This window comes from Schistocerca piceifrons, chromosome 2, assembly GCF_021461385.2.
Source record: "Schistocerca piceifrons isolate TAMUIC-IGC-003096 chromosome 2, iqSchPice1.1, whole genome shotgun sequence".
NCBI classification, from domain to species: Eukaryota; Metazoa; Arthropoda; class Insecta; order Orthoptera; family Acrididae; genus Schistocerca; species Schistocerca piceifrons.
The window spans coordinates 278,583,852-278,655,940 of NC_060139.1; the positions used below are offsets into that span (position 1 = coordinate 278,583,852).

At 38.7% G+C, this 72,089-nt stretch overlaps 1 protein-coding gene across 2 annotated transcripts; it reads left to right on the top strand.

Annotated features, from left to right (window-relative positions):
* The first annotated feature begins 15,219 nt into the window (after nucleotides 1–15,219).
* On the top strand, nucleotides 15,220–54,716 carry LOC124777111 (specificity protein transcription factor 3-like). Of its 2 annotated transcripts, XM_047252397.1 has the most exons (5): nucleotides 15,225–15,334; nucleotides 15,444–15,475; nucleotides 15,575–15,631; nucleotides 46,416–46,544; nucleotides 50,659–54,716. In XM_047252397.1, the coding sequence occupies exon 5, from the start codon at nucleotides 50,694–50,696 to the stop codon at nucleotides 52,734–52,736; it is 2,043 nt and encodes a 680-aa protein (XP_047108353.1). In that variant the 5' UTR covers nucleotides 15,225–15,334; nucleotides 15,444–15,475; nucleotides 15,575–15,631; nucleotides 46,416–46,544; nucleotides 50,659–50,693; the 3' UTR covers nucleotides 52,737–54,716. The 2 variants fall into 2 exon arrangements, with proteins under 2 accessions (XP_047108352.1, XP_047108353.1); XM_047252396.1 differs by lacking the exon at nucleotides 15,444–15,475 and having other exon boundaries at nucleotides 15,220–15,392.
* The last annotated feature ends 17,373 nt before the right edge of the window (nucleotides 54,717–72,089 follow it).

Genomic DNA, 72,089 nt, shown 5'->3' on the forward strand with positions numbered 1-72,089 from the left:
GTGACCTGGTAAAAATTGCATCGCAACGAACCATACAAATGTTGGCTTAGTTCCTGCTTTCATGTGTTATGATCGGCCCCAACTGTAGAGCTCTGTGAGCAGGGTCAATATGGAGATAGATCAGTCACTTCAGGTGGCTGCTTTTTCAGGCATAGGTTTAGTTCCTGTTGATGGTATTGGTAGGTGGTACTTCACAAGACATGGCCTACATCACAGTAGGAAAGGGAAGTGTAAATTGGGTGGGATGATAACAAAATGTGTGGGGGGGGGGGGGGGGGCACTGTAACTCATGGGCGTAATTCTTGTTTAGGCTAAGATCAGTGTCCAATCATGCAACAATGTTTGAAATTAAGCTTAATGAGAAGTTCAGACAGGCAGCTACTAGAGATGTTAAAATGTCGCAAGATTCTCATAACAGAACAGTGAAAAAATAGTGTTAGTATGTCATAAGATTCTCATAAAACCACATTGAAAAATAATATTACTGTATTGCATCAGAATATCAGGGGATAAAAACACGAAGTAGATGACCTTCTTATTTGGTTAGAAGATTTAGAAACTGAGGGTGGAATAGGAATACTATGCCTGTCGCAACGTGATGTAGTCACAGGTATGGAAACGGTAAATGTAGGTGGATATAAGCTTTCAGCACATGTAAGTAGAAACAGTATGGAGAGGGGAGTAGTTGCCATATATTTTGAAATATGTCATAGTGTGAAAAATTTGGAAACTAAAAAATTTGTGTAGAGCTTAAACTAAATAACGGTACTTTTATAATTGTAACCATGTACAGATCCTCATTGGAAAATTTTCAGCTATTTTTAAAAAACTTGGATTCTTTGTTGTGCTATCTGTCAGACACAGGGACGGAAATTATTGTTGTGGGGATTTCAACGTAGATTTTCTGAAAGAGTCCAATAGAAAGCTTGACCTTGAAGTATTTCTTGCTTTTTTCAGTTTGACACAGTTATTGATTTTCCTACTTGGGCAGTACCAGGAAGCAGCACACTGATAGATAATGTTTCCATAGACCAAGATAAATTTAATCAAATAAAAACTTTTCCTGCTAAGAATGGTCTGTATGATTATGATGCACAGCTAGTTACAGTATATGACATAGCTCCATACAGTAATGCAAAACAGTCCTAAATAGCACACTCAATTTACGATTTAACACTTGAAAATTTTAGGGAAAGCTTGCTACAGTTACACTGGGATGAGGTGACAGGGAACCTGATACTAACTTAAAATTTAACCTGTTTCATGGTATCTTTGTGAGTATATTTGAAAACAGTTTCCCTAGGAAAACATTGATATATAATTGCAAGAAACCATCTATAAAGCCATGACTTACTAAACTGATAAAAATATCTTGTAAACAGAAAAGAGAAATGTATCTTATTGCTAAGAGGAGTAATGATCTATAACCAGTGAAACATTTTAAAATCTACTGCACTATATTAAGAAAAGTTATTAAGAAGTCCAGAAGTACGTGCATTACATTAGAGATTAGCACATTTGATAATAAAATTAAAACAATTTGGAATATTGTTAAAAGGAAACAGGGCAACTGAGAGCACAGGAAGACTGTATTTCTATCAAACTCAATGAAAAGCTTAGTAGCAAGAAGTCAGAAGTAGAAAACCTTTCAATAATCATTTTTTCAGTGTTGTAGAGTAAATAGGATCCAGCTATTAAGTAGAAAATGCAAAGCAGTAAATGGAAGAGGCAACACCTATGCAATTTGCTAAAACTGAAATTTAACCTACCTCACCTTCTAAAATTATGAAAATAATAAATTCACTCAAAAGTAAAAGTTCACGTGGAATTGATGACATTTCCAACAGAGTACTAAATGCTTGTTCGCAAAAAAAGTAGGATTCTCAGCCACATATGTAGTAGCTCACTGGAACAGGGCATTTTTCCAGATAGACTGTAATACGCTATTGTTAAACCATTGCATAAAAAAGGGGATAGGTCTGATGCTAACAATTACCGCACAATCTCGCTTCTGACAGCTTTATCCAATTATTCTTGAAAAAGTAATATATTCAAGACTAGCGTCATATATTTTTTTAAAAATGAAGTCAGTTTGTTTTTCAGATATGTTTCTCAACAGAAAATACTATATATGCTTCCACTTATCAAATATTAAATCGATTGAATAACCAAACATCACCCCTTTGGATATTTTTTGATCTCTCAAAGGCTTTTGATTGTATGAATCATTAAATGCTTCTAAAATCAATCTAAAAGCAAAAGGTTTAATTCATATTTAACTGGAAGAATGAAGAAGGTTGAAATTAACAGTACAGATAGTCTGCAAAAATCAGCAGGGTCCTCTAACTGGGGAGGTATCAAGATTGCTGTCCCACAGGGTTCAGTCTTTGGTCCCTTATTGGTCTTAATATAGTATATTAATGACTTGCCACTCGGTTTTCATAAAGATGCAAAGCTAGTTCTTCTTGCTGATGATACAGGTAAAGTACATACACCCAACAAACAAGAATCAGCTGATGAAATTGTAAATAATGTCTTTCAGAAAATTGTTAAGTGGTTCTCTGCAAATGGACTCTCACTAAATTTTTAGAAAACACAGTCTATACAGTTCTGCACAGCAAATGGCGTAACGTCATTGAATTACATAGACTATGAACAGAAGTCTGTTGCTGAGGCAGAATTTTCAAAATTCTTAGTGTGTGTATTGACGAGAAATTGAATTGGAAGGAACCCATCGATGATCTGCTGAAATGGTTCGGTTCAGCTATTTATGCTATTAGGATTATTGCAAATTTCGGTGATAAACATATCAGTAAATTAGCCTACTTTACCTATCTTCATTCGTTGTTTTCATATGGCATCATATTTTGGGGTAATTCATCATTAAGAGAAAAAGCACTCATTGCACAAAAGTGTGTAATCAGAATAATAGCTGGAGCTCACCCCAGATCACCTTGCAGACATTTATTTAAGGAACTCAGGATATTCACAGTAACTTCGCAATACGTATATTCACTTATGAAATCTGTTATTAATAACCCATCCCAATTCAAAAATAGCAGCAAAGTGCATAGCTACAACACTAGAAGAAAGGATGATCACTATTCTGGGTTAAATCTGACTTTGGTGCGGAAAGGGCTGAATTATGGTGGCACAAAAACGTTTGGTCATTTGACAATAGCATTTAAAGTCTGATAGATAGCCAACCATCATCTAAAAGCAAATTAAAAGAATTTGTAAATGACAACTCGTTCTGCTCAATAAATGAATTTTTGGCTATGAAGCAGTAACTGTGAAAAAAATTATTTTTTTTGTAAAGAAAACTTACGTTAAATTGACATGTTCCACATTATTACAAAATGAGGTATTCATATATGGAACAAGTATTAATGTACACTAACGCTCATAAATTAAGGATAATTGCAGAATGTGGTGCCAATCAACTTCGCATTACACAAAACTGGCACTAATAGCATAGGCACATAGGGAACACACATGACACAGATCTGTAAGTCCACAGTATTGGTGATAAGTTGAGAAAACCGTCCCAAAACACATGTGGTACAAAACGTCACTGTTTCCTGCACATGTAGACCGACATTGATATGGGATTTGATCACCACGCACACATACACAGGCCACGCAATGGGGTGGCATACTCTGGATCAGGTGGTCGAGCAGCCACTGGGGTATAGCCTCCCATTCTTGCAGCAGTGCCTGTCGGAGCTCCTGAAGTGTCCTAGGGGCTAGACATGAAGCGATATGTCGACCGAGAGAATCCCAGAAAAGCTCGATGGGATTAAGGTCTGGAGAACAGGCAGGCCACTCCATTCGCCAGGTATCTTCTGTTTCAAGGTACTCCTCCATGATGGCAGCTCGGTGGGGCCGTGTGTTATCATCCATCATGAGGAAGGTGGGACCCACTGCACCCCTGAAAAGGCGGACATACTGGTGCAAAATGACATCCCAATACACCAGACCTGTTACAGTTCCTCTGTCAAAGACATGCAGGGATGTATGTGCACCAGTCATAATCCCATCCCACACCATCAAACCATGACCTCCATACAGGTCCCTTTCAAGGACATTCAGGGGTTTGTATCTGGTTCCTGGTTCACGCCAGATGAAAACCTGGTGTGAATCGCTGTTCAGACTATACCTGGACTTGTCAGTGAACATAACCTGGGGCCATTGTTCCAATGACCACATACTGTGTTGTTGGCACTAGGCATTACGGGCCCTTCTGTGACTAGGGTTCAGTGGAATGCACCTTGCAGGGCTCCGGGCGAATAAACCATGTCTGTTCAGTCGTCTGTAGACTGTGTATCTGGAGACAACTGTTCCAGTGGCTCCGGTTAGGTCCCGAGCAGGGCTACCTGTAGTACTCCAGGGCTGCGTGAGATATTGGTCTTCTTGTGGTGTTGTACACTGTGGACATACCGTACTGTAGTGCCTGGACACATTTCCTGTCTGCTGGAATCGTTGCCATAATCTTGAGATCACACTTTGTGGCACACAGAGGGCCCGTGCTACGCCCGTGTTTGACCAGCCTCGAGTCGCCCTAGGATTATACCCATCTTAACATCGTCAATATGTGTTCTTTGAGCCATTTACAACACAGAGACACCATTAGCACGTCTGAAAACGTCTGCACACGTACTCGCTGCACTGTACTCTGACATGCACCAACACACCTCTGCATATGTGGACTCCTGCCAGCGCCACTGTGCGACGACTGCATGTGAAATGCACCCCGTGGTCATACCCCAAGGTGATTTAAACCTGCAAACCGCCCACCAGAGCATTATTTCACTATGTATCAGCATTATTCTTAATTTATGAGCATGAGTGTATGCATGCATGTATATATATATACTATTAATGCATACACACACACACACACACACACACACACACACACACAAATATATATATATATATATATATATATATATATATATATATATATATATATATATATATATATACACACACAGGGTGTTACAAAAAGGTACGGCCAAACTTTCAGGAAACATTCCTCACACACAAAGAAAGAAAGTATGTTATGTGGACATGTGTCCGGAAACACTTACTTTCCTGTTAGAGCTCATTTTATTACTTCTCTTCAAACCACATTAATCATGGAATGGAAACACACAGCAACAGAACGTACCAGTGTGACTTCAAACACTTTGTTACAGGAAATGTTCAAAATGTCCTTCGTTAGCAAGGATAAATGCATCCACCATCCATCGCATGGAATCCCTGATGCGCTGATGCAGCCCTGGAGAATGGCATATTGTATCACAGCCGTCCACAATACGAGCACGAAGAGTCTCTACATTTGGTACTGGGGTTGCGTAGACAAGAGCTTTCAAATGCCCTCATAAATGAAAGTCAAGAGGGTTGAGGTCAGGAGAGCGTGGGGGCCATGGAATTGGTCCGCCTCTACCAGTCCATCGGTCACCAAATCTGTTGTTGAGAAGCGTACGAACACTTCGACTGAAATGTGCAAGAGCTCCATCGTGCATGAATCGCATGTTGTGTCGTACTTGTAAAGGCACATGTTCTAGCAGCACAGGTAGAGTATCCCGTATGTAATCATGATAACATGCTCCATTGAGTGTAGGTGGAAGAACATGGGGCCCAATCAAGACATCACCAACAATGCCTGCCCAAACGTTCACAGAAAATCTGTGTTGATGACGTGATGCACAACTGCGCGTGGATTCTCATCAGCCCACACATGTTGATTGTGACAATTTACAATTTGATCATGTTGGCATGAAACCTCATCCGTAAAGAGAACATTTGCACTGAAATGAGGATTGACACATTGTTGGATGAACCATTCGCAGAAGTGTACCCATGGAGGTCAATCAGCTGCTGATAGTGCCTGCACACACTGTACATGGTACGGAAACAACTGGTTCTCCTGTAGCACTCTCCATACAGTGACGTGGTCAACGTTACCTTGTACAGCAGCAACTTCTCTGACGCTGACATTAGGGTTATCGTCAATTGTACGAAGAATTGCCTCGTCCATTGCAGGTGTCCTCGTCGTTCTAGGTCTTCCCCAGTCGCGAGTCATAGGCTGGAATGTTCCTGCTTCCTAAGACGCCGATCAATTGCTTCGAATGTCTTCCTGTCGGGACACCTTCATTCTGGAAATCTGTCTCGATACAAATGCACTGCGCCACGGCTATTGCCCCATGCTAATCCATACATCAAATGGGCATCTGCCAACTCCGCATTTGTAAACATTGCACTGACTGCAAAACCATGTTCGTGATGAACACTAACCTGTCGATGCTACGTACTGATGTGCTTGATGCTAATACTGTCGAGCAATGAGTCGCATGTCAACACATGCACCGAAGTCAACATTACCTTCCTTCAATTGGGCCAACTGGCGGTGAATCGAGGAAGTACAGTACATACTGACCAAACTAAAATATATATATATTTAAAAGACTGACACTGTCACAAACTCGCAATTGAATACAAAACACAGTGGTGTTAGACTAAAAGTCAACAATGTGTATTACAATGTGTAAATGAGATAAAATTCATATAAAATTCTTGAGGATGAATGTAGACTGCCAACTGAAACGGACAGAAACTGTGATGATTCCGGCAAAGAAGATTTCTACAGTATGTAATGTTCTCAGAATCCTTGCAACATTTCATACCTCAAATTGGAGTATTTTGGATGTATACATGCAATCCTCAGTTATTTAATCATGTTTTGGGAAGCAAGTGCTAGGAACATACTAATGGTCTACAATGTACCAAAAAAGGCTGTGCAAATAATGTAAAGTTGCAGCAGTAGCGCTCACTGTGTTGAGTTATTTAAAATGTTAGAAATGCTTATTGTTTCACATGCATATGTCTTTCGAAGTATAATATGTTGATCTGTATGCCATGATAAATACATGAACGTAGGACCAGAGTGTGTCACTACTCACATCTAAACAGGAAAAATATCTGAACCAGAAAACAGTGTGTTATATCATAGAGTTAAATTGTACAACAGAAGCCACAGGAAATTATAGATGTAATTGATCCCACCAGCCTTTGCCAAAGCCTTAAAAACATATATAAAACGAAGGTTATTACACTCTAAATAATTATTTAAAATAGCTCTTAATAAACGTACAATATCCTTGAACACGTAATAAGAATTTTGATATCTATGAACATGTCATATGTAACAATATAATATGTAGCTAGAAATGCCCTAGGGCTAATTATCATAACTATTAAAAAAGTATGAAATTATGTGTATTATTTAATAGGGACTTTTGTAACAACTGCTGACTACATCCATAGAATGTACATTGTACCATAGATGAATACTTACTTTACTTTTTAATGCCTGCAAAATTTCTTTTAAAATTTTTTAGCCAATATCAGGCCATACCAAGTGCTTCTTTCTTGTCAACTCTCAGTTTATTGTGAGGCAGTTGGAACACAGTAGAAGATGTTCCACATCCTGGACTTCACTATCATTGCATTTGTTATCTGCTACATCTTTGAAACTTCATTTAAGTAGGTTTTTTTGACTGGCACGACATCATTTCTAATATGGGTAAGCGTTCTCCAAGTCTTCCAGCTTGATTTATTGCCACTGGGCATATCTTGTGAGGCAGGGCAGTCCTTCAGTGATTCATTTCGTTCATTACTAAGGAATATGTCATGAGCTTTAGGTCTGCCAGGTCCACATGAAGCACCACATAGGGCTGATCAAGGATCTGTTTAAATTTTTCTGTACACTCATGTGCAATTCCTTGGAATTCAGAATCTGAGAGTCTGGCGGCTTTATACAGTTTCCCAAGTGCCTCATGAATCCTGTTGTTAACATGCATCTGTCATTTAGGTTCGAATTGAACTTTTTGGCATGTTCAGTTCTGGACCATACATGGTACACATATTGTGCTATGGAAAAGCAAAGTGATTGGGCATTTGTTCTTAGTACACAGGATTTGGTTCTCCATTTACTATTCCCTAGCAACCATTTACTATTCCTGGCAGCAACCTTATGGCTGGTCTTCTCCCAATAATATCTGTGTGTCAGTGATGTGTTCAGCATGACAGCCAGGTATGTAAATTTTTCTGTATTTTCAGATTTAAGCCACTCCAGGTGATGCTTAGCTTTCTGTTTCCCCATTTTGAGCAAAGGTGGAAAGAGCTAACTTGTCTTTGAGGGGTTTGGTTTGAGGAAGTTCTCTAGGTAATACTTAGACATTAACTTTTATGCATTTTCCAGTTTCATCTTTACTTTTTCAAATCTCTTTCTTTGCACAGTAATAGCCAGATCAACAGCAAACAAGAAATTGGCACTACTATCACATGTTGGTTGACCATCTGTGTACAGAATAAACAAAAGGAAGACCGGAGCACTGTCCTGATTGTGGGCATTCTTTTGATGGCTCCATCTACTTTTCCTGCCCTCCAGCGTTACATACATCTGTCTGTTTTATAACAGAGATTTAGTATTTTTGTGAATTGATAGGCTTTTATTGTGTTGTACAGTTTTCTTATGAGCATTCTGTGTTTGACAGTGTCATATGCAGAACTTAAATCTGCCAGAGTTGCACCTGCTGTTTGTTTGTTTTCGAGCTCTTTTTCTATGCGATCTGAAAGGGACAGGATTTGATTGATACACGATTTCGATGTCTGAATCCGTCCTATTGAGAGTGAGTTTTTGGTCTGAGATATTTTCTATATGATTTTAAATTATTTGTTCACACTTGACATACAGATTGCATAGGAGCGCTATTTGGGAGGGGCGATGGTGGGGTAGTTCTTCTGTTGGGCTGCATCTTTACCAAGTCTCAGTAGCACTACTATCTTTAATATCCTCCACATCTTTGAAATTTTGTGCGTTTTTAAACAGTGATTAAAGAGTTGTAAATTACATTGTTTGGCTCTTAGGCCAAGCTGTTTTATTTGTTCCATACACACATCGTCGACTCCAGTTGCTTTTTCGTTCGTCACTGAACACAGTCCATGACAAAGCACTTTTACAGTAAATGAAGTTTCATCTCAGCTCTTTCACCTAATAATTTTGCTCCTGATACATCGTGTTACATTTCCCATTAGTAGAATGCATCTTTCAGCAATATGGTATGCACTACTAAAAAGACGAACTGAACTTTATGGTCGCCAACATGATTAGGAACTAGTTAAAGAGCTGGAGGGCCTGATATCGCTGCCAGTGACCGAGCAGTCATAGCAAAGCTTTAAAGGCACGGTAATAAAGTGCGTATCAGTGCTGAAAGAACAATGTATGCAACACATCGTACTTGAGGACACCATCCGAATTAGAAACCCCTCAGAACTATTGTGGCACCTGCATAATATGGTGGTTCAGAATCTTTTTCCAGGAGGCGCGTTACGCACGAATTGACTCACCCACTTTCCATCAACGACGCGTATCGGTTTGACGTTATGTGACAGTTGACCGTTATCGATTTTATCAGAGAAAGCGGACGCAGTTTTCCATTTTTTCCCCTACCGCAATAGTTGCGGTAAAAAGGCTCAATTCCGGATGCTCTTTGCATGGTGATGTTATAGAAAGCAACACGCTGGAAGTTCAGACTGATTTCGGTATTTTAGAAGAGGATATCACTGTCTACCGTCTCACAAATGGTTTTCAGCCTGCACAACAATAACAGAATATGAAGGGTGACAAAAGTCACAGTTCCACGTGGTGCTGGTATCACGTCGAAGTGCAAACAACTGTCCTGTTACCCAAACACCAAAAGCGAATGATAGAAATGTTTTCGGATGCAAACGAAAGTTCAGTTGCCCTGCATACACTAAATGAAAACAAGTGTATGACACAATTCCGCCTCCTCATGACGTGCATATCCACAAGTATCAAGTGCTACAATAAAGTGTGTCTTTATTAAAGAGACAGTGAACAGCACTGAACAATTATTGGCAATGGTCCAGACATTAGCACTGTGACCTCACCGTGCACTAGGCCACATTATCAGCAGAGATGCACACTAGAAGCTGTGAATGATACAATCATTCCCATCTTCAGTGAACCTTATCACACAAATATATGGCAATGGGCTTTTACAGTCCCCACATCTATCACCCTATCTTAGGAGTGGAGTTTTTAAACAATTTCCAGCTTCTTGTGGAAGTACATATTCGTCAGCTAATCAGGATGGCTTTACAACGGTGAACCTCTGCAACAAATATAACCACCGCTGCTAGTTAGGACAACGGTACATTTCAACAACTCCTACGGAGCTTCCAAGACTCAATCACACCAGATATACCCTGAAAGGAAGCGCAGCATTCAACAGTGCACTACATTCGGATAATTCCTGAACAGCCTGTTTCTGGCCGTGTCTGCTGCTTAGCACCAGAACGTTATACTGCAGCGAAGCAGCACGTGATTGGACACAGGTGTTATATAGAGATGGGAGAGCCACTGAGCTGCACCGCTTCATTTGATGAGTAAAAAAGACGTTGCCTATCGACCTTGAGGCCATGTTAGGGCTCTGAATGCTACGACTGTCGCAAATCGTTATGCCATTCCTAATATTATTTATGTGTGACAAGGCTTATATCCTATTTCCAATCGCCCCCATTGACATTTCTAAGCCGGCGCCCATTACCTATATCCGGTAATTTAAATTCCACTTTATGCTTTTTGGATGTGCAAGGCAGCCCAGACGTGGCAGCACTTTATATGTGAAGTTCTGAGAGGTCTGAATTTTTGTTTCACGTATATAGACGACATCCTGGTTTCTTCATGTGATGAGCAAGACCACAAGGAGCATTTGCAGATGGTATTTCAGTATCTCCAGCAATGCTGTGTCTTCCTTAACACAAACACAAGGGTACATTAGGGAAACCATCTATTAAATTTTTAGGATATGAAGTGTCAGTACAGTGTGTCAAACCACTCCCAGACCGTGTTTAGACAGTTTTGAATATGCTTCAGCCAAAAACTTACAAAAGCTAAGACGTTTCGTAAGCGTGGTAAACTTTTACCAACGACATTTACCAAATTTTTCACAAATCCAAATCCTTCTCAATGCCGTCGCTACACCACCAGCAAACGATTGTCACCATGGGCTCAAACAAAGTCAGAAGCCTTCAACAGACTTAGGGATGCGTTGGCAGTGGCTACTTGCTCTTTTATCGAAGTCACTCTGCAGTGTTAGCTTTAACAATAGTCCTTATTCCATAACTAAATGGCCATCAGTGCATTGGGACCTTTGCAGCTATGAGCATTGTTTTCTCATAAAGGTACAAAGGCTGAAACCCTTCGGTTGGCAATGGACTGATAGTTACTGGCAATGTACGAAGTAGTGAAACACTTCTGCAGTGAACTTGAAGCATGGACATTCGCCGTCTTCATGGGTCACTGATATCTCAACATGGATTTTTAGAAAATTAGTAAGCAAAGCCCGTCTCGCCATATAAGACGTTTAGAGTATATAGGACAGTTTACTACAGACATTCGCCATATAAAATGGTAAAAACAACGTTGTCACATATTGCCTCTCGCTGATATGCGTGCAATCAGCGGAGTGTCATGTCCAGACATCGCTGACACTCAGTGCATGGATCCAGAACTACAAATGCTGTTGAACAGTGGTAATTCCAATTACAGATTTAAGGAAATCTTTGTTCAGGCACTGCAAGTCACCTTATTATGCTGCAGATGACAAGACCAACCACACCCATACATTCGCTCAACTCACTATGAGAAAATATATCACATTGTTCATGATCTTTGTCACCCTGACGTTCATGCTTCTTCAAGCATGATGACTCTATGTTTTCATGGCCAGGAGCAATTAAACAGTGCCGCAAGCTGGCAAGAGCTTGTTTACACTGCAAGCAAAACAAAGTCAGTCAGCACATATTCACACCTATTGGACATATAGTCACCCCAGCAACAAGATTTACATGTGGGCACCTCGACATTGTTGGACCACTCTCTTACGCCATTATTACCGATATTTTGGTAGAAACCGTGGCTGAAGAGTTTGTTCACATGTGGATTGGCAAATTCGGAGTTCCAGCTACAATGACTGCGGACTGTGATCGTCAATTTGATTGCTCACTTTTTATGGAACCCAAAAATTATGTGTAACCTTACGCCTCAAGACTAGAGGTGCAACCCTGCAAGTAATAGAATGTGGAATGGTCACATAGAACACTCAAAGCAGCGCTCATGTACCATAATAGTACATGGAGTGATGCACTGCTTGTCGTACTACTCAGACTGAGAACTGCTATTAAAACATACATTGATGTGGCCCCGAGCCAACTTGTTTACAGAGAGCAAATTCATGTTCCAGCAGACGTCACATAGAGCCATGAGGTTACAACTTCCCTGGTCCACACTGCAAGAGTTTGCATGGACACGGCAGCACGCAATGCAGTGGCTCATTCCAGCAGCACCAGCCTGTCATGGCACCAACTGAACATTTTTTTTATAATGACCTTCACAACTGTTTGCACATGTGGTTATGATTTGATGCGGTCAAAACACCGTTGTGTCCTCCATACATAGGATCATATCCAGCATTACAACACAGCTTGCATCCCATCATAATACTGCAAGATGCCAAGGCCACAACAGTGCCTGTTGAGAGAGTTAAGCCTGCTTATGTCACAGAGGAGGAGTGTCCAGAGACGACATATGCAGCTTTTCCAAAACAAACAATCCTCAGAGAAGAACACCATTGCAGCTTCACCATATCAGGCCATCAATGATACTGTGCCATTAGCAACACCTGCAACATGCAACTCACCGACTTCCAAAGATCAATCCCCACCAAGTTTTGTTATTCGAACAGGCTCGAAAATTAAACATTCCAACCAGTACATGCTGGGCGTCTCACTCATTCACCCAGCACAGACTTACGTCCGATAGACAGAAGCGTAAGAGACTCTACTAACTACTTTTTCACCAGCCTCAGCATCCACCTCCCACTATTGTATTTCATCTACAGCGTCAAGACCTTCTGATGGTATGTTCACTTGAGCAGGATGGAAGATGCTCTCCAAATTCCCGTCTATTCCCGGCGGCCCCAGATTCTGCAAGCAGACTCTTTGGTCAGCAATAGCCGCATGTTACCCCACTTTCGCAGATATTCTGGGCTCGACTGGTAACGGCACTCTAAAGCAGGAACGGTACAGTTATGATCTACCCTGGGCAGCATTGCACAGCTGGTCGCTCACCGTCTTACTCTAAAGAAAAAGGGAGGGGGATAAAGTATCTTACATCGTTACTGTTGATCAGCTCTCCTTACTTTAGGACAAAACGAATGATTACAGGGCCAATAAACCACAATCACTCTTTTAAGACACCCTGTATAACTGTAGGCAAATGTATTCTACCTGATTCACACTTGGCTATGAGAAGAGAAATATACAAACTCGTCGGTTATTTCTGTAACAAAGTCCTATCACAGGATCTCACTCAAAAACGCGTGGAATTGTAATCATATTTTAAGGCTGTTAGTGGCATACAAATTAGTATATATATATATATATATCACTCGTTGGCTGGCAATGGTGCACAGTCATTTTAAAGGAACTTCTAAAGAAACAGAGACTACTGCGTAAGTGGCGTAAAACAAAGTACATGACTATACATAGAGAGATGCCGAATGAAGCGCATTTGGTAGTTACGACAGCAATGCATGAATCTTGAATTACTGCTGTAGCAGACTACTGTCGAAAGATCTTTCACAAAACCAAAAGAAATTCTGGTCGTATGCAAATCCATAAACTCATTCAAGTACTTGGACATAACGCTTAGTAGGAACATTAAGTGGCGCGATCACTTAGCTCAGTAGCAGGTAAAGCAGTTGGCAGACTTCAGGTTATTGGTAGAATTCTATGAAAATGCAATCAGTCTACATAAAAATTGCATACAAATCACTGGTGCAATCCATCTTAGAATATTGCTCTAGTCTGTGGGACCCACACCAAATAGGACTAGCAGGGGATATCGAACGTATACAGAGAAGGGCAGTACACGAATGGTCACAGGTTTGTTTGAAGACTGGGAGAGTGTCACTGAAATTTTGAAAGGACTGAAATGGCAGACTCTTGAAGAGTATACCCAGAAAGTCTACTAATAATGTTTAAGGAACTGGCTCTAAATGATTGCTCTAGGAATTTACTACAAATCCCACCACAATGCTCCCATAAGGATCGTGAGGACCAGGTTACATTAATTACTTCAAGCACAGTGGCATTTAAACAGCCACTCTTTCTGTGCTCCTAACTTGAATGGAACGGGAAAAGCCCTAATAATTGGCAAAGTGGGATGTACCCTCTGCCATAAACTTCACAGTGGTTTGTAGAGTATAAGTGTAGATGTGGACTGGCATAGATGATGATAATATGAAAGTGAAAGTCAGTACGTTGTTCATAGTGAATGGAGGAACTTCATGGCTGTACTAAAACACAGGATATATTAGAATAATGGTAAACGGTTACACCTGATGAAAGGTCTTTAGTCATTTAAAAAATGATTACGTCCAACTCTGACTCACCTTCAACTAATTTACATCAAGTTTTAATACTTAACGCGAATTGTTCCCATTTGGTTTCAGTATTGGTGGATTTACTTGGTATGTTACTCATTTCCGATATTACACTCTTCAGTGCACAGCAATAGGCCGCAAATCGCTGATACCAGTCATAAAGAAACACAGCGTCCTGATCATCTACGGCTTGTTTGTTTTCGACATTTTGTCCTTCCTTAGCGACTCGCGCATTGTATTTGAAGGAAACTCGAAGAAATAGTAGTATTCACAGTAATTTAATGGTGATACACATATTTTAACTACAGGTTAGCCTGTAAGTGTAGGTATAGAGATAACCAATCGCTGTGTCGTAGTAGTGATAACAGTTATTTATTGATCTATAAATGTTTCTTATTATGCGATAATATTTAAAAATTGTATGTGTATTGATTGTCAATTGCATGTCTATGTTTTTTAATGGAATCATAGATGTGACATTTGTTCTTCATTTTAAAATCCTCAGTCCTGATTTTTAGACGCTTTTCCTACGAAATGAGGCGTTTTCCAGGCTCGTTGTTCTACTGCTACTACAGTTACAAACCAAACAGTATACCTCGTCTACGAAATTTGGAAAGTAAGATATTGTATATCGATACTTGTATCCGAAAGAACAATCGCTGAATGTCGATAAGAAAACAACGCAATATCGTGAAGCACAGCAGGTGTTTTCGTTTTCGTGTTTGTTGTCAGTTTCCGAAATTTGAGTGTATCAAAGTATTGTTTGTCTTTGTGACTGGAGATTCAACATGAATGTAATCATCAGTACTTTTAAGAGGCACTGAAATTTGTAGTGAACTCCAGATTAGTTGTGTAAGTGGTTAATACTTGTGGTTTTAATGCCATCTTGTGACCCTATTTTAGGAGACAACGGATTAACTTGTGGCTGCAAAACAGTTATGTGATGTGAAGTATTAAATTGTTTTCCCGTGTGTGATGGACTGCGCGATTGTTCTGCATGACTACGAAACGTAACATATGTAATCTTATTTCAGGTGACGATGTGGGAGCGCAATGGCAGAGAAATTGTAGAGAGCTGTTCTTATTTTGAGGTAAGTAGGTCTCCGTGAATACGCATATCCAAACCGGTAGAAGTGGTGATTATGTCTGTGGTAAAAATGTTATAGTCAATTCATATAAGTTATTTGTTGGTTTACTTTAATTTTTCTTTCCTAATTTCGAATTACTAATATATGGTTTATGGCTGTTATCTTACAAGTTTTGTGAAAAATAGTTCAAAAAAACAAGTTCAGTTTCATTTCATCGTTTGAAAGTGATATTAAATGAAAATAACCATAAACATAAATATTTTCCGTGAAATCTTTAAAATTTTAATTTGCGTAATATATTGTTAATGGCCTTTCGCAGGAAATTAAAGACATTAACTTGTCTCATATTTTAGCAAAGCTGCTTGTAACCACGTCAACACGTTATCTCTTAAATTTGCTTAATACGTACGTTCTTGTGCAAAAACATTTAATGCACGAAATACTGCTGTTCTGTCACTTAAAGGGTCGCATGTTTTGTGTGGCAGCTATTCATGTGGACCTTTTTTATTTTTTATACATAGTTGAAGATTTATCTGTAAACTGTCATAATGACAGTTGATCAGTAGCTTAGCTTACAGTAAATTAATGCAATTGGCATAGTTGATTTTAAGGATAAAATATGCAGCACACTGATATTTACCTTGTTATGTTTTTTGTATGTGAATAGACTGTTGCATTGTGGAGATCAGATAAACAAAATGCACATGAGGCATTAGAGAATAGCCATATAGCACAAAACTGTAGAAAAAAGGAATTTTTATGATTTCTGTTAATATTTGGTAAGGTTTTTTTAAATTTTTTGATGAAAGGTGATTGATTGGCAAAATAGTGTACAAACTTCACAAATGCAGTGATTGTATTTGTTTACATGATGGCATGTGATATGAACTTTGTCATGAAAGAGAGAAAATACGTGTTTCATAAATGAGGAATGTGCAAGTACAAGGCATTTCATCAAGCTTACCTGTACATATTTTACCTCCAGAGTGTTCAGCCAAATTTTTGAATGAAACAGAGTTTGTTTAATAGTGGTGGTTGGCACTGAACGTAGACAAATGGTGGCAGTAGCAAGTGTATAGAATGAATTATTGTGGTGACAGATTGATCTATATTGTAGCTTGAGATTGTGGGTAAATTGGAAGTTGACAGCTGGTTTGTTGTGGGTTTCTGAAAACAAATGAGAAAATACTAGAAGCAGCTAGGCTGTTGTTTTTGAACAGTTTTAAGTAGCAGTTCAGAAGACAGTAATGTTTAGAGATTACAGTCACTTCAAGGACAGTTGCTATGTAGTTGACATCATCAGTCAAAGCAAGTTTCCTGTAGTGGTCAATGTATAACATTACATACAGAAGCATCAGAATAAAAGATTACAAACATTTGTACAATTCAGGTTTCTTTTATCAGGCAAATTTGAAGGGCAATACTGTGTTGTGTATTAATAAACTTTATTACAGTGAGCAACAGTATTTTATCAAAGATCCCTGTAGTTTTGTGTTAAATATGGGCACTGGAACAGTTTTTATTTCTTATGGTATGATCATATTTAATGTGATGTTAAGTTACACTTTTATGGTAGAACGATGAATTGGAAAACTGGTGAATATTTGGTTAGTTATTTGGTAACTCACTGTTTTATTTTTGTCTTTCATTTGCAAAAGTTTGAATTTTGCCTTGCAGATGTATACCGAAAGTGATTACAGAGCAACTTTCAGTTGATTATCTTACTTTTGCAGCATGATTGTGAAGGGCATTGTTTCATGTGTCTTTAGGTTTTGGAAATTCATAGGTGTTTTGTGTCATTTATATTCAGTATACTGATAGTTAATTAATATGATTAACTTGAAATCTCATATGGTCTTATTATCTTTTAACTGAGTATGTTATTTCCTCTTTTAGCCCTAATGCCTTGAATTATTCAGAATTGTTATTGGATGGGCAATTTTTTTTCCATACCACTGTGTATTGTTCAGCTTTATGTATATTATTTTATGGTATCTTCCTTATTTAGAGTAATGAAAGAAATCTACACCATTATAATCTTGATTGCAAATCTGATTTTTGTCCCTGTTTACATTTGCATGCTGAAAGAAAGTGTGGTGTACAACTCATAAAGTTCTGTGTTAAAAAAAATACAGTGTGCACTACATCTTGAATATAGAAACTACTGAATTTCTGTAATAACTAACTCTTATTAATTTCACATTAAGTTTGTTTTAAATCCAGTTACTGAATAACTTGATCGGCTATATTAAAACCTTAATGCTGAATGTCACGAATGCATATCATATGAATTCTGTGCTAATAATAGGAAGGTTAACTGTTTTGGAGCACCAGTGCCAATCAGCAGACTGTCTTAAAGCTTCTACTTTGAAGCAGTGTCTAAGAAAAGTATGACTATAAAACCATGGTGATTCATGAGTACTATATTCTGGAATTGTGCACATTGCCTGGTGAGATTGGTTTTCCACTGCCTCTTTCATTGGAATCTGTTATCATTGATAACAATATATGGCATTTGCTGCAGGTGGTATGCATACTCTACTCTTTTGTGTGGTGGATAACAAGTGACAGTCTGTTGAATTAAAGGATGCAGGGTACAGGGTAGCTGTTATGGTACCTGATTTTTATGCTTTGTGAACACACTGACCACGTATGAATTACGGATAAAGTATTAATTGTGTTTAATGTATGGTTGATATCTGATAATCCATTTCAAACCATGGAAACTCCAGGTAGAAATATCAACAATGTAGGAAAAGATAGATTGCTGCTTGCTGTAAAGAAGACATGTCAGGTTGCAGAGAGGCACGATTAAAAGACACTCGCGTAAAGCTTTCGGCCACAGCCTTTGTCAGTAAACACACACACACTTGCCAGCTTCAGAATCTGGACGTGTCTTCTGTACGGTAAGTAGCAATCTATCTTTTCCATCATTGTTGATAGTCCATTTATGTATATCGAGATCACTGCTATTGTTGAGTAGATGTAAAAAGATCTCTGCCAGCTTGCTGCTCTGCTGCTAGCTTTCAGCAAATGGGTGCTGGTGAGAAACAACAGTTATCTTCGAAGCTATGTCAGCAGCTCTTGACCTTGCAGTTAGCATTGCTGATTCTCGATCATGGCACTACTGATTCGATTCAAGGCTGGGATGAGAATATTCTCGATTTGGACTGGGTGTGCATGCAGTCCTCCTCAATATTATTGACACGCATGTCGCCAAAGTAGTGTTAAATGAAAAGACTTGTACCAGGTGACCAAATATCTCAGATGGGATCTCCATGGCCAAAGAATGCCCTACCCACATTTCACATTTTTTAAATGGAGCTGCAACAACAAAGGGGTTGCCATAGAAATGGTTACAAATTCGCATCAGTTGAATGGTTAAGAAAGGCGCAAGAAGCTGCTGCAACCAGCCCACTGCAATTGTCATCTTCTTACACTGACTCATTTGTAATCCTATATTGTGCTTCTGTGACACATTTCATGTCACTTTTGCTTCACTTAAACATTTGCCATCTACTGTAACATACAGGACTTATCAGTCAAAAAATCTTTAAACCAATCACATCTGTGAAGAATCTCCATGTGATCATATCTTTCTTATTAAGCGACATCGTGGTACAGTGGTGATTCGTTTAGAGACCAATGTTAATTTGACACATTTGGATTTTAGGTACTTTGATGATGTGGAACAGTGGAGACTTGGTTATCCGGATCCCAGATTTGCAATTATGTACTAGAGAGCCCATAATTTATAAACACCAAAAAAAAAAGGGAATGGTAGAACACTGAAATATTCATTGATTGGTATGACAATATTTTTATCTATTAAGTAAAAAAAAAATTCAAAATGTAATTGGTAAACAAGGAAGTGTCCTATTGTTACTGGATAAGGTGCCAACCTGTCCTTTATCTGAACTGTTAGACAGAGAATAAGGGGTGTTTACACAAAAATTCGTGTCTCCTAAAGTGACATCCTTTCTACGACCAATGGGTCAAGGAGTTACTGAAAAATTAAAACAGTTTCATAGAAAACAACTTTTATGTAGATTGTAATTGTTGATGAAGATAATGTTGAAGTCTTTTTGTCATTATTCAAGCGATTGAATTTAAAGGAGTTCTCTTACACGGTTTTAGATGCGTGGGATTTGATTGAAATGAAGATGTTGAACAAAACTCAGAACAGAATTTCAAAACGGGAGCACGAAAATTCAAAATGATATGGATTAGTCTGTTGTTGATGACATAAGTGAGCTAACGTCAAACATGCAAATATGCCAGGAATGTGATGCCTAAGATATGGAAGACTGACTCACTTGTGACAGTAATGATCAAGGTTTTCAAATCATGTCAGATGACAAAATTGTTGAAAACATACTGCAGGCAAACAAACAGTAGGAAAACCAAGAAGATGAAACAGAAGAAGACCATCTCATGCGAAAATATTTCAAGCCCTGGATACAGTTTTCAAAAGGTTCATAAAAGAACAGAGTATGATACTGGGAGTTTACTATAATTAAAACAAATTTGTGGTGTAGCAGCAATGAAGAGAAGTAGTTATTTACATCAGATAATAATTGTCTAATTTTTTAAACTACACCGACTGTCCTATGTGGCTTTTGTTGGCCAATACATAATTAAGGTTGCAGTATTTTAGTAATTTTAAGAAATTTACCTACATATGAAAATGTGTTTCTAATCTTTTAATGAATATTGCTTTTTTATTTTAATAAGTTTAATTTGTTTTTGTTGTTTTAAATAAACACCTAACATTACCCTGTGTACTAATCTGAGAAAGATAACCATACATTGGTGACAGATTACCTCTGTAGAGTTAACAATGCAAAAAATACTTTTCTTCATAAATTCGGTACCTGGATTTTCGATTATCTGAGTGACAAACGATTAGTGACTAAAGTGTTACCTTCAGCAGCAAATACTTTTTTCCCATGGCTAAAATATTGAGAAATTCATTGTTGTGTATTAGGAGGTTATATGTCCTAATATGCTACCCTGGGATGTTCTTACATTAATGTAATTCATCTTCGATAAGGATAGGAAAATATAATTCCATCAGATTAATGTATTGTGGTTCTGGCAAGTGTTTCACTAAAAGTTTAGCCATATTTGAGGTTTTGTTATCTCTACCTATATTTCAGATATGATCTGAGCTGGTAGAGCAACACGTGTCAATCTGAATGATCTCAGCTTATTGAGTAGCATCTTGGAAGACAGCAGTTCAAACACTGTATGGCCATCCAGTTTTATGTTTTCCATAGTCTCCGGGAATCAATTGTGTCAGGTGCTTACTTTGAAAAGGAAATGGTCAAATGCCTCTCCCGTTCTTTCCAATTGATGTGTGACCGCTGTCTCTAATATCATCTGCATCACTCTGCGTGAAACCCTAATATTCACTTTTTTCCCTTCCTCACTTTTTTTTGTTAAAGATACTTCTGTGGTTTTTACATTTTGTTTCAACTCACAATCTGATACTTCGTGTAGATGTGCTAAATTTTGGATTTTCGTTTTCTCATTTTTATACTGTTTTTCTGACTTCAAGTTCTGCAGGTGGGAATAATATCATTCTGTTTAGTGCTTAATTATTTAAAAGTGTCATATCTGTTTGTGGATCTTTGGTTGCAGTTTACTTGCAATAACAATAACTGAATTTTCCAGCTGTGCTTTGCATAACACAAAAAAATAGTACATTTGTTTGGAACATCCTTTCTTGTGTGCTAGTCTTGCAAGGTATGCAAGAGAATTTCTCTGAAGTTTGAGAAGTGGAAAAGTTGAAGAATTTGCACAAACAGATTAGATTTCACCATTTCCTTAACATGATCATTTTTTGTTCGCTTCTGGACCCTTTCTAAAACTGATAACAGCAGAGTTATCTCTTCAGAGGGACTTGATAGTATGTGAACAAATTAAGAGTTAAAATTTCAATTAAGAAATAGACATTAAGATTTTTGGCTTCTAAGGTAGTATATCTTCCTTTATGAATTACAGCAAAGGAGGTTTCATTGTATTCCCATCATCATATCTAGTCGTACGATAATTTAACACAGTTAGAAATTCACTAACAAAGAAAGGGAACACATTTTAAGTATGAAGTGTGGCGATATAAGATTTGGTGATGGCCAAAATGATTGGGGGGGGGGGGGGGGGGAAACTGAGGAGTTGTACTGGGTACCGAAACCAGGTCCTTCCGCATCGAAGGGTACTTACCATTGAAGAGTACACCAGTATTGTGCAGTCTTTTAATAATCAAGTAATTTAAAAATCAGTCTTGTAGTTCATCAGTATTTGATATAGAATACTTTACCTGAGAAGGAGACTTGTTGCTGGAACCAAAAAGTTGGAAACTGTGTAACATTATTTTATTTCAAGGACGGAAGTCACTCTTGTTTTCTTGTCTCTGGACAAAACCGCTCTTGTATATATGCCACTGTGCCAGCTAATTGCCAATTGATAGAGAGCTACCAATCATCAGTGGGCTTGGAAAGTCATAAAAATGGTCACATATACCCTCTTCCTGTTCTTACTGTAAGCTAGTGATATTTTAGGGCCAGTAAATATTTAAAACAGAGACTGATGCTCTTAGGACACAAGTAGAGTTGATCATGTGACCAGTGACTGTGAGGCAGTTGGAACAGCAATGACCTAGCAAAACAGTTCATGATGATAGGGATCCTCCACAATATCCCATCACTATAAAGAAACTGTGAAGAAACACTGCTGTATAATGGGTGTAAAACAAAGTGTACCACAATAAATAGAGAGCTGCTGAAGGAAACGTTTTTGACTGAATGAAGCTTTCGATGACTACTGCAGCCATAAGATCTCTCACAAAATCGAAAGCAGTACTCATTGTAACAGTTGTACCGTTAGTGATAGCGAAGCTAGTGTCCAAACACTGATGGATGAGATGAACTGAAATTGAAGGTAACAAACCAAATGAAGAAATGTTGAAATCCATTTTCAAATGTTCCTTTACAAGTAGTAGTATGGGCATAACTTAATTCTCATACCACTGCAAAGGTGAGTAAAACAGGGCAGTAGCATTGGGAAACAGCTGAAATTGTTAAAAGTGAGCAAAGCTGTATGGCTGGATTAGATCTCTATCAGATTAGGTAATGAATATGCTGTTGAGTTAGACCATCTTTTAACAATAATATAGTATAGATCCCTAGAACAAAGAATCATGCCCAGTGGCTGGAAGAATGCACAGGTCGCAGAAGTGTTCTGCAAAAACACTGTCCAAATCCTGGACACCCATTTGTTATAGAATCTTACAACAAATCCTGAGTGCAAATGTAATGACATATATTTAACAGAATAATCTCCTACATGCAAACCAGCATGAATTCTGAAAATATCAGTCATGTGACTGAATTACATGGATCAAGGCAGTCATATAAATGCAGTATTTCTTGACTTTCGAAAAGTGCATGACTCGGTATCAAATGTACACTTATTACTGAAAATATAGTTGTATGGGATATCAAGTGAAGTTTGTGACTGGACTGAAGTTTTCTTGGCAGAGGGAATGCAGTGGAGTGTCATTGATAGATGTAGAAGTAACTTTAGAGGCATCGAAGGAAGTGTGTTGAAACTCTTGCTGTTGACATTGTGTATTAATGATCTTGCAGGCAATATTAATACTAACCTCAAGCTTTTTGAAGATAACACATTTATCTATAATGAGGTACTGCCTAAAAAAGCTCCACAAATATGCAGTGAGGTCTTCATAAGGTTTCAAAGTTGTGAAAAGATTTGCGACCTGCTTTAAATGTTCAGAAATGTTAAATTTTTCACTTCACAAAACAAAACAACATAGTATCTATAATGAGGTACTGCCTAAAAAAGCTCCACAAATATGCAGTGAGGTCTTCATAAGGTTTCAAAGTTGTGAAAAGATTTGCGACCTGCTTTAAATGTTCAGAAATGTTAAATTTTTCACTTCACAAAACAAAACAACATAGTATTCTATGACTACAATATCAGTGAGTCACAGTTGAAACCAATCAACTCGTGCAAATACCTGGGTCATAGATAAAGGAGGTCACAAACAGTAGTTCATAGGTAGAATATTAGGAAAATGCAATTGGTGTATAAAGAAGATTGCTTACAAAACAAATGTTCAATCCATCATAGAATACTGCTCGAATGTGTAGGATTGTAACAAATAGAACTAACAGGGGATATTGAACACATGTGAAGAAGGGCAGTACAATTGGTCACAGGTTTGTTTGATTCATGGTTAAGCGTCATGGAGACGCGAAAGAACGTAACTGGCAAATGCTTGAGGATGGGTATAAATGATACTGTGAAAACATTTTTAGTAAGTTTCAAGAACCATTACATGTCACTCCTGCAGGGATTGTGATGATGAGACTGTATTAGTCTGTTGTACTACTGTCTTCTAAAATAATTTGCTTTGCCTACTGTGTGAAGCTCTCTGTAAAGTGAAATGACGGTACTACTAGAAGGATTTTAATGAAATTAATTGGATCTGATAAAGTCAGTGGTTAGACGATGAAATCTGTTGTTATAACTGGAAAATTCAAGTTAAAACATGGGAAGCCATAATTAGACAAGTAATAACAACTTATTTGCACAAACATTAAAACCTCAAGTGTCTCACAATTTCAATATTCCCATCTTGAGACATAGTCTTTTGAACTACATTTGTATAATCAAAATGTCTTTTGTTAAGATACTTGCCACTTGTTCCTTGGAGCTGATATCCACATGTCTTTCATTGTAACACATACCATCATCAATTGTCCTTTTAATATATAAAAGAATTTTACTTTAGAGTTATGTTGGTTTATTTTGATGCATACTAAAGTAGTTAACTGATGTCTGATTCTGTTGCTGTCATTATAAGTATCACACAACCTACCAGTTCTCTGCATGGTTTGTTTTCAACTATGTCTCCACAAGTGTGTTCACTGGGTTTTCAACTATGTCTCCACAAGTGTGTTCACTGGGTTTGACTTCCATCAGTGCCTTACAGGGTTATAGTCTTCCGTGTTAATACTTTTGGTAAGTTTTGAAGATAAACACTTTGACTAAGAAACATTTTTGCCACTGGTTCTCTGTACATCAATTCTGAGATAGAAGTTTGGACCACCAAGTTCTCACATTCAAAGTTTTGTTTTTAACTTATTCTTAATATCAGCGAATTTACTTCTAGAGTTCCCAGCAATTAGAATGTCATCCGTATGAATCAGCAAATAAGTATTGGAACCTTTGTGTTTTTCAACTTTGGGTTGTTGAAAACCAGTTGTGTTAGAAAACTGTCAAATGTAGAATTCCAAGTTCCTGGTGTCTGCTTGTATCCACGTAAAGCTTTATTGTGTTTACATATCGGCTGTGGCATGTAAAACCGGCCTGTTGTGCACATCGATAATGTTTCAGTGCATGTGCGCTTGTCTATAATAATGTAAAACGATAAAAGCCATCCAGTCGCACTCGTACTAACCATTTCCTCTGATGTACTGACACTGTTGGGAACTTTGTTGTTGTATAAGGGAGCTGCAGTCACAGCCAGTGAAAGTTGTCAAAACCAATTGAGAAAAAGGGCCGCATTATGTGAAGCCGAGTTAATGTGTGTGTGTGTGTGTGTGTGTGTGTGTGTGTGTGTGTGTGTGTGTGCGCGCGCGTGCGCGCGCGCTCCATACTTGTTACCCGAGCATATTGCCGTTGTTGAAGCATTTTTTCGCACAGGATCTCGTGTGAAAACAAAAATTTGTTTCAGGAGAAACTTCCAGCACGTTCTGGTCAGCAAAAAGCACCATACATGAATTGATTGAAAAATGGGAACATACAGGATTGGTTCAAACTGCTCCCAGGAACAGATCACCACCTGTCAGCACACCTAAATTAAAGAGGCTGGCGCAGGAGATAATGACGAGAAGTCCTTGTAAGTCAGCCAGGAGACTGAGTCAACAGGTTCATGCAAGTGAGAGAAGTTGCAGACCGAGCGAGGTGGTGCGGTGGTAGCACACTGGACTCGCCTTCGGGAGGACAACGGTTCAATCCCGCTTCCAGCCATCCTGATTTAGGTTTTCCGTGATTTCCCTAAATCGCTCCAGGCAAATGCTGGGATGGTTCCTTTCATAGGGCACGGCCGACTTCCTTCCCTAATCTGATGAGATTGATGACCTCACTGTTTGGTCTGTTCCCCCAAAACAACCCAACAACCAACAGAAGTTGCAGACGTGTTTTAAGGGGACTCAAGTTAAAAGCGTACTGGATAAGTCTTGTGCAAGAACTGAATGAGCCTGACCTGCAGAAGAGAATGGATTTCTCTTCATAGTTGTTGAGGGATGTTGCCAGTGTTGTTTTGGACCCACTAAGGCTCATCATGACTGACAAGGCATGGTTCCACCTGTCTGGGCACATAAATTCCCAAAACATTCGGTATTGGTCAACAGAAAATCTTCACACGATCCACCTGGTACCCTTACATGATGAGAAAATTGGTGTTTGGTGTGCCATTTCCACCACATGCATCAAGGGGCCCACATTCTTTGAGATGACAGTGAACAGTGATGTGTATTTAGGAATCCTGTAGGAGTTTTATTCAAACTTGCCAGAAGAGGAGTGTCATTTATGTTTGTTCATGTGTTGACTTTATGGGCCGGTTTTACGTGCCGCACACTGTACAGTTCCCTCCTTATTGCGTTTACGTACAATCCCCTCCTAATTCTTAACTCTTGGAGGCACTTTGATATTAGTTTCTTTAGTTAACTCTCCATGTGGGATAGCATTTTGTACGTCCAATTGTTCCATAAAAATATCTCGTTCATTCATCACACACAATCCAATGAGTCAAGCAACTAGAGTGTATGTCTCTTTGTAGTCATATGTGTTTACCTTTACACAGCCTGTAATAACTAAACATGCATTAATACTTTTCATTATTTCCAGATGCATCTCTTTTTACTTTTAACACCATTTGCTGTTAATAGCCCTTTTATTTATTGGGAATAGCACAGAAGTCCTGGTTCTTTTGGGAAACTGAGGTCCAATTCTTCCTTTATTGCTTTTGTCCATTCTTCCTCACCATGCCGATCCTTCACATCCTCAAACTTCTGCAATCAGTGCCAACACTCTGTAGTCATCCAGGTATCTGCATATTGTTCTATTATTGTGAACAGTTAGTTCAGGAGTTTACGTGCTTGATGTATAATGTTGAACAAATAGGAAGCATCATGTCAGATCCAGGGGTTAGACCACATTGTCATTGTAGCAAGACTGGATCCCATAACATTATAATCCACCAAAAACAGGCGCAAAATATATCTATTAAAAGAAAGAAGAAAACTTCCAAACTAACTACGTATGTGTATACCAAATACAGCTTAAATTCAAAGAAACAGCATTGATAACACTTAAGAGATTTATGTCTTGTAAATTAATAAGAGATGGTACTGATCCTCCATGGTACACTGAACAGCAGCAGGGTCTGTCCATGTGAAGTGATCCAATTAGGGTTGCTTGACCATTTTTCAATATTTTGATTTTTTTTATATGTGATAGCCCTATAACAAAGAAGTTCAGGACAGATTAAAAAAAAATTACCTTGCACCATTATTGAATGGCCCCCATTTTTATTTGTAAGTGCACGACAGTTTATCAGTTTGGAAACACTAGCGTTAATTTGAATATCTTTGCACTGGGTCAAGTTACAACATTGCAGTTGACATGATTTCTGAGAAAACTCTGCTCTACAGCATTGTTTATTACCCAAAATACTTTAAATTAAAAAATAACCAGTCAAAATGGCCTCCAAAGTTTGGTATTGAAAATTTAGAAAATAAATTTTCCCAAAAGTAACAGCCAAGGAATGATTTACAAGAGTGTATTTTTGTCCTCTGGATAGATATCATAAATTACTAACCTTATATAGAGCAAGAACAGTGACAAATGTTTCCTTAATTTTTATAAGTTTTTGAAATTTGAAAATCTTTATTTTCTGTAAAGTTTGGGGCTGGTTATCTCTGGTGGGACTGAACATAAAAATTTGATTTTTGTACATTTTGTACACCTATATGATAGCAAAGTACTGTAAAAATTTCAGCATTGATATTTGACTGTGAACAAAGATACAAATTTTTGAAAATGATGAAATAATTGATCTTATGGTTGTTGCCTCTTTAAATGTTTCGTTGTAATAAAATTTAGTTGTAACCTATATTTAGTTAACACTATCATCCTATACTTAGTTAGTATTATTTATTTTGATAGTAAAATATTACACAATAAGAGCTTTTGTTTTAGTTCTATGTTGAAAAAATTATCAGTTTACATGTAGGTTTATTCTCAATTAAGTAGCACATTATTACAAGTTCAAAATGTTAAAAGTAAAATAGTAAACATGTGAAATTTCTCTGTTGTTGAGAAGGCTACAGTTTTGCGCATGAGTTTAGTCCCCAAGATAAGTGTGTACAGGAGCTCTGTGGACAGAGTTACAAGTCTGCACAGAAGCCCAGTAGTCAGTGACAAGTCCGTACGTCAACTGCATACCTCCACTACATTTGCTGGGTGTGGCATTGTTGTAGTCAGTCTATTGAAAAACCTCTGTTAGACTGGATGTATATACTTCATTAAGAGTGTAGAATATTTTGTGTGCTTTTGTCATGAATTTAATTTTTAATTAACTAAAATAATTTTAAAATTTAATAATACATAAATTTGAGAGACTAATTGGAATGCAATAAAGTGGACGAACAATGCTCTGTTGGACATATAGTAAGGGAAGTGTGTCACGAAACAGTTTATGGTTCAGTTTCAAAAAACTTAAAAAATGTTAATGACTTTGATGAAGATAGACAAACTTTGTTTAAATTATGAGTAGGTGCTTCTGTATCAGCTGTTTGTATCACGAGAAAAAATATATTCTGAAGTACAATCACATTTTTGGAAAAGAAATGCTCTGATTCACTCAAAGTTCATAAAAAGCCAGTTACTAAAGGTTTGAGGGAAATAAAACTTAAACATTTGTCCTTGTAAAGTGTGAATAAAACGGCTTCTCGAGTGAAACTTAATGTGATTTCTGGAAATTCCCTGTGCACAAATTGTTACTCAAAAATGTGTATCGTGAATCCAGAACAAGAATCATGTAACCTTGTTAATGACATTTGTATTACTAATGAGGAAGCTATTAGCAAATTGTTCTTATTTAGAGGTATCTCCTGCTTCGAAAGAAAGAAAATTGAGTGGCGGAAAAAGAAAAGCAGCTATTGAAAGCAAGGTACAGTGAATTTCAGACAAAATTAGAAAATACATAGAATCATGCCTTAGTAATACAGATGCAACAGTATTTCTAAAAAAGAAGAAAACCTATCTCCATAATCTCCTGTCACTGAATATTTGAGATTAATTTAGAAATTAAGAAGTAAGTATTCAATGACACTTAAAGAAGAAAAAGTTAAAATTTTAAGTTTGCTCCCTGACTCATGGTCAAGAGAAAAAAATGGTTCACGAGTTCACCATTTCTGATTGTTTGGTTAGATTAACCCAAAAATTAGTGAAAGAGCAAGGCATTCTTCAAGTTTTAGGAAAGAAGAAAGGATTAAGTGTAAGTGAAGAAATAACTGAAAAGATTCAGCAGTTTTTTTGAGGGTGACAAAAACAGTAGAATGTGCACAGGTAACAAAGACAGCGAAAGAGATGTTATAAATGGAGTTAAAGTAGCAAAGCAGAAATGACTAGGGCTGTCAGATTTAAATGAACTTTATGTAGCTTTCAAAAATGCTCATACTGAATGCAGAATTGGAAGGTAAAAATTTTTGTTGCCTTTGCCCTAAGTGGCTTATTTTGGCCAGCTCCTCAGGAACACAATCCTTATGTGTTTGTTTATATCATCAAAATTTCTGGCTGATGGCTGCAGGTGCTAAGCTTATTGATGTTAACTACTAAGAGTTACTAGATTTAATGCCCTGTGACACTAACAATTATGGCTGCGTGATGAGTGCATGTGATGAATGCCATAGTAAAGATAAAAATGCATGCGATGCAGTAGGAGATACAACAAAATGTGATGTAACGCCAGCCTACAAAGGAAGACCACAGACCAAATTCTTACAGTAGAGGATATGTATGCGTATTGCAAGCATAATATTAAAGGCATCACCTATTTTTTCATCAAGAAATAAGAGGTAGTTCTTCACATCAAAACAACACTTCAAACCAGAGTTGAAAAATGTATAGCAATAAAAGGGACAAAGCAATTCCACCAATTCCTTGGCATGCAGAAAATGTATTTCGATGCTATGTAACATCAGTAAAACTATGTATCTGTCTTTAACATTGAATGACATAGTGGCATGTGTGTATGATGGACAGTGGTGGCTAGCACAGGTTGAAAGAATTAATTTGGGAAACAGTGATGTTTTTGTGCATTTTTACAACCCTGCTAATCCAAGAGCATCATTCAATAAATCTACTAGTGATAAATCTTCTAGGGACAAAGTTTGGATACCAGTGAAGAATGTGTCAAGGAAGCTTTCTGTGTGAACTTATGACAGCAGTTGGGACGTCTTATTCTATATCACTAAAGCTGTCTGAAGAAATAAGTGTTCTTGTCCATCACTACTAGGATTAGGAAGCATTGTATCTCGAAAGTGTGTTAACTGAAAATAATTATTTTAAATTTGTCAAGGTAATATAAGTGTTTAGTTCAGTAATTTTTCAAGTCTTTGCATATAATTCAGTACCTTAACTTCAATAATAATTTATTACATCTAACCAACATCACGGATGAATTAGGCAACAGCCGTAAGATCAGTTGTAGTGTAATGTGAACATTTCCTCATTTTCAGAAATTCATATCTTTGTTCACAGTCAAATAGCAATGTTGAAATTTTACAGTACTTTGCTATCATATATGTGTAAAAAATGTGCAAAAACAAATTTTTATGTACAGTCCCACCAGATATCTCTGGTGCTCTTGCCACAAACTTCACAAAAAATAAAGATTTTTTTGAATTTCAAAAATTCATATAAAAAATTGAGGGAACATTTGTCAGTGTTCTTGCTCTATGTAAGGCAAACTAGAGAAAGAAACACGCGCTGATAAGTCATTCCTTAGTTGTTATTTTTGGGTCTCCAAAAGTGGATTTTCTAAATTTTCAGTACCAAACTTTGGAGATCATTTCAACTGGTTATTTTTGAATTAGGGTATTTTGGGTAATAAACAGTGTTGTAGAGGAGACTTTCTAAGAACAATCATGTCAATTGCAATGTTGTAACTTAACCCAGTGCTGAGATATTCAAATTAATGCTAATATCTCCAAATTGAAAAAGGGTCGTGTGCTTACAATTGAATTGCGGCTATTCAATAACGGCACAAGGAAATTTTTTTAATAAAACTTCTCTATTATAAGGTAATCAGATATAAAAAATTGAAATAATTAAAAATGGTCAAGCAAACAACGTAATTTTCATTGGATCACTTCATTTGGATTGACATAGCAATCAAAAAAGAATGCCAAATTTAAAAGAAAGTAAAATATTCAAGACTGATGATATTTCACTGAAGCTCAAAACTTGGTTGGCCTTTAATAATTTCCACAACAAAACTCTGATTTGAAATCCGACAGAAAATCAAGAGAGGATCTGGTTGTATACAAAGTAAACTTGTGGCAAGCATAATAAATAGCCTTACTGTGCAGTAACGATGGTATTGTTACCAGTGACAGTGACATAAAAGCAGAGTTACTATACATGATTTTCGGAAATTCATTCACCCAAGAATATGAAGTAAATATTCCAGAACTCAAATCAAGAACAGCTACCAACAAGAGTAATTCAGAAGTAGATATCCTCATTGTAGCGAAGCAGATCAAATCACTTAATAAAGGCAAATCTTCTGGTCCAGATTGTATACCAGTTAGGTTTCTTTCAAAGTATGATGATAAATAGCTCAATACTTATGAATCATATTCAACTGCTCACTCAGTGAAAGATCCATACCAAAAGACTGGAAAGTTGCACAGGTCACACCATTACCCAAGAAAGGAAAGGAAATTAAAGTACATGCTAGAGTACAGACCTGTATCACAGATGATGATTTGCAATAGGAATTTGGAACATATACTATGTTCAAACATTATGAATTACCTCAAAGGAAACGATCTGCTATCAACAGGGGATCTCAAATTGATTCCATATTTCTAGTTTCCAGGTTTTTGACACCAATCCTCACAAATGACGTGAAATCAAATTGCATGCCTATGGAGTATAATCTCAGTTGTGTGACTGGGTTCATGATTTCCAATCAGAAAAAACACAGTTTAAAGTAATTGACAGAAAGTCAATGAGTAGAACGAAGTGATGTCTGGTGATCTCCAGAAAGTGTTATAGACCTTCTGCTGTTCCTAATTTATTTAAACTATTTAGAAGCAATTTGAGCAGCCCTCTCACATTATTTGCAGATGATGCCGCCATTTACCTTGTAGTAAAGTTATCAGAAGATTAAAACCAGTTGCACGATTATTTAGACAACATATCTGTATGCTGCTAAAAGTGGTCTTTCACTGTAAATAGAGAAAAGTATGAGGTCGTCTATATGAGTGCTAAAAGAAATCTGTTATATTTTGGTTACATGGTAAATCAGATTACCAACTTTTTTGTCAAAATATGAAAATATTTTGTTGACACTAAGCTGCATAGGGAGAAATGGATCATTGTTTTAAAAAATAAAAAAATGAGAACTCAGAGCTCCCATGAAAAGATTTAAGTGCTTCCTCTTCTCATGTACTATTCGAGAGTAGAGCGGTAGAGAAATAGTCTGAAGGTGGTGCTATAAACCCTCTGACCCGAGTGTGAATTGCAGAATGGTGATGTAGCTGTTGTATTTTTCCACAGAGGTTCTGTTTTCTTCAACTTCATAAATTCTGAGTTATCTTCAACAGTTCGTTCAGTTTCCCCAAAGTTTGTTTCGGTCGGATGACCCTGATCTTCTGCTTTGTTATGCGCTGCATTGCCCGTTTGAATGGTCTCCACAATGATCCAGTATCACTACTTCCACCTTCAAATAAAAATTTGTCTTCTTTAAAAACTACATAGTTAGGACAATTGCAAATTATGAAACACTTTAAAGACCTACTATCAGGCTTTCTTGTCATTAATTCCTTTAGAATGTGCAGGTATGCAGTGCACCTAAACACATGAAGTTTATTTAAGTTTAACTTCCTTCTATACTGCAGCATTGCTGGAATTCTCCACATAAAGCCGACGTAGGACAATGGTTAATGATAACAATAGCTGCAATTGCAGCTTCTGACAAAAATTTCTTTCCAAGTTTGCATGCAAGAACTATGCAGTGAGATTTTTCAGTTATAATATAATTTAGTTCCTCTACCACTCTGTTTCGTTGACGTGTGTACTTTATCGTAAACTCTAACTGCACACCCTCTCCTACAAAGAATTTCATCATTTCATTCGAATTGTGTTCACAACCATTACCACATCTAAATCTCCCAATTTTCATCTCAAAATGAGCAGTAGTCCCTTCATAATATACTTTAAAATAATGAAACACTTTCAGTTTCGATTGAACTATATAAGCTACTGGAAAGTGAGTAGGATCATCAGTGAAAGTCACTGCATGATTCCACCTAAATAGATGGGCAGTATAGGGCCATGGACATTACTGTGTGATCACCTGCTGAAACATGAGACTCATTGTGTGATAATCGTGTTTGTTTTACCTTCGGTGCAGATCAAACATTTAGTTACAGGTTCATAAAACTGTACTTCGTCCAGTCCATCTGCTAGATAATGAAGTTTTTTCATATTTTCAAAGCTCAAATGTCCTAAGCTTTTGTCTGAATCTGGAGCACTAAACGTAGCATTCATAGTAAGTATACACTAAAGGGTATACAAACCTGAATCTTTCCTTTGAGCTACAGCTGTAACTTCATTGCCTCTTTGAACTGAGCCCGCTTAACTTTCAAAAACAATATTGTAGCCCATGGTTTACATACCAACAAAAGATTGTTAGGAAATGTGGTACTGCAAGAATGACTTTTATTTTTATTTGAAATTTCTTTCCATAAACTGTGCTTTTAACATCAACTTCTCCAAACTTTTTGCCAAACAAAAATTTATCTGTTCTGGCAACTATAATTCTTATTGGAGTTTCAAGTTCCCTCACATTTGTCAAAGGAAACAGATTTATTGGCTAAATGTTCTGTTGTTCCTATGTCAGAAATCTCTCCAGTTTGTTATCTGACAAACTTTCAGAAGCAGCTGACAAAGAAAAACTGTCGTCACTTCAGTTGTGTCTTGTACCTTAGCCGTTATATTTGTGGAATTCTTCCTTTTATGTTTGCATGCTCTACATTGTGCCCCAATATTTCCCATGTCCGTAACAAGTATATTTAGACCTTGCACCATACATGCCTTGATGCTTTCTTTGACATTGCTGCAAGACAAACTCTATAGATGAAAACAGCTTGTTTAATGACCTGCTACATTTAGAAAAGTTGTTCAACTTTGTTGTCGTGAATAGACTCTTGCCATTTCTGTGTAGGCCTTTCCACTAACTAAATAATTCCAGTTACTGAAATTCCTACATCCAACTACGGTATCCAATACTGTTCTGTTTCCTGTGCCATTATTGTAGTTTATGTATTGACTGATAAGTTCGTTTTCCACTGTTATTGCATGCGGTAGTTTGATATATTCAGTTCACGCAAACAGACAGCAGCACTGCTAGTTTGCATATGGTAGTTTGGTACATCACTACTGTGGTTACAGTATATTTAGCTTTTCTGTCAGTTGTTTTTTGTTTTCCCACGATTTTGCTTTCTGGTTATTTTCCATAACATGGAAACCAGTGTGGAGAATGAAAGTTCATAGTAAGCAAACTATGTGGAAAAGCTGTACTTCCTAGACAGTCATGTGGAACTGTCAAATTAGGACAGCAGCAATGAAGTCTTTCAGAAACCAGCATTAAGAGAGAAGACAAGAAGCAGCTGAGAATGGAGATCAGATAATAAAGGAAGCACTATCAAGCAAATGTGGTTGGCTAGAGGAGATGAAAAAAGACGAAATGACAGTAGAACATTGTTGAAGAAGAGGGTGACAAAATATAAGAGAAATTAAAAAATAAAACTGAGAATCATAGAAAACAGCAATCAAAGATATTATCACAATTTCAGGCTGGGTTTTTGACAACAGTGACATTTTCGAAAGCATTTTGCAATCTAAATCAGTACACAGCAAACCACTGTGAAGTGCATGACAGGGAGGATATGCCATTGTACTAGTTATTAGGGTTTCTTACTCTTCCATTCTTGAATGGAGTGCAGATAGAATGATTTGCCTCTATGTGCTGTAATTAATCTAATCTTGTCTTCATGATCCAAGTAGGGGGTTGTAGTATATTCTGAAAATCATTTAAAGCCTGTTCTTGGAACTTTGTAAGCAGGCTTTCTCAAGATATTTTATGTCTATCTTCAAGAGTCTGCCAGTTCAGTTTCTTCAACACCACTATAACACTCTTCTGCAGGTCGAACAAACCTGTAACCGTATGTGCTGCCCTTCTCTGTATATGTTAAATATCCCCTGTTAATCTAATTTGGCCCCATTAACCATGGACATTGCTGTTGGTGGGGAGCCTTGTGTGCCTGAGCAATACAGGTAGATGTACTGTAGGTGCAACTACAACGGGGGATATCTGTTGGGAGGCCAGACAAATGTGTGGTTCCTGAAGAGGGGCAGCAGCCGTTTCAGTAGTTGCAGGGGCAACAGTCTGGATGGTTGACTGATCTGGCCATGTAACGTTAACCAAAACGGCCTTGCTGTGCTGGTACGGCGAATGGCTGAAAGCAAGGGGAAACTATAGCTGTAATTTTTCCCGAGGGCATGCAGCTTTACTGTATGGTTCAGTGATGGTGGTGTCCTCTTGGGTAAAATATTCTGGAGGTAAAATAGTCCTCTATTTGGATCTCCGGGCAGCGACTACTCAGGACGACGTTGTTATCAGGAGAAAGAAAGCTGACGTTCTACGGATTGGAGCATGGAATGTCAGATCCCTTAATTAGGCAGGTAGGGTAGGAAATTTAAAAAGGGAAATGGATAGGTTAAAGTTAGGTGTAGTGGGAATTAGTGAAGTTTGGTGGCAGGAGGAACAAGACTTCAGGTCAGGTGAATACAGGGTTATAAATATATAATCAAATAGGGGTAATGCCGGAGTAGGTTACAAACAGGAGTGCAGATAGGCTACTATGAACAGCATGGTGAACACATTATTGTAGCCAAGGTAGTCACAAAGCTCAGGCCTACCACAGTAGTACAAGTCCACAGATGATGAAGTGATGGAAGCAATGTATGATGCAATAAAAGAAACTATTCAGATAGTTAAGGGAGATGAAAATTTTATAGTCGTGGGGGACTGGAATTCGATAGTTGGGAAAGGAAGAGAAGCAAAAGTAGTAGGTGAATATGGACTGGGCAGTGAGGAATGAAAGAGGAAGCCACCTGGTAGAATTTTGCGCAGAGCATAACTTAATCATAGCTAACGCTTGGCTTAAGAATCATGAGAGAAGGTGGTATACATGGAAGAGGCCTGGAGACACTGGAAAATTTCAGATAGATTATATAATGGTAAGACAGAGATTTAGGAACCAGGTTTTAAACTGTAAGACATTTCCAGGGGCAGATGTGGACTCTGACCACAATTTATTGGTTATGAACTGTAGACTAAAACAGAAGACACTGCAACAAGGCAGGAATTTAAGGAGATGGGACCTGGATGAACTGAAAGAACCAGAGGTTGTAAAGAGTTTCAGAGAGAGCATTAGTGAACAATTAACAAATACAGGGGAAAGAAATACAGTATAAAGAAGAATGGGTAGCTTTGAGAGATGAAATAGTGAAGGCAGCAGAGGATAAAGTAGGTAAAAAGATGAGGGCTGGTTGAAATCCTTGGGTAACAGAAGAGATATTGAATTTAATTGATGAAAGGAGAAATATTAAAAAAATACAGTAAGTGAAGCAGGCAAAAAGGAATACAAACGTCTTAAAAATGAGATTGACAGGAAGTGCAAAATGGCTAAGCAAGGATGGCTAGAGGACAAATGTAAGGATGTAGAGGCATATATCACTAGGTGTAAGATAGATACTGCCTACAGAAAAATTAAAAACAGATCTCTGGAGAAAAGAGAACCACATTTATGAATATCAAGAGCTCAGATGGAAAACCAGTCCTAAGCAAAGAAGGGAGGGCAGAAAGGTGGAAGGAGTATATAGAAAGTCTATACAAGGGTGATGAACTTGAGGGCAATACTATGGAAATGGAAGGGGACATCGATGAAGATGAAATGGGAGGTATGATACTGCGTGAAGAATTTGGCAGAGCATTGAAAGGTTTTTTTTTTTTTTTTTAAAAAAAAGCCCTGGGAGTAGACAACATTCCATTAGAACTACCAAAACTCTACCATCTGGTGAGCAAGTGAGCAAGATGAATGAGACAGGTGAAATGCCTTCAGATTTCACGAAGAATATAATAATTCCAATCTCAAAGAAAGTAGTTGTTGACAGGTGTGAAAATTACCGGACTATCAGTTTAATAAGTCATGACTACAAAATACTAACATGAATTCTTTATAGATGAATGGAAAAACTGGCAGAAGCTGATGTCGGGGAAGATCAGTTTGGATTCCATAGAAAAGTTGGAACACTTGAGGCAATACTGACCCTACGACTTATCTTAAAAGATAGATTAAGGAAAAGCAAACCTACGTTTCTAGCTCTGTAGACTTAGAGAAAGCTTTTGACAGTGTTGACTGGAGTACTCTCTTTCAAATGCTCAAGGTGGCAGGGGTAAAGTACGGGGAGCGAAAGGCTATTTACAATGCAACTTCACATTTCTGAACATGTAAATCGAGTTGCCGGTCTTAGTACCACTTTGAAATCTTATCAAGAGCTGACTGAATATTTATGCAGCATCTTTGAGACAGTACTTCATTACAGATAACTGCATCATCTGCAGAAACTCTGAGGATATTATTTATAAAGTTCACATGGTCATTAATGTAGAACATGAACAGCAATAGTCCTGACACATTTCCCTGCGGCACATCCAAAGTTACTTCTACATCTGATGACGATTATCCACCCAAGATAACATGCTGCATCTGCCCTACCAGAGTTCTCATTCCGGTTACAAATTCCACTTGATACCCCATATGATCATACTTTAGACAATAAGTGTACATGTGGTAATGCTTTTCATAAATCAAGAAATACTGCATCTGTCAGACTGCCTTGATCCAAAACTTTCAGTATGTCATGCTTGAAAAGTGTGAGTTGGGTTTCACATGGTCGATGTTTTCAGAATTTGTGCTGGGTAGCATGAAGGAGATCAGAATATGTTCCACGACTCTACAAAAATTGACGTCATTAATACTGGGCAGTAGTTTTGTGGATCACTTCTACTACCTTCTTGTAGACTGGCAGGAACTTTGCTCTCTGCCAACTACTGAACATGTTTTTTGTGTGTGTTTATGATAGATTATACACTACTGGCCATTAAAATTGTTACACCACGAAGATGACGTGCTACAGACATGAAATTTAACCGACAGGAAGAAGATGCTGTGATTTGCAAATGATTAGCTTTTCAGAGCATTCACACAAGGTTGGCGCTGGTTGCGACACCTAGAACGTGCTGACATAAGGAAAGTTTCCAACCGATTTCTCATACACAAACAGCAATTGTCCGGCGTTGCCTGGTAAAACGTTGTTGTGATGCCTCGTGAAAGGAGGAGAAATGCGTACCATCACGTTTCCGACTTTGATAAAGGTCGGATTGTAGCCTATCGCGATTGCGGTTTATCGTATCGCGACATTGCTGCTCGCGTTGGTCGAGATCCAATGACTATTAACAGAATATGGAATCGGTGGATTCAGGAGGATAATACGGAACGCTGTGGTGGATCCCAAGGGCCTCGTATCACTAGCAGTCGAGATGACAGGCACTTATCCGCATGGCTCTAACGGATCGTGCAGCCACGTCTCGATCCCTGAGGCAACAGATGGGGACGTTTGCAAGGCAACAACCATCTGCACGAACAGTTCGACGACGTTTGCAGCAGCATCGACTAACAGCTCGGAGACCACGGCTGCGGTTACCCTTGACGCTGCATCACAGACAGAAGCGCCTGCGATGGTGTACTCAACGACAAACCTGGGTGCGCGAATGGCGAAACGTCATTTTTTCGGATGCATCCAGGTTCTCTTTACAGCATCATGATGGTCGCATCCATGTTTGGTGACATCGTGGTGACAGTGGACGTTACCTTTCAGATGTGTTACGACCCGTGCTCTACCCTCCGTTTGATTCCTGCGAAACCCTACATTTCAGCAGGATAATGCACGACCGCATGTTGCAGGTCCCGTACGGGCCTTTCTGGATAGAGAAAATGTTCGACTGCTGCACTGGCCAGCACATTCTCCAGATCTCTAACCAATTGAAAACGTCTGGTCAATGGTGGCCGATCAACTGGCTCATCACAATACGCCAATCACTACTCTTGATGAACTGTGGTATCGTGTTGAAGCTGCATGGGCACCTGTACCTGTACACGCCATCCAAGCTCTGTTTGACTCAATGCCCAGGCGTATCAAGGCCGTTATTACGGCCAGAGGTGGTTGTTCTGGGTACTGATTTTTCAGGATCTACGCACCCAAATTGCGTGAAAATGTAATCACTTGTCAGTTCTAGTATAATAAGTTTATCGAATAAATACCTGTTTATCATTTGCATTTCTTCTTGGTGTAGCAATTTTAATGGCCAGTAGTGTAGTTAGAAGAGGGACTAACTCAGCCACAAATTCGGTATAGAATCCGATAGGGATTCAGTTGGGATCTCGAGCTTTGTTCTTTTTTAATGATTTCATTTGTTTCTCAACACCAATGACACTAATACTTCATCTTTTCAGTGGCACAAGGATTAAATATGGCAATTCTGCTGGATTTTTCTTTGTAAAAGAACATTTGAAAACAGAGTTAAGAATTTCAGATTTTGAGTTACTATCTCAGTTTCAGTGCCTGTCTCATTCAAGAGTGACTGGACACTGACTTTGGTGTCACTAACAACCTTTAAATATGACCACAATTCATTGGGTTTTGTGAATGATCATTTGACAGTATTGTGTTATGGTAGTCACTGAATGCTTCACACATTGCTCTTTTTCACAGCCAAACGCATTTCATTCAGCATCTCTGTATCTATAGATTATCCTTTTTTACACCTATTATGCAGTAGTCTCTGTTTCTATAGAAGTTTCTTTACAGTGGTAGTATACCATGAACTGTTCTGGATACATATGTATCCAGTTAATGGTCAACTATTCCTTTAAACTTAATCTGTGGTTCGTTCATATGCTCCTGTTCTGTGCTGAAAGTTTCAAGTTCCTCATTGAGGTATGACACTACTGCTTTTTTATCTATATCTTTGTGCTTGTTTTAGTTGTACTTTGGTAATAATTGTTGCCACAACTGCATCATGGCCATTGGTACCAGTTTTGATGTGGACATCCTCAAAGAGGTCAGGTCTATTTGTTACCATTAGATGTAATATATTTTCATCATGAGTGAGTGGGGTTCTGAATTATCTTATGGGGTTCCGAACTATCTTATCTATGTAGTTTTATAATGTTTCACAGACTGTCTTGTCATGCCCAACACTAACAAAACTGTAATTTTCCCGATTGATTGTTGAATGATTAATCTCCACCGATGGTGGTAGTACAAACTTAACACACAAGCCAACTCATGTGTTCTCTAAAGTTTTCAGTTACATCAGGAGACGAGTCTGGTGTTGGACAATAGAAGGGTCCAATTTTCATTTTACGCCCACCCCTGATATTGAGTCTCGCCCAAACAATCTCATATGCACCTTCAATTTCTGTCTCAGTGGATTTGAGTTTTGTGTCTACTGTGACAAATACACCACCTCCATTTCCTATTATCCTATCCTTTCAGTATACGATTAAATTTTCTCCAAAAATCTCACTGCTGTCAATTTCAGGTCTCAACCAGCTTTCTATACCAAGTATTATGTGAGCTTCACTGTTTTTCAGGAACATTCCAAACTTTGGCACTGGGTTGCAAATACTTTTTCAGTTAACCACCAGGATTTCAGTACTGTCACCTATGGGTGGAATTTCCTTCGATCCTACATTGATACTTCTGGGTTTCACCACAGATCTCATTACCTGGATTGGATGGAGAGTTGCCAAAAAAAAAAAAAAAAAAAAAAACAGTGTGCACTCCACATACAGTCAGCTACCTGGGTAACAACCTGTGACATGTAGTGCACACCTGATCCATTTAGTGGTACTCTACGGTTCTCAACCCTATGGTGCAAGTCCATGAAGTTGAAGTTGCAACGTAGCTCGTCAAGAACTTTTGAAGTCTCTGGTTCATTCCTTCATCTCAGCTCAGAACCAAGGGGTCACGATCAGTTCTTGGGACAATGCTGTAAATTGTGAGCTTCGTTGAAACTTCATGCACAAGGCTGGGCTTCTCAACCTTCTCTGCCAGTCTCTGGAATAATCCAAGTATGACCTCAGAGCCCAAACAACACCATCATTTGTTCCAGCGTCCGCCAAAATCTGCAGTTGCTTGCACCCCGTTCCATCATGGCTGCCGGAATAGCCTTTTCAACATTTTGAATGAGGTCCCCAGGCATACATACTGAGTGCATCTAGTATTCTTTCCTGTCCCTTGCTGCTATATGTTTGAACTGCCAACAATTAATAAACCCTACCCTTTTGCGTTTGCCTCCTCTCGACACCAGACAAAACACGTTTCCCCAAAACAGGTGAAGTGAGTCCCACTGGCTCAGTTTCAGTGAAAGACAGCACCTCAAACTTTTTGGTTAGGGGGATCAGTATAACATCCTGAGTCCTCCCTAGTACCCATCCATGCTGTGCAGGATGCCTAGATCTACCACTGAAACACCACTCGCAGTCAAGTGGGTGAGTAATGGCAGATCCTGTACTTTCTGCAGAGGAGATAGTATCCACAGGAGAGCATAGTACTCGAGGTACCTTTGATACCAGCACCACAGGTACATGGCTCCCTGGAGCTCTGCCAGCACATCAATTCGCAGCACCTTCCAATCGTTCAACAGTAGACAGGATGATTTACAGCTGCTTATAATCATCAACTGACTCATCCTGTATTCGAGAAAGCATTCATATTGGGGCTGCATTTTGGCTAGTGCAGTGTATTACAGGACTGCGAGCAAATAACTTTGAGCTAAGCCTGCTAATTATCTTTTATGCTGTTGAGCTAAGAACTTAGTAATTCCCTATAAGAATTGAAGAAAATACCCAAAACAAGATTTCTATTAAGGCAACAGAAAAACCTTTGGTAAAAATTACTAATTTCCTAAAACTTTTTGAGGTTTGTTATAGTTATTAGCAAACTTGAAAATAGAGATGATTTATAATAAATGTATAGAATATCTCCTGTTTAAGGGAAAACTAGATGTAACACAATACATTTATTATAATATCTGCTACAGTAACAAAATCATATATGCTGATTTATTACATATTAGATTATGTACAGAACAACGGTAACCTCCGAAAGTTCTGAAAAATGTGTGTTTATTTGTGTTGATATACAATGAAATTTGGAGTGATCTGTTCTTTGACAGTAATTGTGAATCACAATGCTGAATTGCCATGAAGTAAGTTATGTAAAAATACTCGTACTAGTGACTTATGATTATAAAGTTTTGTAAGCATCAGAAAGTCTCAGAAATAACCTGTTTCACCTGTAATTATACAATGAAATTAGAGAACGATTGTTTTGAATGAAGCTAGCCCTACCCTTACCAAAAATTTTAAAAGAGTATAAATAAGTTTAAGCCTAAAATTGACAATAACAGTAGGAGTTTATCACAACACTCACCGAATGTTCAAAATTTTACATTATATTAACAGTACAAATGGGTTTCGCTGCAATCAGTAAAATATGCGAATATATAATTTCAAATCTGCTCATGAATCTTGCACTCGCATTCTCATACAAAGGAAAATTACATTGTCTGCTTTTACATATAAATAAATCTGCGAATTGCACAGATGTTTTATTTAGTGTTTCTGTGACAATTTGTACTCTGGCATGTCAAAGTAGAACACTGCAGCTTGAATTTATCTCACAAGGGGAAGGCCTCAGACACGACCAACCGATTCGGCTCAAATTTGGCAGGTCGCTTGTATACAACCTAAAACGAAGGACTCTTAAGATATTTTGGGTCAATACCCCCGCAATTTTGAGAAAATCACTCCTAAAGGTTATGAAGAGCAATCAACTCAAAATTGGAGGGATCGGTAGATAATTGTAAATTGAGTATTTTTCATCATCAGGTATGGGGCCCGCAAACGCAAACTTTTCCGGAAATCGAGGAATGAAACTTTTATAACTGCCACTTCTGTGCCCACATGGTAAACGTTTTTCGCTGACAGCGCCGATAGCGCAACGACCACGATAACTGGCTGGGAATCGGAAAACCCGGGTTCGAATCTCGGAGAAACTAATTGATAGGGATAGGAGGGTTAATGAGGTAAGTAAATCAATAAGTAAAGATAGTAATAAGGTAGGTAAACTAATTTCCCAAACGCCGTGAGTTAGTAAATTATAAAACTCTTAAGCCTTGTCACATGAAAACAACTCCAGAGTTATGTTGTCCTGGTTATATCATAGTTGTGAACCTGGAAGAGTGAAGGTGTCCAACACGAGCCTTATAGAAGTCAATCGGAAAGAGTTGTTTTTCGTCATTAGGCTGCCGCGAACCTCGCGGATACATGTAGTGATTTTTCCATCATTAATGTGCCAAACGAAATACGTTTTGTGAATGAATACAGTGTTCTTCTGTAACATATGACGAGTGCTGTATGTAGTTTGTAGTAATTATCTCGTCTGTTTATGCCATAGTAATTAGTTATTGTTTGTTGTGTCATATCTTCAGGTGCATAATCTGAATAATGGAGGATGTACACCCTTCGACTAGCGCTGTAGTATATAGTTGGGAGCCTGTCACAGACGATGGCAAGCGGGAAGTTACCGACGCTGTGTTTTGGTTTGTAAAAGTGATGCAAGACAGATGCATTATCAATGCACTACCGGAAGCTGGCAGTTCTGTTGCTCGGCATTCCAGACTGATAGGAACGGCTATCGTCAAGCGATTTTTGGAGCGGACGAACGAAATGACTTTTGTTGATGCTGAAGTATTATACCATGAAGACGAAGCAGAAGGTGACTCAGTGGAAGATATCCCGACTAGTGAATCGCAAAATGGTCATAACAATTTGGAAATCTCCATGTCATAGGGAGTATGAGCTTCATCTGTTCCCGATGAGTATTACGAACTGGTTACCAAACGATCGAACTACGGCTCTATATCCCTTGAAGTAAAAGTAAATTCGGTAGTGCTAGCCAGGAATCATCCAAATTTGAACTTACGAACACTGCAAAAGAATGGAGCAACAACACCCCTGAAAAGGAAGAAGGACCTGAAATTGTGGGAAAGTGATATCGTTAAAGGAGGGACAAGATACGACAAATACCAGGCGATAAATAAGTGGACATAGGACCGATTTGTCGAATCTCGTTGTCGTAACAAGAATGTAACAACGGGAATACTTCAGGTGTTGGCTGCAGGTACAGCTCTTCAATGTACGGCCAACAAGGATTTTACATTTGCTGCATCATTATCTTGGGCAAGAAATTTCAAATCGGAGTATAAAATTCGTCAACTAAATACGTCTCTCATAAGGAGGTACAAAATATAGAAGATATACAGAAAGTGGCTACTGTTTTCAGCACGCAAATGGCGTCACTTATGACCGGTTTTAATTGCGATTACATGATCAACGCCGATCAAACAGGATGCGAGTATCGGGTGAACATTCGACGCACGTTATCACATAAGGGAGAAAAACGAACTCTTGTCGCAGTTGATATTAAAAACAAACTAACACATTCGTACATGGCGCAATATGCCATCACAGCCTCTGGAAAAGTGTTGCCTAAGGTTTTCCTGTGTTTACAAGAAACGAATGTTACATTTGGTCCTCGGGTTATAGAAGAGGTTAATTGTTTAACCGAGTCGTTGAAAAATGTTTACATTACCTGCTCCAAAACCGGGAAACTGAAGAATGCTATTTACAGAACATTTCTTGAGAATGTTTTAAAACCATACGTTTCTGATAACAAGTGTTGTCTAATATTGGATTCCTGAGGAGGACAAATTAATACTACAATATATGACCCAATGTTTATACATGGCGAGGGTCAGCCGACGTGCACAATAAAAGTAATACCGCCAAACTGCACACCTTTGTGGCAGCCGTGTGATGTTTATTTCTATCGCCAGGTTAGAAACTTTTTTTCCAGGCTTCAGAATTCCAGTGTGCTTCTGGAAACCCAGCGGGTATTGCACAACCGCACGGATGCAATAACTATTCACAGCATAATTCATAACCAACTTTCAGCCCGATTTTTCAGGTAATGATATCGTATGTGTAGTACGCATCAAAATTAATTCCCGAAAAAGACATATTTTTAAATGTAAACCAAGTTTGTTTTCCGCCAACTCTTTGGGAGAAACAGTATAGCTGTCGGAAGATTGCATTCATTAGATGTTGTTGGTGCTGTGAGTATATTTTTTTCAAATGTTTATGTGACAAGTACCATCCATCTAGTTGTTCGAAGAAAAGTGAGGACACGTAACAGTGACTGGAAGAGCCATTCTAAAGTGACCTGGAGTAACATTTCAGTTGTTTACTATCCCAAGAGGTTTGAGAAATTTATTTGCTTACCTTTTTTTATCATTCCTTATTGATTTACTTACCTTATTAACCCTCCTATCCCTATCAAGTGAGATACGGAAAAACACAAACGAAAAGAACAACATCCGCTACGGATCTCCGACTCCCAGTCAGTTACCTTCGCCGTTGAGCTATCGGTACTGTCGGTGAAAAGCGTTTACCATGTGGGTACAGAAGCGGCAGTTGTAAAAATTTCTGACCTCGATTTCTGGAAAAGTATGCGTTTTCGGACCCCATACCTGATGATGAAAAATTCTCTATTTACAATTATCTATTGATTCCGCCAATTTTGTGTCGATTGCTTATCATAACCTTTAGGGGTGATTTTCTCAAAACCGCGGGGGTGTTGACCCAAAATATCTTACATTCCTTGGTTTCAGGTTGCACAAAAGCGACCTGCCAAATTTGAGCCGAATCAGTTGGCCGGGTCTGAGGCCTTCCCCTTGTCAGTCAAAATCTAGAAAAATGTGCAGCGCCAACAAAGCACACCTTCTGCCTGTTGCAGCTAGCAATGGCAAATAATTACTGTTTATTGTTGTTAATTATTTTAGTGCTTTTCTGTTCATTTCATGTATGTTATGAAATTGTGTTGGGGAATTTTTTTGCACATAAATTAGTTTTGTGTTCAAACTTGTGACAGAAAATTGCGGGACCTTTGCAGGTGCAATTTTTTCGGTGAATTACTTTGCTAACTGAAGCTTTGTTACCTTATTAAGGCCCTTTTTATGCCATATTTTCAGTTTTTTAATTATTTGTTCCCTGACTGATTTTTATGAATATGTCTGGAACCACAGTGTTGTCTTCTTAGCTATGAACTATTTTAGGTTTTAGTTTTCATTCTGATACATCATGAAATTGCTTTTGGAATGTCATTATGTGCCTTGTTTTTCATACATATTACTTCTCATTTGCAGGACTTAACCGACAGAACTTTTTCAAAGGAGCGGAATGTCTTTTGGGGCATTAGATTCTGATCGTTCAGGCTGTCCAGACTGCAAGGCTGCCAGCCGTAGTCCCTGACAAGTGCTGTGAATGAATCTGTTGTATGTACATTTCTGATTGTTACTTTTTGTGCACTTTCACATTATTCTTTCTTGAATTGCGTCAATCTTCACTTTTCATTTATTAATTCCAGAACTAAAATAGCCTGTTCAGATTTCATACCCACCAGCTGCAAAAATACCTTTCAGAGAACCATTCATTCAGTCATTTCTTGATTGCCATATTGTAGGTTAATTAATGCTCAAAGCGAGCTGTACTTGTTTAGCTCTTGTTATAGTTCTGTTTTTCGTTCTTGTTGCACCAGTTGTTTGAGGTGTTTGTGTAGTTTACTTTTATAAAACATTTTACTGTCATATAATATTTAGTGAAGTTTGCTTTTGCCATTAGAATATAAGCAGTGCCTTTGTAGCAATGCAGATGTATAGACATTCATCGGAGTTATTAGGAGACATCCGTAGAAGGATATACTTTTGGATAACTTATACTGTTATAGAATGTACTGTTGGAGGCTACATAAAATCTTGTCCATATGTTTGGAGCTGTGACTGACAAATTGTAGAGTAGTGTAATAACAATAAAATGGAGAAGGAACTGTTACAGTTCCATAACATTGTATATGTGGCCATTACAAATGACCAACCCTGCTTCAGTTAGATTATCATTGACTTCCTGAGTGATTTTTGCTGCTCCTACAGAAAAGCAGTCTTGAGCTCTGGTATATGTACACCACTCAGCCAATTTTAGAACATTGTGATTTAGATTTTGAGGCATCTGTCACATCAAAGACAACAAATTTAAAGTTAATTCAAGCCTCTATTCATACATGATCAGACTTCTCACCAAGTTGTAAAAGACACAAAAGGACAATATGATGGTGTTTTTATCCTGCCTGCATAATCTTTACCAGGGACAATCCCTAACCCAGTTACAGGTTATTAAAATCTATGTATTTAGTGCTGCTCAAGAAAACAGAATTCTCCAATTAGTAAATCTTTGAAATATTTGGCATGTTGTAAGGTGCAAGTTAGGCAAAATGTGTGGGTTATTTCATGCTCCGTATGGGTGTGGCAAGTGTGGATACTGTACAAAGTTATGGGATGTTCTTGCAGTATGTCTTGCAAGTGAATCCCTGACATTTCCAGCGGGGGTGAAATGATATTGCTGTGACCATAGCACTGGAAGGACATCTCCTGACAACATCAAACCATCAAGTGGTCTCTCTGGAGCCAGGCATAGCTGTCCGAATAAAGTTATGACTGGTGGTCCATGCCGCCAGCATACATCACAGCTCAGTAGTACCTTGGTGTCACACCTCACCCAGCAGTACTTAACTGTGACTTTTCAAAGAATAAAATACGGCTTCATTCAGTATATCCCTACCCAAAATGTTCCTCTGTCCATCATCTTTTATGTACTAAGATGGTATGATATGAAATTAATGGGATACACACCGAAGCCATGTGCATAGAAGTTAGCTTCACAAAAATAAAAATGAGCATTTTCTGTGATATTCTGCGTTCTGTTTCCTACAATTGAGTAATAGTCTGCTACCTCCTGTGATGACCTTGAGCAAGAGACATCAGTCTGTAAATGGACTGGCTTATCGAAGTTGTGGTGCTGATATTCATGTTGTATATGCCAATATCCCATTGTGTGAATGCAATAATTAATTTCCAGGCAACTGGACTTTTATCCAAATCGAAGTCAACAGAGTTAAAGTTATGTTAGACCTTTATTTGACCATGACCTAAGCTCCTCACTGATCACCTGTGAAATTATACTTTGGAAGCTCAAATGTCATTTGCTACCTCTGCCTGCAACTGACTAGCTTCTACCATACTTTTGGAGATTTGGGCATGTCACACTACTAATATGTCGATACGTCGGGTTATGCATCTAGGCGAGTGGAGATGACTTTTCCTGATCCTGTAGCAATACCAAGCAGTGAGTACCCTTAAATTGACCACTTCACAACATTCATCTCAACATTATTTAAAATAGGGGAAAGGCAACCAGACACTTATAGCAGACAGATGTTTGACACAAAGACAAACGTAAAAGAAAACTGTTCACTGGCTTTCAAGCTCTGGCTCTTTATGTAGTAAGAAGTACACACATTCACACAAAGACACACAAATGCACATTATTGTGGCTGTGATGACTTTAATTATTGATTATCAATTGTTGAGCTCGGTTGCCTGAGCTGATGGGTGTGAGGAGGGGTTAGGGAAGGACACACAGGGCAAGGAGTGAGTAACAGAGTAGTACAAGGCAAGAGTGGGAAAGACAGATGACTCAGTGGCTGCTCAAAAAGACAAAAGGAGTTCTAAGAGGGTGCCAAGGACCTTGCAACCATGAACACTATCTTTCCCAGCTTCCTCCTTATACCAGAGCCTTTACCTCTTTCCAAATCCTCTTTGCAAAACAGATGTGGACCCACAAGTATTTCACTTTTGAAGGCCAAATCTATAAATAAATCTGTGTTGCTGCCATGAGTAGTCACATGGTACCATCCTACACCAACTTATTTATGGGCCGTGTGGAGAAATCCTTTATATCCACTCAGTACTTAAAATCCCTTGTCAGCCTCAGATTAATTGATGTCATTTTCATGTTATGGACACATGCCAAGGACAACTCAATGAGCTACCTTCCTAGATGACAATCTCAACCTCTCAGAAGGCTCCATGAAGATGTCTGTTCATATACACCACACTAGCCATCAATAGTATCTCGACAGCTGTCAACTGTTCCATGTCAAAAAGACTCTTCCTTACGACCTCACCACCTGTGAATGTATCTGCAGTGAAAAGCAGGAGTTTTTGAAATATACTGATAATGTGACCAGAGCCTTTATTGACAGGGAATGTCTTACCCTGCTCATCCATAAACATATCTCCCCTGCCATATCCTCCTCTCTCATGAGTAAACATGTTAACCAGCCACCAACCATCACTCCTGTTATCATCCAGTATCACCCTGATGTTGAAAAGTTCAAGTACAACCATCACCAGGGCTTTGATTATCTCTCATCGTTCTCTGAGTTAAGGGATATCCCAGGCAAAATAGTAACCACATCACCCAAGGTAGTGCTCAGCCACTCACCCAATGTACAGAATATCCTTATCTAGCCCTACTCCAGTCCTGCACATCATTAGTCATTCCTTTGTGGATGACCCAGGTGCAAGACCTGTCCCATACACCCACCCATCACCTCCTACCACATTCCAGTCTCAGGAATTTGCTATCCTATAAAAGGCAGTACCACATGTGAAAGTGCCATGTTATATATCAGCTATGTTGCAATTACTGTCTAATTGTGCAAATGACCACCAAAAAACCAAGGCCAAACCCAAAAAAATTGGGCCATATGTGGAAGCAGCCACATATATGCGCTATTCTGCAGGTACTGTTTCCTTGCATAAATTTCCACCACCAAAGTGTGACCAAATCCATATTTGACCATCCAGTTGCCAAACATGCTGCCCACCACAACACAAATTACTTTAACTGCTGCTTCATTACATGCACCATTTGGTTATTCTCTGACAGCACAAGTTCCTCCAAACTACATAGGTGGGAATTGTGTCTTTATAGTGTGTTTGGGCGTCTCCATAGGTGTATGTCAGAATGTGTGTACTTTCTACTAGAAGGAGAACCAGAGCTCAAAAGCTAGGGAACACTGTTTTCTGTTAGGCATGTGTATGCACCACATACAAGTCTCCTATAGGTGAGGGGTTGCCTTTCTCTTAATTTATGTATCATTCCATCCAAAATGTATCAGATATCTGTATCGGTCTCCTAATTGGTTTGAGCACTGTTGTTAAGATTTCCGTGTTTAGTTTGGGACAGAATACTTTTGAAAGAACAGGAAGTGTTACCTTGTAAATGCCGTGGTGAACAAGACTTTTTTCAATCACTTTTAACTAATTTCATTTGTAAATAATAATTGTTACATATTCAGAAAAAACTTTTAATGCATACGTTGTTTCTCCACAACAAATTTTGTGTGTGTGTGTGTGTGTGTGTGTGTGTGTGTGTGTGTGTGTGTGTTTGGGGGGGAGGGGACAAAAATCATCAGTGGAAAATTATGTAGAAAATAGTAAAATTCTTGTATATTTTGTGTTCTAATCCTGTGCATTATGTTATTTGCAGGTTCTGTAATTTTACAGTTTTTTGACAGAGCTAAAATGAACTTCACACCATTTGGAAGTCCATTCACTGGATCAGTTCCTACGGCTACTGTTCATCAAGTTGCCACTGCAAAGCTTGCTCACAATGTTGCTGCTGGTGGCCAAGTTCTTGGTGTTTTTAGTGGTGGTGATGGTGCAGTGCATTATTTGCGCCCTGTTGATCCAAATGGTTTTACGTTGACAACCCAAGGTGCCATAAACAGCCAGCATCCACAGGCGCAGCAAGCACTGATAACCCTACCTATCAGCATTGCTGGAAAGCCTGGTGAACCCGGACAGCCACAGCAAGCAGTTCACATTCAAGTAGTTAACCCCAACGCAACGCTAGGTGCTAATGGTGCTGCTAGTAATGTGGGCCCCAAGTATATATCTCCTCTTTTCTCACAAGGGATTTTAACATTATGTGGTCAACAGCAAGGTGGTGAAATTGTTCAGTTGCAAGTGCAGCATCCTCACATTCAGGTGACACCACAACCGGCTCAGCCACAGAGTGAATCAGATGCCTCCAATAACAGCTCTCAAGCACAGGTTTCGTTGCAGCAGCAGCAACAGCAACAACAAACACCTCAACAGGAACAGCAGCAGCAGTCGCAGCAGCAGCAACAGCAGCAGCAGCAACAACAGCAACAGCAACAACAGCAGCAGCAGCAGCAACAACAACAACAACAGCATCACCAACAGCAGCAACATCAACATCAGCAGCCACAGCAGCATCCTCAAGAACAGCAACAGCATCATCATCAGCAGATCCAAACACACACAATTGCTGTTGCAACAGATGATAAGCCAGAGGAGCACCAGCAGGCCTTCCCAGTAGCTGTTGTAGCACATCTTCCACAAGAATTAATTTTGCGTGACGGTATAGCCACAATGGAAATTGAAAAGATACAGGGGGAACCAGGCAAGGAAACTTTGCAACTGGCTATTGTTAAATCGGAAAATGATAAAGATTCTCAGGATGATTTTAATGGTAATGGGGCTCAGCATGCTACAGTTGCTGCCATGCCAGCTGCATGGCAGAGTATTGCAACCCCAGGTTCAACAGTGGCAGACTACTTGTCACGTATCCCAGCATCGACACTTCCACTAAGTTTGCACCACTTCTTGAAATTTTCTGCCGAAACGATAAAACGGGAAGCAGCCATCGAATCATCCCCCCTTTCAAACCCCGAGATTGTCGAAGTAGTGAACGGTGCAGCAGTTGAGGAGCCATCTGCCCCTGCAACAAACACAAAAACAAAGAAAAAGAAAAAGTATAAGAAAAAACCTCCAAAACCCCGGCGGCCCAGGCCAGGTCAAGTGCACATTGCAACTGCGTTGGACGGCACGACATTATTTTGTTGCCCCGAGTGTCATATGGCATATCCCGAAAAAGAGCTGTTAGAACAGCATCTTGTCGGGCACAAGATAGAACGGAGGTTCATTTGCGATATTTGTGGTGCAGGTTTAAAACGGAAGGAACATTTGGAGAGGCACAAGTTGGGTCATAATCCAGATCGTCCATTTGTTTGTTCTGTTTGCCTTAAAGGCTTCAAACGTAAAGAGCATCTAAATCTTCATTTCGTTATACATTCAGGAGAAAAGACAGAACTTTGCCCAGAGTGTGGTAAAGGTTTCTACAGAAAAGATCACTTACGAAAACATGCACGCAGCCATCTTACAAAACGCGTGAAAGAGGAACTTAACAACCAACAGCAGCTGCTACAGCAACAGCAGCAGCAGCAGCAACACCAGCAGCAGCAGCAGCAGCAGCAGCAGCAGCAACAACAACAACAACAACAGCAGCAGCAGCAGCAGCAACAGCAGGCACAGCCACAGCAGCAACAACCATTGCAGCAGCAGCAGCAACAGCAACAACAGCAGCAGCAGCAGCAGCAACAGCAACAGCAACAGCCTCAGCAGATAGAACAGGAACACCAACAGCACCAAACAGACCATGAGGCTCAGCAAGTCAATGCCCCTGCTGCTACCATGGTTGCAACAGTGGTTTTACCAACTGCAGCAGAAACAGGTGCTATGCTGCTGCAGCATCACCGCTGAAAAAATCGAAGCACAAATTTTCTAGCCTTAAAGGGAATATGCTGGGTGAGGACAGTACTCCTGAGACCATTGTACTTTTCTTAGCTGTATATACTAATATTTAGCACCTTCTATTAACTTTTGCATATGTTGCTTACGGATAGTGATCACTTGTGCTGCAGAGTTACTGTTGAACTGTTTTTGATAAATCATATACACAGCTTTTATGTGTGTGGTACAGGTTTATGATTTTATACCGAGCTCAGAATGATCGAACAGTGTGAGAGGGGGATCACTATGATTTATAAATTAAAACTTACTGCAAATAATTGTTGAATATGGACATTATCCTAACTAAATGGTAATTACCAGGTATGTTATGGAGTACATCTTTTTGTACATCACAGTGGGCTTACAGCCCTTTTTGAATATTATGATAGGGAGTGTAACTTCCTGTTATTTTATGAATATTTCATTGTTTTACAGATAGTGTTAACACAGATGTGTATAGTTAACTGCCAAGTCCAGAATAATAAACAGATATATAATATATATATATATATATATAAGAATTAAATTGGATTTGGTGAAAATGTGTTTATTTTTTAGCACCGTGTAATCCTACTTCGTACATTCATTGTACTACGGCAGGAATCGACAGACATCTAAGTGGTAGATACTTGTACAGTGAATTTGCCAAAGCAAAGATCTGTCCAGAATACATAGTTGCTACCCTAGTCGTACATTTTAATACTTTATTTTCTTTATCTTGTGTGATCACTTAATGCATAGAAGTTTTGTTTTATGCCATACCACGTAGAATGTTGATATTGTTGAATAAACAGAGTCATAAGTATGGTATTGAACAGTATATGTCTCAGTCATCAGATAATACAGTTTAGTGGCAGGTGGCAGGGATATATAAATCAATCCGATGTCTGTAAGCAAACTACTACTGTTGCAAAAAAGACGAAGTATAACATTTATGTGTTTTACGATGCGTTATGCTACCTTGGATCCTTCACAGTGAAAATTTGCTCTCTGTTTTCTTCTAAATAAGTCATTGAGTTTGCTCCTCATGACACTGCATTCCATAAGATTCTTTGTAAAGCTAAATCCTGTTTCTTTCCTTATTTCATCTACTTAAAGTATTTATTGATATTTTATTTGCAAATTTTGCAAAAATTAAATAACACTGCTCAGACACTTTTTACTTTACTTTTAATTTTGAATCATGGTTAATAGTAGCTTTTGTGCCAACAGACACACCACACTCAGCACCTATTATCTTAAACTGTACCTGTTTGTGATGCAAAGTGATTGTGTCTCAAAATTCTTTACTTTCTGTCACCCCACTGAAGCAGACAAAAAGGTAAATCCTTTACATAAATGATTGACAAACAGCAATGTGTGTTCAGTAATATCTGTTTAAATCAGACATGTGAGGACCTTGTTGTTGACTATATATATCGTCTGGCATGTCCCATAGCTTCATGTTAACCTGTGTGTCTATGTTTCTTTACTTTGTGTATTCCTGTATGTTATTTAAATCACTGCAGAACTACTTGTTATTTTGTCTTGAAAAATTTCAAATATAAATACAATGGAAACTTACTGATTTCATTTTAGTGTTACGGGGAAAGGCTAGGTACTCCAATGTTCTAAAAATATTATTTATAGAATTTTTGAGGCATGTCCTGTACATAGTGGCCTACATGGAGTGTATAATTTTCAAGTATGAATTGTACATGCTTATATAGTTTCCACTTTTGTAAATTATTTTTATTGAAATATATACACAAATCTTTATCAGTGGTGTTTTTTACACATATAATTGAGGGCTAGGAGAGTTGTTACAGAGTGAGATTCAGCCAGTTGAAAGAGCACAGCGTATTAAGTTTCACATTGTATCAGATCAAGTAACCCTTTGTTCAAAATAAACCAATTACTGTACTGCATTACTAATTGTGTTTAAAACCAAAATAGATGTATTTTGAATTATTGGATAATGTTTTTTCCTTGTTAGCATTGCACTATGTAATTTATTTTGGTGGATAGTACATTACATAAGCTTGAAGTGGCAGTGCATTGTTTTAGCACAGATCATGGACCATGCATATTAGGCTGTCATGGCAGTTTCTTTGTGCTAGTCATTTTCACATAAAAGATTACACACAATTGCTATGTTGTAATTACATTTCTTTGTTTCCAGTCTTTTAATACCATAGATTTCTTTAAACTTTGAATAAAAGTCAATAGTTTTCTCCCTGTGTGTGTGTGTGTGTGTGTGAGAGAGAGAGAGAGAGAGAGAGAGAGAGAGAGAGAGAGAGAGAGAGAGGAGCAGGGGAGGGGGGGGGGGGGGGCAAGGCTGACATCGTTATCTAAATCTCCACCTCTCAATTTGTAGCAGGCCACTTCAAAATGTGGTGAAGGGTAGAATTACAATACTATCAGTTTATCCTGCTCGTCTGTTGGCTTCTCTTTCAGTGATTTGCTAATGTTAAAAAATGTCAAAGTTTCTTCATGCTTCATAGTTTGTGCTGAATGACAGTTCTTTCTTTAAACCACTGGGTATATGGGTTGAAACATCAAAGGAAACCCAGAGTGTACAATCTTCAACAGGACTATGCCTAGGAAAGCATTGCGGTATTCAAACAAGTCTTTGATTTCAGGACAGCTTTATCTTTTCTTTATTATAGCCTTCAAGATATCTGAATTATTACTACTTTATTGGCAGTTAATAAAATGTTGGTTTGGAAGCCAGAAGTGTATCTTTTAGCACAAGAGCTGAGATAAATGGTTTTAATATCTCAAACTGTTCATATTGTCCAGTAGATTTTAACATGTTCTTGTTGTCTAGGATCACATTCATCTACATTTCCAAAATTCTTGTCCTTTCTCTTAAAATATCATGTTTTTCTTTGTACAATTTCATGTTTAAGCAAATATATATTTGTTGTTGTTTCACCTCTTTGCAATCTCATTCTGCAGTGTTGAGGATTTGATTTACATGTGTGCATCAGTTGTGTACCACATTTTTTTGAGTTGGAGGAAAATGTTCTTTGATATGGATTGCAAGAAAATGAACACATCCAGGATCTTTGTTTTTTATTGCCAAAGATATCAGTTTTCATTTAACTGTTTTGGCTGATGTAAAGTATAGATCCATTTTTAACTCTGTAGATACTTATCTTTTATCCATAAAGTCTCCAAAGCATCATAAGGTTTTCAACAGCTTTGCACAATACAGTGTGGTTCAATGATAAAGTGACAGATGATCCAGAGGTATCGAATTTGATCCTAAGTTGGTTCTAGGACGTATCTGTCACTTACCACTACTCCCATCTCTTCCAATATCTATTAAAATGAACACTGCCTAGTTGCATCGTTGTTCAGAGTTTATATTAAACTGTAGTTCCTCCCCTACAGTTGGATACGTCAGATTGGAGGTTGAAGGAAGGCAATGGGATACCATCTCCAACAGAACAATGGCTAGTAAAGTGCTATGACAGCTTTACTTTTTTCTTCATACTATGCAAATTCTGAGTGTTCAAATATTCTTTTATCCATTCTGAGGGGAAAAAAGTGTGTTCTGAAGCCCCCTAGCTCAATCACTCTTTGTTACATGATAGGGAATATATGTGGCATGTCAGGAGGCAATATTGTAATCATGCAAAGTAAAATTACTTATGTCCAAGGTATCAGGCAAAGAAAGTTGAAATTATTTGTCTCAGTGTTATTGAAAAACAAAGCCAGCGAGGAAAATAAATCTGTGTTAAGCCCTAGTTTGTAATTTATTGAACACCATTTCTTGTGTCATCAAACATGTTTGAAAATGATTTGAAAAGATGCGACAGTGATTTGAAACCTGCAGAATGTTGCAATGTTGAAGGCAACATGTCACTAAGAGCTAATTAACTTGTGAAAATCACACTGTTTGCATTCTTTTATCAGCTTCTAAGAGGTGTTTTTGCTGTTGGGTTTGAGCTTGGTATGTTTGTGCTTGAGTCTAAAAACTTTAAAAAATGGCTTGTGATTAACTAAACTTTAAAAAATGGCTTTTGATTAACTGTTTCTTTGACTAAAAGCGTGAATAATTTTCAGAGAGATTTTACTATAAAAGTTACGTGAACATTACATAACCTCAGTCATTTCATTCGTTGCTCTTCATTTTATATGTAGGTATGTATATTTACATTTCATGGACAGTGTATCATTGACATTACTGCTATATAATCCACAAATTAAGGCCAGTTCACTTGTCATAGAGAGAAGTTCACTTGTTCTTTTCAGAAAATACATTTGTAAGGGTCATAAGTAACATACTAAAAAAATGTTATATTCTAATTGAATTGAAATACTGTGAAACTGAGTTGAGTCATTTCTTGTGTATCACACTCTACACCTTAATGTGAAATGCACAGTACAAAAACATAATTATTGAGCTTCCTTTATCCTTACAGTCGCTGCTCAGATCAAATATAATGATGTGGTAGTGGGTGTGACATGGATAATTACTATTGAAATCTCACCCATAACCAGAATAGGATAGTAATCTTTCTAGAATGTGTGTGTTCTGTGATTTTCTGTTGTGACCTAGGGAACATAATTAACTGTTATCCTCCTCCTCCTCCTCCTCCTCCTGTTTGCACTTGTTTAATCTCAATTTTTGTCAGGTTTTTTTTGACTGCGCGAGTTTTGGTAGGTGGGGGCATTGCACACACATGAATAGATTTCCAGATGCCTCACAGATGGAAATATAATTTGCCGTTTCAGTTTAGTTATGGGTTTCTGTAAATTTTGTTATGAGACAACTGATTCAGAGTGTATTCTCCAAAACATTTGCTCAGAAATTAAGTTCTGAATGTACAGCATGTTCTATTTGTTATTAAGCTTTGAGTGAATTATGCTAATGGCAGTCTGAAGGAAACATATTGACTGCAGGTTCCAGAAGTCCAATGTTTTAGGCGAGTCTCTTTTTCTCCTTCTGGCTATGCATGTTTTGATTTTCTTACGCGAGGCTGTGGAATTATAATATCAGAAATCTTTCTCCTGGTTGTATTGCCAGTCATTTTTACTGCCCTTGTCTGTATGGTGTGCCGTGTGTGTGTGTGTGTGTGTGTGTGTGTGTGTGTGTGTGTGTGTGTGTGTGTGTTCGTCTATATATATATTCATTAAACATTTCACATTCTTTATATGTTACCCAACAAAAGTCTTCATTTTACGATATGTTTCATTAAGTAGATGACTGTGTAATTATGCTGAGTTCCAGGATTCTATCTGTGGCTCTCGGAAAGCATTTGACTTTACAAAAAATTGTTCTCATTGTAATTTCCTCAGTATTTTATTAAGAGAGTGAACTATGCAATGTACCATGATTCACTTAGTTTTTGGCTTAATTCCAACCACTGCATTTCAATCATGGTGTTGAGCTTGACAGATGAAGAAAAGTGGTAGAACATATGAACAATGATATACACATTGTAATTGGATAGATAAAAAAATCCACTCATCAAGCACCATCAGGAGAACACACCCATATGAAAAAAAAATTGTAATGTGTAATATTTTGGAGCCAATGGCTCCTTCTGGCAGAAGAGTTGAAGGGCAAGGAAGACGGGTGAAAGAAAAGAACTTGTGAGGTTTAGGACATGGGGAGAGTTCGGAAAAGTCGCTCAGATTCAGAGGTAAGGGGAGACTTGCCTGCCTGGATGAAAAGACAACAGTCTCTCCTTCTCCTCCCATTTGGTAAGTCTCCCATGACCCAGGGTTCTCAATGACTTTCCTGAACTCCCCCCATGTCCTAAACCTCATCAGTCCTTTTCCTTCAATCCTGTTCCTTCCCATCAACCCTCCTGCCAGGAGGAGGAGCCAATGGCTCTGAAAGCTTTCAAATTTCCTATCCAATTACGTTATTTATTTTCAAAAATTGATTATTTTTGTTGATACTATGTACACATTGGCATCTACCGAGAATGTCAGTTTATTATTCTTGTGTAGTACTGATTATTTGTCGCTATCTGGCAAAATTCTGACTTACACATGTAAGTATGGCTTCAATTCAAGCTAAGTATCTTAACATCAAACATTATGAAATTTATGACAGTGTATGCAGTGTTACAGATAGCAATGCTGGTTATTTAACAAACTCAGTTTATTCATATAATGAAGGTCTTCAGTTTTCTATAGCCTCTGAAGTTTCCAATAGAAGACTTCGTAATTGTTCAGAAATCTAGTGACAGGAAAGTCACATTTTGCTGTATGCCAGTCTCAGAAGAAAGGAATAAGTTCTTGCAGAATATGCCCTAATCTCTTCTTCCTTTGTAAAAACAGCAGTTTTTGATAGTTCACTGGGTATATAGAGAGGCACATTCATTTCTCTTAAGCTATTCACATTATTGCATTTAATCCTATTTTCATCCATTTTTCAATAGCACAGGTTTTGAACTTTGCTTTTTGTCTTTCCTACTTGTGACTTGAAAAGTGAATTACTGAAACTGATAATGCATTGCCACTTCGTAATAGCTTTATTATTGTTACTCTTTTGAAATACATATTGGGATAAAGCAGGCAGAATAAACGTGAAATTATGAAGACACATCTTCCATTTTTAGCACCATTTAAATCCAAGGGTACTTGAAATAAAAGAAATAAACTATTCAGTAATATATTTCATTAATATTTCAGGAAAAGGTTATCAACAGTTTTTTTTTCACTTGCTTATAGAAATTTTCTTTTGTTTTTCTTTCATAAGTTGAAAGTAAACCTTATTTGCTGCCCCCATGAAGAGATTTATAATCACAGTATCCATTTGTTATCATTATTGGTTTTATGCTTCTCACTATCAACTATGAGTAAACAAATAAAAAAGTTTTCCAGCATGTATATGGAAGGGATGAACTCTGTATGTATTCTGGACCTATTGGTACAAAAAATATATTTATTTAAATCAGTTGTGGAGTAGTTACTACCGTATGCAGTAATATCCTTTCACAGATTGTAATTTCATTGCAGTTGCCATTGTATTACGATTGATGTTTACCAGCGAAGCAAAGGTATGTAACATATGTTAATGTAATTGTGTGTGTGTGTGTGTGTGTGTGTGTGTGTGTGTATGTATGTTTTTGTATGTATGTATATAAGAAAGAGAAGTCAAAGAAAAACTGAGGAAGAGATGTACAAATATTCATGTTAATAATAAATTGTACCATAAAAAACATAAGTGTTGATATTATCAGGTATATCTTTTACTGGTTCTCTGTGCATAATTGGTTTTATCAGGAATATTTTCATTTTACTACTGTGTTGAGCCTGTAGAGGTGGAGCATTTACAGTCAGTGATTGGATACTCTCCTCCTTGCAGTATCTGTCCTGTCAGTGCTTTCTTTTCTACTTTGAGAAAGTCCTGTCCATCTTCTGGGTCTGGTTCCAGTTTGAAATATTGGTAGCTTTGAACCATATTTCTGAATTCGTTCTTGTCATTGACTGTTTTCCGTGTTACAAAATTGTCTGAACTCTTTCTTATGTCATTTAACCAACTCCGTTTTCTTTACTTTTTGAAATTCCAGATCCTATTCAGCTGGACTTAAGACATTCTGTAAATCTTCTTCATCATCCTGAAACATTTCTACGAATGCTACCATTCACAAAGCCTTTTCCAGTCCTCTCTCAAAGGCTATCATTCAGCATTTTCTCCTATTGCAGTGCTGTCAGATTTACATCGTCTTATATGTGGTCTCACCATCTTGTTCGTGGTGTTCCAATTGGTCTTCCATATTCTGTCAGTTCCAGAGCCTTTCTTGGTAGTCTTTCTTTTCCCATTATTTTAACTTGGCAGCCTATTTCACTCCATAGTTTCTTTTAGGAGACTGAACTGAAGTGTGCTTCATATTTTTTCATATCTTATGTTGCCTTTTCTCATTGTACCCAGGATCCTTCATACTGTAGGAAGTGCATCTCTGTTGCTTGTGCTCTACACAGCTCTTTCTTTGTCTAGGTGCAAGAATCTGATCCATAAGTCAAAATTGGTAGATATTGATGTGTACATAATGATTTTTGCTTTGACAAGTATTTTCCTATTCTTCATTGTGTGTGATACAGAATAATTCAATTTTAAGAAATTTTCTATCCTTTCCAAAAAATTTTCCTTATTGAATTGTTTCCTGGTTTGTTTACTTTGTAGATATTTGAAAGCACCTACGTCATTAATAATTTTTTATTACAACTTCCATCATTTTTCAGTTTTCCGCGCTAATTTTCATTACATCACTTCTTAAGCTTATTTCCATGCCTGCCTCTTCACTTACCCTCTGGCGGATATTTGGTTATTCTTGCAATTTCTGCTCATTGTCTTCCCATATCATCTGCTGTTGACCCTTTGTGGATTCTTCTTATAATGTTGGCTGTGACTGCATTGAAAAGTGCTGATGAAAACACACTTCCTTGTTGAGCCTCTCCATCTTTTGTAAATCTCTCCCCCCCCCCCCCCCCTTTTCCCGTCTGTTATTACACAATTCAGACATTTGTTATACATGTTTCTGATTCTGAGGTGCATTCTTTTTGACAGTTCAGTCTATTCAGACCTTGCCATATCTCTTCCCATCTAACAGTCTTTTAAGCAAGCCAGTTGTAGTGTATCATCCTCACTTTCAACAATCAAAACTTCTGAAAATATGATCATAAAACAGGAGCATTCACTTTCTGACTGATGTTTTAAGTTTCTATCTTCCCGTAAAATTTCTCATCAGATCATAATCTTGTCTTTTTGTCAGCTACCCACTGCGGAGGTCTTTCTTAGTGTTCTGAATTTCGATTTTATATACTGGTCAACTACCCCCTTCCACCTGTGGTCAGTATTAGTTCTTACAAGGAAGCAACAAAAAAACTTCTCATTTTTCTGACAAGTAAACTGACCCCCTTTCTGTTATTTAAAATGTTTCTCATCCAGATTATGTATCAGGCCCAATTCACACACAAATGGTGTGGCACAGATGCCTAGCGGTGGCGAGTCTGGGACGTGGCACGGACAGGACATGAGCAGTTCACACTGATGTGGCGATGTCAGAGAGACACGGGGCGGTTGTGCTACAAATGGATCAGAATATGTCATGGTGCACTAAAACTTTTGTAACTTGTGAAAGTTGAGCAGTGAATAAGATACCAGGTACATCCACTATGGTGGAAAAAGGAAAGAAATATGGCACATTCAACATCATTAAAGAACTGAATATGTATCCCAAACATTTCCAGCTTTTTTACAGTGTGTCTCAAAAATATTTCTACATTGCGTTAGACAAATTGAGGAATGACATTCAGAGAAAAGCAACAAAACTGGAATGTTTTTGATCATAATACCTGCCTTTCGTGTGATATTCATTTAAATGTAATCCTAAACATTGCTGATTTTGTGAGAGATGTTAAAAATATTATGACACACTTCCAAAATCTGATCATCTGGAAATATTTTGCTGCTATTCAGGGTGAGTCACAAGGTTGCTGGAGGTTATTCCTTAGCTTATTTGGAACAAAAAATGTAAATACAGTAATGTGATCAGATCCATAATTAAGGAGCTACAACAGAGTTCCGAAACATGGCACAGTGTATGGAGCGCTACACTTGTGTTCACAGGACACATGATCAGTCTTAGGTAGACAAGTGCAGCGAGTGGTACGTTTGCATAAAAACTATGTTGTTGACACTGCAGTCACTGTTTACTGTTATTGTCTCCTGTGTATAGTATGCTTTGTGATTCTGTACAAGTTTTCATCGCAGGAGTATGGAGAGATGGTGTACATTTTGGGCTTCTGTGATGTTAATGCGAAAGCTGCTGTTCCCGAGTATCACCATTGGTATCCTAATCGTAGGATTCAGAGTGCCAAAACATTTAGTGGAACATATCGAACATTGCTAGAAACTGGTACTCTTCCCAATATTCGTATTCACTCCGAAAGACATGACATTCAAGAAGAGGAGAACATTCTTAATTTAGTAGAGCGCAGATCTCGTTCAAGTACAAGACGCCTAGCTACCCTATTAAATGTTTCACAATCTAAGGTAAGTAAGATTCTTCATGAGAATAGACTGTATCCTTTTCATGTGCAGAAAGTTCACCATTTAGAGCCACATGATTGTGCCAACTGTTTGCACTTTTGTAACTGGTTAAATGGAAATCGGCAGCTCTATTGCTTCATAATGTTCAGTGATGAGGCAACCTTTACAAGAGATGGCATCAACAACATGCATATCTGGGTAGATGAAAATCCCCATGCCGTGGTAGTATCTCAATTTCAATGCAGATTCAGTGTCAATGTCTGATGTGGTGTTGAGTGTGACCAGTTACTGGGACCATTTATTCTCCCAGGAAATTTAAATGGTCAGATGTATGGTAACTTTTTACGAGAAGACTTACCACAGCTTCTTGAACATGTTCCCCCGGAAACAAGACATCACATGTACATCCAACATGACAGAGCACCTGCACATTTCCACCAAGTGGTAACAGCTTATCTCAATCAGCAGTTCCCACATCGATGGATAGGTCGTGGGGGCCCTATCAACTGGCCTGCCAGATCCCCAGATTTTAACACTCCTAGATTACTGCATTTGGGGGTGGATGAAAGACGTGTACGAAGTTAAGGTTGGAACAAGAGAAGAATTGATACAACACATTGTTGATGCCACAACCTCAATAAGGAACGAGCATTTGAAATTACGAATTCTACTTGGGCGGTTCACTCCCGTGTGAATCTTTGCCTTCAAATGCAGGGAGGAAATTTTGATCACTTGCTTTAAATCCACTGTGATTGCAAGAGACTGCTACAAAATAGTTTAAATTAATTATTATGTGCATTTTTTATTGTGAAATCCTTCAACAAAAGTTTTTTCTGCCATTTTCATGAGTTTTTCAATTACTGTAGCTCCTTAATTATGGATCTGATCCCATTGCTTTATTTACATTTTTTCTCCAAAATAACCTAAGAAATACCCTCGAGAAACTGGGGGAAAACCTTATGACTCCCCTGTATACCATAAATTCTTCATTACAGGGCATAGTTTCCTAGCATGTGATAGAGATTTTGCCCTCATAGAGAGAAACATAATATCCTTTCCCCCAGAAGACTGGATTCCATTCATTGCAAATGCTAAGGAAAATAGATTGCTTCTGTGCAGGATGGAACCAGAAGATTTCAGAGATCTTGGCGCACTAGACCACAGCCTGCACAGAGGCATATTCAGAATAACTGAGTATGCCTGGCTACACATTTCATCAGACAACTCTACTACACTAAGAGCAAGAGAAAGTCATAATATCCAGCAATTGTGGATTTGTCAAATCACTGCAAAGAAGCGAAGTGCTGGGGAAAGAAATATGCCACTACAGAACGTACAGTTTCCCTACTTCATATGATAAAATTCTGCCAGTTAAAAGTGCCAAGAAAAAAACCTTAACTGACATGTGATAGTATATTTCAGCTGAAAAACGGAATTTCTCTGAGCAAGTTTCAAGTGAATAATAGATTTGCACGTCTGTCTGGCAAAACCCTGAAAATGTAATTCTGATTGTTTATGTTTAATGTAATTGTGTTTAATGTAATTGCAACAGGAATGGTGTTACATTTCACCATAACTCCTGATGCTGCTTGGGCGGATTTGTATTGCAATAAATGTTACATGCATTGTACTTTTCTAGGAATAAGATTTCTATTCCTGCATTAAGTAACACAGAGAAACCGATGTGTTTCAGCAGCACAACGGTAACTGCATAGATTCAATATTGTTCGTCCAGAAAAAAGATAGTGCTATTTTCTTCAAATATAACATGAGTAATTGTGTAATAACTGTTTCGAAAGTATGCAAAATGGTGTTTTACCTCTTATGCACTGTCTGGATCACGATAACCTATGTATGCAAGCATAAAATAGGTAAGCATAAAACAGTTGGAACACAGAATATTTAAGTTACATCAATAGCAAAATCCCATTTCTCATTCATCATTTGTTGGAACACGCCATTTATTTCGACAATATGTGACCGAAAATAGATATGAGTGTTTTATGACTGTAGAAGTGTAGACGAGAAAAATTTTCTCTATAAGGTATATAGTTAACCCTGCACTGGATCAGCGATTGTTTGGCTCTGGTTTTAAAATGAAAATCACTCTGAATTCAGTATTGGCTTAAAATGTGTTTGTCACTGACTTCATAAACCACATATGGAAGAGAAATGCAAGCTACAAATAAGCTTAGTGTGCGGCCATAACATCAAATGTTACACATAATAGCTCATTGCGGCCGAACGCCAAAATATATCACTTATTTGCTCGGGACTGGAAAGATGTATCGCTCTCCTTACACAGTTAAATACAATTTTGATATCTTAGCTATATTTTATACACAGCAACCTATGTCCTAAAACCTGCATCCCTGCAGTGCGCCACCAGTGGCAAGAAACACATGTGACATGGACCATGAAGCCGCACATCGTTACCATACCATCTCTGTGCAAATTGCTCCATTTGTTAACATGGAAGTGGCGTGAAACAGTGCCACACCATTTCTGTATGAACTGGACCTAATAGGAATTTGACAGTGTGATTTACATGGAAGTAGGTGCACAGTGTCATCAAAACATGGGACTTAAAGTAGCGTTTAATGTCTCCAGAGATAGCCACACTGTGAGCTGTTCTACATCTACATACATACTCCACAAGCCACCCTTGGTGTGTAGCGGAGGATACTATGGACCACTACTAGTCATTTACTTTTGTTCCACTCGCAAATGGAGTGAGGGAAAAACTAGTGTTTATAACCCTTCATACAAGCCCTAGTTCCTCTCATATTATCTTTGTGGTCCTTATGTGGAATAAATGTTGGCGACAATAGACTCCTTCTGCAAATGACCTCAAATGCTGGTTCTCTAAGTTTCCTCAGTAGTGCCTCATGAAAAGAACATCTTTCTTCCATGGAGTTCCATTTGAGTTCACGAAGCAGCTCTGTAATACTTGTGTGCTGATTGAACCTAACTGTAACAAATCTAACAGCACACCTCCAAATTGCTTTGATGTTTTCCTTTAAATCGACCTAGCGGGAGTCCCAAACACTCAAGCAGTACTTAATAATGGGTTGCACTTGTATTCTGTATGCCGTCACCTTTACAGATGAACTACCCTTTCCCAAAATTCTCTCAACAGAACTAATGACCATTTGCCTTCCTACTACCTATTTGACGTGCTTGTTCCATGTCATATTGCTTTGCAATGTTACGCATAGATATTTAACCAATGTGACTGTGTCAAGCAGCATGCTACTAATGCTGTATTTGGACATTACAGGGTTGTTTTTTGTCCTCGTCTCCGTTAACTTACAGTTTTCTATATTTAGAGCAAGCTGCCATTCACCACACCAACTAGAAATTCTGTCTGTCATCCTGTATCCTCCTGATGACACCTCTCCATACACCACAGCTTCATCAGCAAACAGCTGTAAATTGCTACTCACCCTATCCATCAGATCATTAATTTATATGGAGAATAAGACAAGTTCTATCACAGTTCCCTGGGGCACTCCTGAATTTACACTTGTTTCTGATGCACACTTGCTGTCAAGACAATGTACTGGGTTCTGTTACTTAATCTTCTATTTGGCACATGTGATGTACTTGTTATTTGTCTAAGAATAACAGACATATTTTACAGTAGATTTGCATTGGTATTATTATCGTGTCCTTTTTCCGCTGGGATAAACTGAACCCTAGTTCCTAGCCTGTCTTTACTTACGTGACAGTATTCCTTGTTTGAACTGTGAAAAATTAATTCAGAGGATAAAAAAATCAAATTTGCTTCTCTGATGTGTATACCACTGCGTAGTACACACAAAAAGAAAAGAAAAAACTGAGGAATGGCAACCCTCTTACATACGATACTTGGCACATACACATATGTAGTAGCACGTGTACTTGACCAATACAAGGACACACAGGAATAAACCAGCCTCCAAAAATATGTGCAGAATGAGAAGGCAGTCGCCAATAAAATACTAGCAACAGGAGAGATTTGAAAACATAAGAGGTTAGTAGTGGTGTGGTAGTATGACAAGTTAGGGGTAAAGAAAGAACATTCAAAAAATAATATTGATGGGATGGCTCCAATGGGATTGGTTGTGGTGGAGCAAAAGTAGTGAAAGAGAAATGCGTTAAATTATTTACAGAGTATCTGCAGAGGAAGAAATGCCCCTAAAATTGGAACAATGCTGTACTTAGTGTGTTTCACAAGAAAGTAGCCAGGGATATATATATATATATATATATATAAAAAACAAAGATGATGTGACTTACCAAATGAAAGCGCTGGCACGTCGATAGACACACAAATATACACACAAAATTCTAGCTTTCGCAACCAACGGTTGCTTCGTCAGGAAAGAGGGAAGGAGAGGGAAAGACGAAAGGATGTGGGTTATAAAGGAGAGGGTAAGGAGTCATTCCAATCCCGGGAGCGGAAAGACTTACCTTACGGGGAAAAAAGGACAGGTATACACTCGCACACACACACATATACAGACACAAGCAGACATACTAAAAGGCAAAGAGTTTGGGCAGAGATGTCAGTCGAGACGGAAGTGCAGAGGCAAAGAGGTTGTTGAATGACAGGTGAGGTATGAGCGGCGGCAACTTGAAATTAGCGGAGATTGAGGCCTGGTGGATAACGGGAAGAGAGGATATATTGAAGAGCAAGTTCCCATCTCTGGAGTTCGGATAGGTTGGTGTTAGTGGGAAGTATCCAGATAACCCGGATGGTGTAACACTGTGCCAAGATGTGCTGGCCGTGCACCAAGGCATGTTTAGCCACAGGGTGATCCTCATTACCAACAAACACTGTCTGCCTGTGTCCATTCATGCGAATGGACAGTTTGTTGCTGGTCATTCCCACATAGAATGCGTCACAGTGTAGGCAGGTCAGTTGGTAAATCACGCGGGTGCTTTCACACATGGCTCTGCCTTTGATCGTGTACACCTTCCGGGTTACAGGACTGGAGTAGGTGGTGGTGGGAGGGTGCATGGGACAGGTTTTACACCGGGGGCGGTTACAAGGGTAGGAGCCAGAGGGTAGGGAAGAAGGTTTGGGGATTTCATAGGGATGAACTAAGAGGTTACGAAGGTTAGGTGGACGGCAGAAAGACACTCTTGGTGGAGTGGGGAGGATTTCATGAAGGATGGATCTCATTTCAGGGCAGGATTTGAGGAAGTCGTATCCCTGCTGGAGAGCCACATTCAGAGTCTGATCCAGTCCCGGAAAGTATCCTGTCACAAGTGGGGCACTTTTGTGGTTCTTCTGTGGGAGTTTCTGGGTTTGAAAGGATGAGGAAGGCAGAGCCACGTGTGAAAGCACCCACGTGATTTACCAACTGACCTGCCTACACTGTGACGCATTCTATGTGGGAATGACCAGCAACAAACTGTCCATTCGCATGAATGGACACAGGCAGACAGTGTTTGTTGGTAATGAGGATCACCCTGTGGCTAAACATGCCTTGGTGCACGGCCAGGTAAAGCAGTAATTTTACTCATTGCTATGTTCAGTCATTTCATTCTGCTGTGCTATATCCACTTCTAAATCCAGTTTGTTCCTTTGCTTGATGAAGATTCAGTGGTTTATTTTTTCCTTTGTAGTTTTTATATATATATATATATATATATATATATATATATATATATATATATATAGACACACACACACACACACTCCTGGAAATGGAAAAAAGAACACATTGACACCGGTGTGTCAGACCCACCATACTTGCTCCGGACACTGCGAGAGGGCTGTACAAGCAATGATCACACGCACGGCACAGCGGACACACCAGGAACCGCGGTGTTGGCCGTCGAAAGGCGCTAGCTGCGCAGCATTTGTGCACCGCCGCCGTCAGTGTCAGCCAGTTTGCCGTGGCATACGGAGCTCCATCGCAGTCTTTAACACTGGTAGCATGCCGCGACAGCGTGGACGTGAACCGTATGTGCAGTTGACGGACTTTGAGCGAGGGCGTATAGTGGGCATGCGGGAGGCCGGGTGGACGTACCGCCGAATTGCTCAACACGTGGGGCCTGAGGTCTCCACAGTACATCGATGTTGTCGCCAGTGGTCGGCGGAAGGTGCACGTGCCCGTCGACCTGGGACCGGACCGCAGCGACGCACGGATGCACGCCAAGACCGTAGGATCCTACGCAGTGCCATAGGGGACCGCACCGCCACTTCCCAGCAAATTAGGGACACTGTTGCTCCTGGGGTATCGGCGAGGACCATTCGCAACCGTCTCCATGACGCTGGGCTACGGTCCCGCACACCGTTAGGCCGTCTTCCGCTCACGCCCCAACATCGTGCAGCCCGCCTCCAGTGGTGTCGCGACAGGCGTGAATGGAGGGACGAATGGAGACGTGTCGTCTTCAGCGATGAAAGTCGCTTCTGCCTTGGTGCCAATGATGGTCGTATGCGTGTTTGGCGCCGTGCAGGTGAGCGCCACAATCAGGACTGCATACGACCGAGGCACACAGGGCCAACACCCGGCATCATGGTGTGGGGAGCGATCTCCTACACTGGCCGTACACCACTGGTGATCGTCGAGGGGACACTGAATAGTGCACGGTACATCCAAACCGTCATCGAACCCATCGTTCTACCATTCCTAGACCGGCAAGGGAACTTGCTGTTCCAACAGGACAATGCACGTCCGCATGTATCCCATGCCACCCAACGTGCTCTAGAAGGTGTAAGTCAACTACCCTGGCCAGCAAGATCTCCGGATCTGTCCCCCATTGAGCATGTTTGGGACTGGATGAAGCGTCGTCTCAGGCGGTCTGCACGTCCAGCACGAACGCTGGTCCAGCTGAGGCGCCAGGTGGAAATGGCATGGCAAGCCGTTCCACAGGACTACATTCAGCATCTCTACGATCGTCTCCATGGGAGAATAGCAGCCTGCATTGCTGCGAAAGGTGGATATACACTGTACTAGTGACGACATTGTGCATGCTCTGTTGCCTGTGTCTATGTGCCTGTGGTTCTGTCAGTGTGATCATGTGATGTATCTGACCCCAGGAATGTGTCAATAAAGTTTCCCCTTCCTGGGACAACGAATTCACGGTGTTCTTATTTCAATTTCCAGGAGTGTGTGTGTGTGTGTGTGTGTGTGTGTGTGTGTGTGTGTGTGTGTGTGTGTGTGTGTGTGTGTGTGTGTGTGTCTATATATATATATAACTACAAAGGAAAAAATAAACCACTGAATCTTCATCAAGCAAAGGAACAAACTGGATTTAGAAGTGGATATAGCACAGCAGAATGAAATGACTGAACATAGCAATGAGTAAAATTACTGCTTTGCCTGGGCTTCACAGATTTTGAGAATGCTTTTAAGTCAATTTCAACAACATTTCTATTAAGACACCTTGACAAAGAAGATAATGATCCAGTGTGTTAGTGTTCTTAGAAATATATACCGTGTGTTTATAATTAAACTGATGGTGTTCAAGGTGCTGTAATGCACGCTGTATCTGTTGGAGCAAGCTGATACATCATAGGTGTGTTCGTTAATCGGGGCAGTCAAGGAGGATGCTGGATAGTTCCACTTTCTGCCACTATGTGAAAATATGGCGCTGTACGTGATCAGAATATGGTGAGGGTACAGAAAAAGGAGAGGAACAATCGAACACTTGATAATGGTGGTTCTGGAACACTTATTAGGATATAGTCACAAGTTACAAAATGTTTTCATAGTGGTTTTCTGACTAAGCAGCATGCTGCATCCATAACAGGGCATATTGTTAGCAGCATGTCTGGTGTAATCAGTTGTTGTAAGCTATCCTTCAGATCAGGAAGAGACCTGATCTTTCAGATATCCCCCCAACCAGATATCACATGGATATAGGTTGGTGTTTTTGGAAGGCCATACATCTTGAGATTGCCTAGAGATGATGTGGTTGTTACTGAACAGTTCTCAAATCAGATCTTTCACCTGAGAAGCAATGTGTGATGTTGCCCCACCTTGGATTAAAATAGTGGTGTGAACACAGTTACGTTCTTGCAAAGCTGGAATTGTGTGTTGCACAAGGAGATCCTTATAATGTGCAGATGTAAGAACAATGAGGCTGCATACAAGTATAGACCTGTGAGGTATCATCTCGAAGGAGAACAAACTGATAATTAAAGAGCTAAGTGCAGTGGATATTCTTGTACGACATGTGGCAGAGTAGAAATCCAAACGAAAGTGTTTTGGGCATTCACAGAGTAAAATGTGCCTTGTCATTGCAAAGAATATTCCCTGGTCACTTGTCATCCATTTCGGTGCGTGTCAGAAAACGAAGGGCAAAGTCAGGGAGTTGTAGCCTGTGTTGGGGCTTCATTTGATGCACATTCTGTATATTATGGGGATACCAGTGTAAAATGTGCCACTAAATCTTTTGAACTGTTTGATTTGATTTGATTTATTATTGGTCCTGTAGATCATACAATTTGTACAGCAAAGCACATCATGATATAGGACAAGTCAATTTGAAAAATTAATCTAAGATGGTATATGACGAGAGATGACTGTAGTGGTACATAACTTGCATAGCAGAATACATACAGGATATATAGACAAAATATAAAAAAAGGTGGTGTGTGATGAGAGATGACAGTGGGGCATACTGCACATAGCAGAATACATATAAGAGATACAGAGAGAATATGAGTAACAAACAATAATTAAATTATCTTACTAATTAGAAATGTCTACAAGTGAATATATAGCTTACTAGAAGTAATTAAAATATTGTGGTACATAGTTCACATAGCAGAATACATATATGAGATACAGACAGAATATGAGTGACAAACAATAATTAAATTATCTAAGTAGAAATATCTACAAGTGAATATGCAGCTTATTAGAAGCAATTAAAATATTGTGGTATATAGTTCACACAGCAGAATACATATATGAGATACAGACAGAATATGAGAAACAAACAATAATTAAATTATCTTACTAAGTAGAAACTTCTACAACTGAATAAACAGTTCATTGCAAGTAATTAAAATTTTGTTTCAAGAAATTCATGTACGGAATAGAAACAGTGATTTAGTAGCAATTCCTTTAATTTAGTTCTCATTATTTTTGGGTTTTTGCTTGTTTTTATGTCTGTTGGGAGGTGGTTGTATATTTTAATGCCCATACATTTAACCCCATTCACATATAATTTTGTGTTGTGGGCTATAATTTGTAACTGTGTTTTGTTTCTGGTGTCGTGTGTGTGGCGGTCTGCATTTCTGTCGAGGGCGTCCAAGTGCTGTACTGTAAAACAAGCTAATTCCAATATATAGAGGCATGGCAGTGGCAGGATTTTTA

Bases quoted from the DNA above. Each gene is read 5' to 3' on its own strand.
- LOC124777111 (XM_047252396.1), top strand. From the start codon at position 50,694: ATGAACTTCACACCATTTGGAAGTCCATTCACTGGATCAGTTCCTACG.